The following is a 60948-nucleotide window of genomic DNA, read 5'->3' on the forward strand; positions in this document are numbered from 1 at the left end:
CTTCAAAACCCTAATTAAAAATTGTCATTGATAAACTGCATGTTAGTTTCTTCACCAAGTTTCTTCTCGTCGAAAAAAATGATAAATGAAGACAAGCTCTAATGAACTATTTCTACTTCATCCCTCTGATTTCTATTATTGCTGAGATTTGTGAGATTAAGGTGTGAAAGAAGGAGAGTTTCAGAAATTAGAGTTTTTTTTTTTGGGCAAGAGAAAGATGGAGTTTGAGAGTGAATGAGAGATACAAGAGAAGAAAGAGGGAGTGGGATACGGAAGAGAGAGAACGTAAGTTTAGGTGAGATTGACAAATTAATTTTACCACATATTTGGTGGTAAAAAAAATTATGTTGTTTTTCTACTTTTTTCCAGCAAGAAATCAGTTTGAACACCTATTGTTCAACCAAGCAGTTGAAATCTATTTTCTTATGAAAATCCATTTTCTCAGTTTGTTTTTTCCACATAACAACGAACCAATAGTTCTTTTAGTTTTAGAAAGTTATTCGCCGAGTTTCCTGCAAATAAGTCATTGGGTTAATTCCGTTTTGACCTCCCAAGTTAGGACAAATTCACTGTTTTGGTCTTCATAAGTGTCTGACAGTTCGATTTGGTCCGCAAAGGCAAAAAAAAAATTCAACCTTTTCCGGACGTACCCTTGGGATCCAAAATGGAATTAATTCTCAACAACTTTAAAAACATTAAAGCCACCTCGTCTCTTTCTCTCTCCATTTTATCACCTCTCTCCTCCAATTCATCTCTCACCACCTCATCATCTTCTCCTGCGAAGATCGTCGGACAATTATTCCAGCGACCTTCAAACTTGATTTTTGTTTTTTACTTCTTCTTCTTCACTTTTTTCTCTTTCTCCACTAGGGTTTGGGATTCCCCAAACCTTAGATCTGAAGCTTCAACGAACTGAAGCTCCAACGAAGCCCTCGTTTGGGTTTCCCCAAAGCCTAGTGGAGAGGGAGAACGAAGAAGAAGTAAAAAAAATCAAGTTTGAAAATTGTCGAGATAATGGTCGGTCAACGACCTTCGTAAGAGAAGATGAAGAGGTGGCGAAGAGAGATATGAAGTGGGGGAGAGAGACGATGAAATAGATGAGAGAGAGAGAAATGGGGTGACTTTATTGTTTTTTAAGTTTTTGAGAATTAATTTCATTTTAGCCTCTAAGAATACATCCGGAAAAAGTTAAATTTTGTTGAACTTTGGAGACCAAATCGTACATTCAGACGTTTATGGAGGGTAAACCGGCGAGTTGGCCATGACTCATGAAATAGAGGCCAAAACCAATATTTTTTTCTTGAGAAATCAACTACGATCTATGTTAGTCGTTACAAGGCATTGATACATCATGAAGATGTGATGAGCATGATAACCGCCTAATTAAACCATAATGAAAGAGGCCTAAAGCCCGACAGAGTTATTACAATATTTACTTTTTTTTATATATTACCTACATTACATGGGACAAATTTTGATGGCAAACTGCTTCCAGCGTGACTCGATCCCACGTCCTCATGGGCTTAAGAGGGGTGTCCAACCGTTACATCAAAGAGTGGTGGACGAACAAAACCGAATTAACCCCAAAGCATTTGACGTGAGGGTGTGGCTAAAGCACCTGCCGAAACTGCTGTTGGCACCCGGTCATAGTACAAACGGGGAGATATCTCATGTTCATGTGCAATCTAAGTGCCTACAGCACTTTGGGAGGGTGCTTGTAGTCCCTCCCGTCTCGTGTAAGTCATTGCATGACAATCTCGAAGATAACAAAATTCTATTTAAACATATTTATGGGCCCACTCGTCTGGGAAAATCGGTACGTCTGACGCACCGAGTTGTTGGCGCCATAAAGTGAGTGTCTCTTCCTATAGAGACAGAGCAGGAGCCACGAGGTGGGACCTTATCATCTCGGCCACTTCACAACCGTCATAGACTTTTCTTTTTCTAGCATAATTCCATTGCCTCGAACTTGTGACTAATGGAAGAATTTTCACTTCATTTAATTCCAACATTATCAAATATTTAAATTTAACCTTCAATAACTTCTTTCTTTCATTTTCTATCCTTCAATTTAATAGTTTTTCTTCCCTTTCTGTTCTCTCTTTGCATCCTAGAACATTTGCGGCCAATGGCTTGACTACTAATGTAGAGGACCTTTTAAAATCTTTTCAGTATATGTTTTCTTCTTCCTTTCACCACCACCGTCCACTATCAACATTTCTTTCTCTCAAGCTTCCACGAAAGCTTTAGATTGAAATTCGAAAGAAGTTTCGAACTAAAACTTGAAAGGAAGCTTCTGACTTGAAGCTTCAAAGGGAGAGACAGTTTAAGAGAACGAAAAAGACAAATTTTAAGAGAGAAAATATAGAGTTTAAGAGAGAGATGGAAAAGTATTTTCTGAGAGAGATGAAGATAAAGAATTTAAGAGAATGAGTGAGAGAGATAAAAATGATGAAGATGATGATGGTGATGGTGAGAGGAATGAAGAAATAAGAGTCTCAAAAAAAAAAAACATTGTTAAAGGTAACAATGATCGTCCGATCGGACCCTTGGTTGCCTCATCTCCCTAATAAACTACCCATCATGATTAATGAGTTACCTGCTAATGTCATTTGGGTCTCTCAATTATTTAAGCCTAATACCAGAATGTGGAATAATGAATTGATTAACTTATATTTTAATGATGAGACTATACAGGCTATCAATGAGATCACAATCCCTCAAGCTAACCATCATCAAGACAGATTGATTTGGTGTCCGACTCCTTCAGGAAAATTCTCGGCTAAATCATACTATAAACAGATCAAGGAGACACCACAATTAACTCAACAACCTCAGTTGTTCCCATGGAAAATTTTTTGGAGCATAAAGAACATGAATCCCCAAGTTCAACAGTTCATTTGGAAACTAATCAATAATGGGATTCCAACATTAAACAACATAGGTAAGAGAGTTCCATATGTACCTCAGATTTGCAAGATGTGCGACACTAATGAAGTGGAAACAATAGATCACTTGTTCGGTTCTTGCCCTAAGTTCCAACTTTTGATCCAGCATACAAATATACAAGATCTGCAAACACAACACACAAATCTAATTAGCCGCCTTACAAATCTAGTTCAAGACAAAACTAATGGACATAAAAGATGGTTTACATTCACCTATATCATATGGGAATGGTGGAAACTTAGAAACGGCTTCATATTCAGAAATCACCAACCAGATTTGGTGAGATGTTGGTGGAAGATCAAAGAATCTCTCAGGTATATCCCTAATATCATTCAAACTTCAGTTTCTAATCTAGTTCTGCAGGAAAACCATGAAGAACGATGGTGTCCTCCACCTCACAACCAAATCAAAATTAATTTTGATGGATCTTTTCGAGAGAATGAAGCTTCAGCAGCTGCTATTGCTAAGAATCACGAAGGAAACATTATAAGGAGCAAGACATTAACATTTGATCCGATTTCTCCTTTTCATAGTGAGCTGCTAGGGTTTCGGCTCAGTTTGGAATTAGGAGAAGAACTGCGGCTGAGAGGTTTTATAGTAGAAGGTGATGCTAGGGTTATTTTAGACCTTATCTCAGCCGTAGATCCTGATGTTCCGTGGAGATATTGGTACGAGATCAACGGCCTCCAGGAACGAACGCGGCAGATGGAAGTCACGTGTATGTATTGCCCCAGAGTCTCTAATCAGTCAGCTCACAATCTGGCAGCATCCGTGTTAGCCCTCCAATCTGCTTAAATTGAATTTTAATCCTCTTGTTGTTAATTTGTTATTCAGTTTGGTCCCTCTTTGAACTTTATGAGTAGAGAGTGATGAACTTTGTAACCCAGTTCTTGTAATGGATGTTTTAGCTCAAAAAAAAAATGATCGTCCGATCGTTGTCGATAATTTTTCGACGATATATAAGAAAGATAAAAGACATGGAAGAAAAGTTTTTGAAACAAAAGGTAAAAGGGAAATAAACTATAGATTATTAAATTTGATAACGTATCCATGGTCGTGGGAGCTAAATCGAAACACTAGACAAATATGAAACTAAATATTTTTCGTTGGTCACAAATTGGGAGTCAAATTGGAATTGACTTTTTTTACATAGAAGTCCAGGAGTCATTACATTCTTTACATACATCGAAACATAATAATATATAATATGAAGATGCATCTTGAATTAAATAGTCAATATAACTAACAACCATCACTAAACAAATCTCAGGCCTTATAGGTCATATAGAGACCTTAAAGCCATATGAAAGCTCTTAAGGTCATTTTCTAGGATCTGAAAACCTATTAGTTCATACGTTTACTTTATTTATACCATTTACTTCACTATACATCAAATATGTGATCATCAAAGTTTTAGCTCTCTATCTCAAACGAGTGTCTGCACCAAAAGTGCGAAGTGGAGAAGAAACTATCAAGTCTTAGCTCTCTATCTCAAGAAAATACTTGTATCTGCAGAAGTACTGTAGCGCCCTGGCTTTCGAGTCGGAAAATCAAACGAATTGGATCGTCGAACAAAGCTAGCAATTTTCAATAGTTGGTTTCGAGTATTTATTTCAGTTGATTCAGACAGCTCATTTGATATATCTCGAGAAATAATAGATTTTGACTAGTCACATGTAAAGACCGAACATGGTTTGACTATCGTTTCGTGTTCGATAATTTTCTTCGGTATCGAAATTAACGGGACCATATAGTTTCTTCATGGTTAGTTGTGGGGTGAAAAAGGGAAGAAAAAGTTAAAGCGAGGGTTATTAATTAATTGATAGGAGTCGAATTAGTTGGCTATAAGATTGGAGGGACGGGTTTAAGAGGTATATAGAAATTAAGGACTCAAAAAAAAATTAATTTTGCTGGCCACTTTAATGGCTGACACGTGGCACACTGACACGTGGCACCCCATGCAATTTAAATTCTTTAAAGCCAGCCCACTGCCCACGTCCTACTCCATTAACCCACTTTTCATTTCCTGCCAACAGCATGAATAATAGGTTCGGTGGAAAGTTTAGGTTTTAAACTTCGATTTTCTCGATCCAATTAGTTTGTCATCGGTTGTCGAAATTCAATGAAACTTGTTCCAGGTAATTCCACTCGACTTGTTCTACATATCTATCCGTTCAGAATTTTCAATTTCGTCCGTATTTGGTAGTTATTTGATGGTTATTTCGATGACTGTATATAGTTGTACTAATTTCATTTGGGATCAAAATTTGGAGCTATTTAGACGATTATTATTCAATTTCTTCGAATGGTTTGTGTTCAGAAACATGTTTAGGAGATTGTAGACTATTTCGGGGTGTCCAAATATAGACGAGGTGGTGCCGAATTATTTTAGTGCTCGAATTTCATATTTGGAATAGTTTTGGAAATGAATTGGAATAAAGATAGTTACCCGAATTTTGTCATATTTCACCTAAATGGATAGTTTGAGTTATGGATTCGTAACATCGGGGTAATTTTATGATTTGATTGTTCTAGCTTCATAGTATTGAGTTCGTTATATAATTTGTCAGCTTATGAAGAATCGGAAATGTAAAATAGAATTTATGGGAAGTAGGTTGGTTGATTTGTATATATTTCAAGTGCTCGATGGAACATCTCAGTGGACTCTTTAGTGCCGATAGGACATTTCTAGTATAGTTTCATTCATTTTATGCATTCGTGCTCTGCAAGAGGACTCTTGACAGTTATGTAACTGTCAAATGACCGTTTTGCCCTTTCATATTTCAGTAGGACTAATAAACTGCAATAGGAAGCTCGAGGAGAAGTGGAGCTTAGTCAGGAGCATCATTGGAAGCGCAAGAAGAGGTAGGATGCTATGAATCTTACTTGGAGCACGGGTATTCCCCGTTTCACCATTATATATATATTTAGTCATTTTCTTCTTTTTATAGTTCTCTAGTTCAATTTATGATATGATATGGTATGATATGAATGTATGTGGTGTGCTCTATGTTATGGATGTTTCTATTTTCAAAACAAACTGGTTTTTCTAGAGAATAATCACATGCAGGCGGAATCGCTTGATCTGTGTGATCGTTTTGTGTGAATTGTAAACATGTGGTGGCGGAATCGCTTGAGCTGCGTGTATAACATGAAGGCGGAATCGCTTGATCTGTGTTATGTGTAATGGTTGTTTTCCGACGGGCATTGGTTGGTCCCCTTGTTTATTTTATGTTATGGATTAGCCATGAATTATGTCAAGGGTTACACTCGGTGCGTGGCCAGCCGTTTGGTAACGACCATTCTAGTTTACCCGGAATGGGGTCCGGAGAGGATGGGAGTTGGGGTATTCCGACCCTTGGAGTGATTAGGGGACTGACCCAATGCCATGCTTGTTTATTTATTCTGGTAAACCACTGGTGTGTGTGGTTTGAATTCTGTTGTGATTGATACTTACAATGTTTTCACCGAAATGAGAGAGGGTGTTTACCCGAATTTTCTTAATAAGAAAATACTAATTCCCTGAAAGTGGACACTTGTAAAAGCTTGACTTTAAACAGGGTTTACCCTACCTTGAGACATGAGAACGCTCTTCTCCTTTGGGTTGATGGGACCTTTAGGAGGGTTCTGTTCTTGTAGCTTTGGGAGCCTATCAGATCATTTAATACTATTATAGGTTCATGCATATGTTTGGGTAATCTTTGAATGGTCAATGAGTTACCTTGCGAGGAAGCGTCAGATCTGGCTGAGATAGGACGCGCCTCAAGATGAGATAATTGTATTGCCGTGGGTATATGGCTCTGCTACACGACGATGCTCTTATAGTCGTCTGGGTAAGTCAGGACATATTCTAAGCGTATCATTGTTTGGGTGAGATTTATTATTCGATGCGTATTGAGATCACAAGCCACCCCGATGGGCGATGATGACGAAGGGAGAGTTACGGAAGCTCTTACCGGGGTATTACGTGGATCCATGTGTACACTGCAGTAGTCAACGTTCGATAAGGCGCCGCCTGCCTACGCACTAACAAAGGCCGAACTGTTCTTCCTAGCCGAATAGTAGGTGACCCCGACTGAGGGCGTATTCAGTCGTGATCTTGGTAAGGTAGAAGAATTATCTTGCTATATTGCTTTGCTTCGTGTGCATATTGATATCTCTGTATATATATTTGTATATATGTAACACTTATAACTATTAATGTATTAAAATGTTGATGTGTGTGGTGCGGGTAGGATGTCTAGGTATCCTACTGAGCTGACCTTCGGGTTATCTCATTCCTATTTGTTGTTGTTCAGTTGCAGGTATTGGTGACCCGGAGTGACATAGTTTACTTCGACGACTCACATTATGCAAGATTATAATTTCTATTATATTTTCAACATAATCACAACGTTAATATTATAAATGTATCATCTAGAATAGTTAGGATCGTTCTCTCACTCGTTTGCGATTGTACACATGTAAATAGTATGCACATTATCACTTTTTATTTGATGCTATTGTTATTTAGAAGTTTGTGAGATATGTATGAATGTTTGACAGATTTTTCAGGTTTGATATGTTCAATTTATAGAGGAGACTCTGTCCAAATTCAGTCTCTTCTGTGAACTATTCATAAACATGAATTCATGTTGTTTTTCTCTTTATGAAAACTATTTTGGGTTACATATTTTCCGAGCATATTTTCAAAAGGTTTAAACTATGTTTGATTTTCCGTTGTGTTTGTTCTTGATTTGTAACCCGTGATGAGAGTTTTGGCTTGGGTTTATATTTGAAACTGGTTTGAGTTAGTATTAGATCGAGTTTCTTTTATAGACTGCCGGGCAAACCGTGATTCCGAACACAGGGCGTCACAAGTACTTTCTTGAGATAGAGAGCTAAGACTTGATAGTTTCTTCTCCACCGTACTTTTGGTGCAGACACTCGTTTAGTTGATTTCTGAGATTCCCTAACTGTTCCACGTAGTATAGTTTATCTCTAAAGTTCTCCCTCTTCGTTTCTACGTTATCTGTAGTGACTACCATTGTTGAAGCTTGTCTAACAGTTGGATTTTCTTCCTCTGTCTCAACAAGTGCAGCTACAAAGGGTTTCTTAGAGTTTTTCTTTCGATTATGATCCCACCATTCTGGATAACCTACTAATTCGTAACAATGATTTTTGGTATGACCAGTTTTGTTGCAGTGGGTACACTTATAAGAATATTTTTCGGATTGACAAGTAGCTTTAACAATATTATTTTTTGTCTTATTTCGAATCATCATTGCGGAAGCATTAGTTGTTTCAGACTCACTGTTCATCGTTGTGCGTCGAACAAGCTCACAACGAACCAAAGCATAACATTCTTCTAAATCGGGAATGGGATCCTTTCTCAAAATTTCACCACGAATTTGTTCAAATTCACCATCTAACCCTGCAAGAAAAATATGCACACGTTGTCGTTGAATTGATTTACAATAAAATACAATATCGTTTTCGTTTTCCATGATCACTTTATCACGGTGATCTAATTCACTAAAGATCTCAACCAGTTCACCGCAATAAACCGAGAGTATCCTCCCATTCTGTTTGGCAGAAAATGCCCTCTGCTTCAAAGAAAAGACTTGTAATTCATTAGATCCATCATAAAAAACTTTAGATAAAGCTTTCCAAATATCACGAGCTGTAGGTAAACGAATGTATCTCTGCATAATTTCTAGAGTCATAGACATCAACAACCATCTCTTGACTTTTTGATTTTCTACATACCACTTCTCATATTTAACGTCATCTTCAGCAGGTGGTAATGAATTACCTCGAATAAACGAAAGTTTTTCTTTTTCAGCAATATGCATCTCCATGATTTGAGACCATATATCATAATTTGTTTCATTCAATATAATCACTGAATTAAAGGATCATCCTGACTGAAAAATTGTGTCTGATCCATATTTTCTACTATATTAATTATGAGGAAAAATTTATATCAGAAAATTTTAAAAACTGAATCTTTGAGAAGATGTATTCTACCAACTCAAAATTTTGTAAATTGTGAGACAATATAGATCACACAATAACAATTAAAGTTATTGTTTTGTCTTTTTGCCTTCTTTTTAATACCAAAACTAACGAAGAATTTTTTTTCTTCTTTGAAATTAAGATAGGAAAAGAAGATGAAGATGAAGGTTCTTTCTCCTTCAATCGACAAAATTTTTAACAAAAAACAAATATAAGATCGTTGGCTCTGGTACCAAGTTGAAATTGATCAAAGAACTTGTTTTATTCCTTGATGATTTACAAAAGAAATATAAGACTCTATTCATAGAGTTACAATACCACTAGTTTCTAATTTTACTAATTCCTAATATTTTACTAGTTTCTAATAGTTTTATGCTAATATATTTACTAGTTCCTAATATTATTATATGGGAAATTTTAACATATATAGAAAGATATTTCAACACTGAAAACCTATTAGTTCATACGTTTACTTTATTTATACCATTTACTTCACTATACATCAAATATGTGATCATCAAAGTTTTAGAATGAATCTACAACCGACCAAACAAACAATTATTTATGAGTGATAAACTATCGTCCTTTAAAAAAAAAAGTGATAAGCTATCGTGAATCGATATATACTCAAAGCCAACAATCCAAGGTTTTCCTCGTTTAATACGAGCGTGATATTTTGCTCAACTTCTAGGTCGTCGAAATCCTAATTGTCGTTGGGATAGATGAATCTCACTTATGTTTAATTTTTCCTCGTACGCAAAATTGGTCGAGATTCTGTTGACCAAAGGGCCACTTTTGAATTTCGAATAACTTATCTTTTTTGTAATTTGTTTTTCGTAAATTCATATTTTGTTCGTTTTTAATCCATTCATTCATCGGTTTTTAAAGAAACTTCAAACGTCCTTGTATTAGTGGCTATCTTTGTTCCAATACATTTACAAAACAAATCTGCTTTTAACTTAATTTTCTTTTAATCTACCAAAAATGAAAAACTTATCTGAAAATTTCAACTAACAAAACATTTTCTTATTACATCTCGTTGTTGAGTAATAAGATAAGCTCCTCTACCTTTTTTTTTTGTTGAACAGCTTCGCTACCTTATTAAAGAAGTTTTCTTCAATTAATGCAAATATTTTGTGCGACCTTCAATATGACATAAGTGTATAACTACAGGAAAACGTATCAACTTTATATGTTACCAACAATGCATTCTATGATTGAGAACCTTATATCCATCTCGTCTCGTTACGAAATTGGTCAGGAAAGACACATGGCGCTTAACACAATGGATCGCTTTAACCGGTGAGAGTAAGATAAGCAGGGAAACAAATAAATCTATTTGATTTGGCATTGCCATCAGGGGTTTTCTCCTTTCGCTTTTGTCTACATATTTAATGAGGAAGGGCAAGAAGAAATTACTAACCATAAATAAACTTTGTGTTTTTCACAAGACACAATGAGTTACACATATTTTAAATTTTAACTAAATCAAAGTTCAATCACTCCCAGCAATGGTACTGGATTTAATGTTTGTAACTCAAAAAAAGATTCTGATACGAAAACTTATAAAGTTTGTGGAGAATTAAATTAAACCAGGTATAGTTCGTGTCGTAGGACACGGAGTTTTCTATAAATATTGGGTCTTTATAACAAAATAAAAGTAATAATAGTGGCGATTTTATTAGGTTGTTTCAAAAAAGAAGTGAAAAGATAGAGAGAGAATCGTGTGAATTTAAAGTGGATAGTTATTTTGACTCTTACACTTTTATCTTCTAAAGACTCTTTGAAAACTTTCAACAAAAAAAAAAAAAAAAGACTCTTTGAAAAAAATGAGAAATGCTACATTCACAACAAAAAAAATCTGGAAACAACATCCAGATCTATGTGGCAATCTTGAAAATTAGACTGCATTTATGAAAAAGTTTTTCTTGCCAAAAGTGTCCTGTAGTTTTTTCTTTTACTTCTGTCTAAACCTTTCTCTTTCTTCGTTATACATAAAATTACTTCTGTCTGCACCAAATTAGGTGTTTTTGGCATTGAAAAATTCTTCCTGTATTAGGTCTAAAGAAGATCGAAAAACTCTTTCAATGGAACACGAAATATTCATAGTCAGGTCGGATCAATCCATAACCAAAGAAGAGTCCCACAAAAATGTAGATCAGAATCCCTAAAATTGGTGCAAAAAGAATTTAGGTTTTCATTTTGAATTCTTAGAGGGAGAGAAAAAGCTTAGTTGGATGAAGAAAGAACATAATGAAATCCTAAAAATATATTCACTGAGATTAAAGAAATGATATCTAAAAGAAGAAGAAGTCACTTATAGTTTTATAAATTCATATTCTTAATAAGAAGATCAGAAGAAGAAGAAGAAATAAAAGAAAAAGAAGAATATGTATAATGAAGAAAAAAGATGCATATTCTTTTGGAAAGAGAAAGAAGTGTCTAAATGGAGAAAGAAGTCACTAATTCTATGTATAATGAAGAAAGAGAAAGGTTTAGACAGAAATAAAAGAAAAAAAAATAAGAGGGTATTTTTGACAAAAAAATTTCCATAAATGCAGTCTAATTTCTAAGATGCCACATAGATCTGGATGTTTTCTTCCAGATTTTTTGTTGTAAATGTAGCATTTCTCGGCCATGATGTAAAAAAAAATCAGAGGGCTGAGATCTATAAATAAAAGTTATAATGTGACATGAAAACCTAAGTCATTTGTTATAAGGATTTTTGAGTTTAAGGTCCAAAAATAAGGGGGGTAATTAATCATATATCCACTCCTAAATCAATAAATAAAATAAAACCAAAATAAATCAAAAATGTAAAATAAGTCCAAAAATTCACTATTTGGTGGGCCCCATGCATCAATCCTTTAATTTTCTCTCATTTTTGCCCTTTCATAGATATTTTTTTAACCATTGGTAAACCAAAGGTTTGTGATGGTTGAGTTAATACAATTGTTCTTTCCATAAATTTTATGAAAGAATATTTATGGTGGATATTTAATGTTAATCTTTATTTCCAAAACTTATATTTTTCTAAAGTAACCTACCAAATCAATGGATATTTACCTAAAATTAGTTTCTCTCCCCCAAAAATCAGTTTCTCTTTCTGTAATTATATGTTCTTTGAGTTCAAGAAAATATATTATTTCCAAAACTGATATTTGTCTAAATTAACCTACCAATTCAATGGATATTTACCTAAAACGAGATGCTCTTTTCCAAAAACGATTTTCTCTCTCTGTAACTCTATGTTCTTTGAACTTCAAGAAAGTATGAATTTGTGATTTACTTTTTTATTTCTACCTCGATCCAATTAGACATCTACAAATTCGTGTGTGAGGTTAAAAAACAAACTATTTTTCTAGCATCTTACTGATTCTACTAGCATATTTTACATTCTACTAGCATCTGATAATTGAATTTGATAAAGTAATTTAAAAAGCAAATACTATTTCGTTAACATCTTATTGATTCTAATAGCAATTTTTACATTCTATTAGCATCTGTTGAATGAATATGAATACAGTAGTTTAAAAAGCAAGAATATTTTGCTAGCATCTTATGAATTTGTTACAGTAGGTTAACAAATATTTTTTCTAAAGTAACCTACCAAATCAATGGATATTTACCTAAAATTAGTTTCTCTCTCCCAAAAATGAGTTTCTCTTTCTGTAATTATATGTTCTTTGAGTTCAAGAAAATATATTATTTCCAAAACTGATATTTGTCTAAATTAACCTACCAATTCGATGGATATTTACCTAAAACGAGATGCTCTCTCCCAAAAACGATTTTCTCTCTCTGTAACTCTATGTTCTTTGAACTTCAAGAAAGTATGAATTTGTGATTTACTTTTTATTTCTACCTCGATCCAATTAGACATCTACAAATTCGTTTGTGAGGTTAAAAAGCAAACTATTTTGTTAGCATCTTACTGATTCTACTAGCATATTTTACATTCTACTAGCATCTGATAATTGAATTTGATAAAGTAGTTTAAAAAGCAAATACTATTTCGCTAACATCTTATTGATTCTCATAGCAATTTTTACATTCTATTAGCATCTGTTGAATGAATATGAATACAGTAGTTTAAAAAGCAATAAATTTTTGCTAACATCTTATGAATTTGTTACAGTAGGTTAACAAATACTTTTTAGTAATTAAAATATATTATGTGAAATTGTTTTTGTTACATTTTCAGTATTTTACTAGCATTTTCTTGATTCTGTTACCATCTGATATGAATTTGTTACAATAGGTCGATTCTAATAAAATTCTATGCTGGTAGAATATTATCGAGTCCAACAACATTTTTAACGTTTGTTTTTTCTTACTCTTCACTACTGTAGATGATGAATGAAACCAGCAATCGATTCTCTCTCTCTCCCACTCGATGTTTTTGCCTTTTTCACTCGGTTTAGTTCGGCGTCGATGATGAATGAAATCAAAACCTAGTTCGTATATTAGAAAGTGACGATGCTCTCTCTCTCTCTCTCTTCGGTTTGATTTTGACCAATTCTAATATAAATATAAAATAAAGTATTCTGCTAAACGAAAAAGGCAACTGTTTTTCCGGAAGGAAAGTTTATTTTTAAGGAAATCATTTAATGAATCTCTAAATATTATGGTATATTTTATTTTAGGTTATTTTTTTTAACTTAGGATATGTTAGGTAGTAAAAAAGAATGAGAGGATAGCCATGTAATTTACTTTGAGTGGATTTATTTTCTATTTCAGATTATCTTTGGTCTCTAGACTCATTGATCATGCGATTTTGGACTTAAAACACATCCCCCGTTGTTATAATAACTTGGTATAGCGCGTGCCCTTAAAGCACAAATTTTTTCCTTTATATATAAGCAAATGAAAGCTGGAGAGAGATATGGGAGAAATGAATACAGATAATATGAGAGAGAAGAGACAGAGGAAAAAAAAGTTTTTTTTTTTTTTTTTTTTATATTTGAAGGTAGTCGGCCAGAAAATTGGCCGGTCGGCAACCTTCGCCGATGAATACGATGAGGTGGCGAGAGGATGAGGTGGCAGAGAGAGGGGATGAGATGGAGGAGAGAGATGTGATGACTAGTTAACGAGCATATAACGATAACTGAAAAAGGAGGTCATCTGAGTATTTTCGATAAAGTAGAGGGTAAAGCTGGTCATAAAATTGGGGGCTATTTTGGAAATAACCCATTTTATTTTTTCAAAAACCAATTTTGCCTAACAATAATAAAAGTCCCTCTAGCAACACAAACACACACAGATTGGTTCTCCCCTTTTCATGTACTCCTTTCTACCCTAAATCCCCGTCTCGTGTGCTCCACGGTGTACCTTAACGGAGAAGCATGAATTACCGCCTCTGCCCTTCGTCCACTTGTCATTTCATGACTGATCCACGATTTATATTACCACGTGGAGAAAATCCACGTAGATATAAAATAAACGTGGCATAATCTAATACATTAACCGAGAAACAGAAATTCCAAACATGACCTGGATCGACACTTGGCAAACTATAGAGATATGTTCAAACCGGTCCAATGTTTTCTCTCGAGTTTCTCTCTCTCTCTAGATTTTCTCTCTCTAAAATTTCTCTGAATCGGTGGGAGAGAAGATATATAGAGAGAGAGAGGAGGGAAGCGGGAGTGATTTCTGTTTTTTCTTTGTTCTATTGTTTTAATGGCGGCTGAAGAAAGAGTTGAGAAAGAAGAGATTGAAATTTATTTAGGGGGAGAAAACCCTAATACTAATATAGAAAGATCCGGCGTTCCATCTACTTCATCGTCTTCAGCTACGATTTCCGATTTTAAATGGGAATCAAATAAGATGGTGAAGAGTGAGTTAGAGGCGGCGAGAGTTCTTGCTGATTTAGCCGAGTTAGCAACTTTAGAGAGAGAAAACTATAGTGGTACATCCAGTAGTAAGTGGGGTAATAAAGGAACAAGATCGAAAAAGCGAGTTAAGAACGAGATGACTATGGTGGATTCTGGAAATAACTTGGAGTGCTCAAAGGTAAACCCTTTTTTCCAATCTTATTCAAGTCTTCCTTGTGATATCTCCGTTTTAACTGTTTTAGTTGAATTTATCCGTTATTCTGAACTGTTACGTGTTCATTGAGTTTGTTTATTTGGGTATGTCTATTTAGTTTTTATTCCTTTTTCTTTTGGGGAATCATTTGGGTAGCCCTAATTTGGGTATCAGTCGTTGTTATCATGCTTTTAGGGGTAGGGTTTGTGTTGGGGTTTAAGAGAAGAGTTGAACGGGAATCTGGTCTAGTTCAATGTAAGTGAGAATTGAATGTGAGATTATGGTCTAGGTTCTATTCTGGGTGTGATCAGTAAGATAAGTTGAAAATTGGGTTTGGACTAAAATAGGGCAAATGTGAAATATCAACTGACTGAGCTTGATGGGGAGAGATGCAATTAATATACAAATGAAACATAAGTAAGCTTAGATAATGGGTCGTCGTCATGAAATTCGAAAACGCGAAGTAAAGAAAGGGCTCGGGGAGAATGCAGAGAATTCACGATTAATTAAACTATTCCCTTAATGTGTTATTGGGTGACATTGAATGGTTAGCTGTATCGATCCAGTGAAAGTATCCAACATCTGACTTCCTAATTCATGACTTCGATTTTTTATGCAGCGACGCTTTAAACTTTGGGGTGAAAAGCTGAAATCAGTTGAAATACTAGGAACAAGCTTTTTTTTTTTTTTTTTTTATTAGATATTGATCACCATATCATCTTATTGTCACTGTTTTTCTTTGCCGAAGTGGTCGGTTTTAGTTATGTGTTTACAAAGTTTCTTAGGTTGTAACTCTCTAGAGTTACTTGAGAAAAAGGAGTCCGGGGAATTTTTCCTAGCCACTTATCTTCTCATACCATTGTTTTTTAGTTCTGTTCATCATAACGGGTACATAATACATTGTACATTTGGAAATGTTCTATAAAGTTACATAGTAACACGGTACGGCACGAGTCCATAGTCCATGACCTATTACATGTGTGAAATGAGATTGATGGAACTGATATTATGCCAATATATCGCGATCCCTTTAGCAAAAAGTTGTTATCTTCACAGATGAGAAGTGCCTTGAATTTGGGTTGATATCAAACCCAAAGTGTGATCCTAAAAATCGTTCGACCCCTGGCCATATTTTTGGCCCAGCGCGTATAATCTATGTTATTGTTTGCCCTAGTCTTATAAGGGCGGCAATCAATTTAAGGGGAATTATTCTGTTTTGGGAAGAGTGGAGGCACAAACTGCTGGGGTTAGTGGGTTATATATTCAAAAACCTTTGAGGAATCCTTGTAATCCTGATCTTCACACATAGTGAAAATCACCGCGCTATTGTTCGTTGTGGAGTAGGTTTTACGACCGAACCACTTAAATCTTTTGTGTTTGCATGTATTGTTGCTTCTGTGCTTCCATTGTTCGTCGTCATAGGACTCACTCGTTTTGAGATAGTTCTAAATGCATAATATCTTATATTGATATAATTTCTTAATAGCAAGACCTATCGGTAGAGACTCAACCTTCAGACAGAAAGCTTTTCCATGCGGAGGAGGTACAAGTAATAAAAGCTGAACAAGATCAAATGTTGCTGTCCGCAAACAATATAGGCGCTAGGAAATGTGCCTCCCTTGGTGGAGGTCGGTCGAAACAGCATTTATCTGAGGTACTGAAATGTCAACCTCGTTGCACTTTACTGAACTTCTCTATGATTTCCTACTGACTCTCTCAGATATGTAGGCAGAGAAGGAAGCGAGAAGACTACGTAGGGTTCTAGCAAATAGAGAATCTGCAAGACAGACTATTCGACGAAGACAGGTAAATTAAGTGTTTAAGTGTTTCATTATTGGGTTTAGCCGTTTAAAGTGGATCACTTCTCTCTTTCTCGTTTTTAATATAGAAAATCTTTTTGTTGCCTTAGGCCATTTTCGAAGATTTGACCAGGAAAGCTGCTGAATTAGCATTGGACAATGAGAGGATGAAGAAGGTATTTATTTATACACTGTACTTGGTTGAGTGTAGCATAAATCTTTTCTTCCTCTACCCTCCCATCCCCTCCACCCTTTGTCCTCTTCTTTCGATTAGGATATATAACGCGAGCGATCTTAATTACTTCATATAGTGTATTTTAGTTATAAACCTGCACACTGCACCTTTCTATGTGAATTCCTTCTTAGGTTAGGGTGTGTATTGTTTACTGAACTCTTGTGCATTTTGAATGATGCTTGTATTGAGAGAAGGAACTGGAGGTGATCATGAAGAAGTGTCAATCATTGAAGGATACAAACAAGCAATTAAAGGCTCAGGTAGTTGCTTTAACGAAGACCGATAAAGGCATAACTCCATCACCCATGGTCAAGACACCAGCCTCTACTTCAGGGAATCTGCAGTTACCCGAACAGGAAAGATCGCAGTTTGCACCATTTATTTGGCCATCCATCGTACAACCACTGAATCCTGTCCAAAAACAACCCATTTCTCAAAAAGCTTTTACATTACAGGTTCAAGGACCAGCAATTGGCAAGAGAGATCTGCTTCATGATTATGGAAGCCCTCCAAGTGCTGATGGACCAAATCCTCCCTTTCGTATATTTCCATATCCTTGGTTCTTCCCTCCGGATCATGAAAATAAGCTCGTCCAACCCCAGGAACTCTGTGGCTTTGGAGACAAAAAAGACGATAATTTTATCAGTAAATTACATGATACCACACTATCTTTGAAACCGATGGGGATTGTAGAGAACCACCACCAACCCTCTATCTACAAAAAGCTCAAAACTGAGCCTTCTAATTCTACAGAAACAACTTCCAGTAACAATTTTCCCGTGTCCTCATTGAAGTTATCGGTTAATGGTGGTAGTCATCCAAAGAAGCGACCCCTTACTCTTGCTCCACTCAAATCTGTCGAACCTGAGACTACTGTTAAGATTGAGATTGGGCTCCTAAAAAAGTCCGATTCCAGAGCAGAGTCCGTTTTCAAAACAGATAGTCACATTTCAGGTACTTCTCCCGAAACGATGCCAGGAACAAGTACCAATGCAAACAAGAAGTTGTCAGATGCAGCTGAAGCTAGAAAGAGAAGGAAGGAACTAACAAAGCTGAAAAGCCATCATAGTCGACAACTCAGGTTGCAGTCCTGACATTTTACTTGGGTAAATCAGCTACTCATACATCAACTATAAAGTATGAACATGGGCTTTGCATAAGCATAAAGCCGGAGCACTTAGTTAATGTAGTCTCGACAGAATCCTGAGAACCGTTCTCCAGACTTAATTGTTCATACATATCGAACGTCAGTATCTACGTCGAGATTCCGGAATCCTACTTTCTTGTCGAAAGAGGTAGATTTTGTTATATCTAGATATATCTATTGGCAATTAGGTAGAGTGCTTAAATTCTTTTCCAAATAGTTGTATTAATCGGCTCAAATGATTCAAGTAGAGTGTAACATTGACGCGGGTCAACTGTACCTGCAGCCTTTGCTCTGGTGAACTTATATTTTTCTTTACAGGTATCTATAGCTGAATCCCACTATACGCTTAGTTTTCCTGTTTCTTAATTATTCACTTGTTGAATGTAATGGTTTCTCATTATAAGAATATATTCATTTCTAGTGAATGTAATGGTTTCTCATTATAAGAATATATTCATTTCTTTCGAGTTCTCATTGTTTCTCATATCACAACTTTTCCCTTTTGGCGAGTTCTTAGAACTGGTACAGAAAGGAGAGCTAGGGCCACAGGAAAGATGGTACAGATTGATCAATGCTATACTTGTAGGTCATTCATGTTCTCTGTTCCATGGGATTGTATTGACGGGCGTATAGGTTTTGTGCTCACATTTTCGCCTTGGAAGGGCCCAGATATGTTATGGGCCTTCATGGATATACCTCTGTATGGGACGCCGTTAGCAGTACCCTAAACCCAAATTTATGCATAGATTAGAGTGTTGTTAAGGTTTTTTTTTTGTTTTTTTTTGTTGAACTTACTTTTTGGTTAGTGATCTATTGGTAAATAGAAATAGAAGTGTTTTTGGTTGATGCATTATGCACTTTTAACCTAATTTTTGAATAAAATATCAAGTTTGAACATGATAATAAAATCAAATAAATTAGGGGAATATTTATCACTGGTGAAGAAAGCTATAGTTTGAATATATTCCTCACCTTTAATGGGGATAATACTGGCACATGGGGAACAAAGAACCTCCTTTATATATTTATTTAGAAAGGAAAAGAGGAATATGCTTAAAAAAAGGATTTCCTTTTTGTTGCAGATTTCCCCGATACCAAATGTAGTGCTTTGCCATCCCGAAAGGCATATGTAACAGCATTGAGTCCATCCAAAGGACTTTCTGGTGGGGAAAATCCAAAACTTTCCATACTATCAACTGGTCAGCTATTTGCAAACCTAAGAAGATGGGTGGTCTGGGGCTTCGCCTCCCTCTTCTGGATAATCAGGCCTTCCTTAACAAGATCAACTGGCGCATGATCAATAATCCTAATGCCATATGGGTTCGCGTCCTCAAAAGTAAGTACTATCCCAAAACTCATAAGCCCACTCCTCCGAAAGCCAATCATTCCTGGCTCTGGAAATCGATTACAAAGCAATACAATCATATGGATAGTCTGATTTTCTGGGACATCAATAAAGGTGATAATATTAACATTTGGAAGGATTTTTGGATACCGAACCACCCCCCTCCAATAACCAACCAAAGTGGGTCTAACCTTAATTGGGTTTCGCAGCTTATTACTAATAACAGTTGGAATTTTCAGATTTTACAGCAATGCTTTAATAATGAGGTTTGCAGAGCAATACTGAGCATTAATATTCAGAATAATCAAGAGGATAAACCGACGTGGACGTTAACAAAATCAGGTAACTATTCCATAAAATCTATGTATAATTATTTGAGAACAGAAAGCACGAATCAAATGCAGGATCAAACCGACTGGTTCTTTATATGGAACATGAATACTATCCCTCGAGTTAAACTATTTCTATGGAAGTGTTGTACTAATAGCTTACCTGTGAAAGCTAAAATAAGCAAATTCATTGGAAACTCATACTCTTGCATTAACTGTGATGAAAACGAAACTTTAGATCATGCTATGCTTCACTGCACGTTTGCAAAAGCAATCTGGTTTCATTTTCAGATTAGAACAGATCAAATTAGATCTACTGATCAATGGATTCAACAATGGAAAGACCTAAACGAGGAAATCACTAATCAATATGCCAAAATCCTTTGGTTTATATGGAAAGCTCGTTGTGAAAACTGTTTTAATGCAAACAAACAAAACCCGAGACAAATTATTGACAGAATTAATAATGCTACTATCACCCCTCTCAAGATTGAGACGATTACCACTAACAAAAGCAGGAAGAACACTAAGCAACGCACGTGGAGACCTCCATCGACACCATACTTAAAGCTGAACGTCGACGCCTCTTTTACCAACTTTACAGATCCGGCCGGTATTGGATGTATCATCAGAGATGAAGAGTCCACCTTCATTATAGCAGCAGCGGACTCGGTGCGATGCCAAAATGCGGAAGAATGTGAAAGCCTAGCCATCCTCTACAGTATCCAATGGGCATTACAATTGGATATCACTCACGCTCATATAGAAAGCGATAATCAATCTTTGATTAATTTTATCAACGGTCACAGTGTCGGACTCCACTGGCAAGCAGTAAAGATTATGCAACAAGTAAAGATCCTTATAGATAAATTGGAGGGCATCATCTTCACGTTTATTCCTAGAGAATGCAATACTCCTGCAGATGCGCTTGCCAAATGGGGAAGAAGGAATGCTTGCAGATATGTGTGGAATTCTGTACCTACGTTTATTTCTGATTTGCTTTAGTTTCTTGGTTGTTCTTTGTACTCTTGGTTTTGGTAATGCGATGTTCCTCTCATAAAAAAAAAAAAAACTTCGTTGGGGCACCAGGCACCTAGTGTTATGCCTTTAGGCACTTGTCTCACCAAATTACCTCACTCAGCGCCTAATATGGGAACATGACTAGTCAAAAGACGCATCGTATAAGAGAACAATTTAACAAAGGGAGATTTTAAAAGGCCTCCCCGTTTTTGTTAAAAGGCCTCCCCATGGTTTCGTTGACTTAGTAAAAGACATTTGACTTTGCTTGGTTAAAGGACCCCCCTCTTTGAATGGGTGAAAAAAACCCCCTTTAAAGGTGTATTTCATCCACATTTTCTCTCCATCATTTGACCACGCCACATCATCATCTTCTCCGGCAGGGTCGCCGGCCGGCCAAACTCCCGGCCGGCGACCTTCAAAATTTTTATTTTTTTTTATTCTCTCTCTCTCTAAAAACAAATTTTTTTTTTTTCTAAACTCTCTCTCTCTACATTTGTAGAGAGAGAGAGAGTCCATTGAAGGTCTGCGAACAGACCTTTTGCCCATTAGAGGTCTGTTCGCAGACCTTCAAAAGGTCTGTTCGCAGACCTTCAATGGATCTGTTCTCTCTCTCTCTCTAGATCTGTAGAGAGAGAGAGAGAGTTTAAAAAAAATAAATTTTTTTTTTTGTTTTTAGAGAGAGAGAGAATAAAAAAAAAATTTTTTTGAAGGTCGCCGGCCGGAAGTTTGGCCGGCCGGCGACCCTGCCGGAGAAGATGATGATGTGGCGTGGTCAACATCACCGGTCTTGGGTTAAGTTTGACCTAACGGCGTTAACTTTGCCGTTAGGTTAAATATTGATGAAGGAGGTGCTCTTTTGAAGAGGGGGCCCTATAACCAAATGGGTTATAATGAGGGGCGCTTTTAGCGGGGAGGCCTTTTAACAAAAACGGGGGGCCTTTTAAAATTTCCCTTTAACAAATGGTTTTGCGGATAATTTGTCCCCACACATTGGGTTGGAGTAGTCCCTAAGTTGGTTCTGCCCCCTCAGTTTTGGTTTGAGGTGTGAAGAATTTTATGCTCTTTGATTCTTTTTTAAAGAAAAAGAATTTGGTAAAGTAATTCTTAACAACTTGGAAATTCAGTGGTGAGGTTTAATTTAGTCAATTTGTAATTTTTGTTTAGTCAACAAAAAAAAAAAAAAAATTGTAATTTTTGTTTGATGTTTTGGGGAATTTTTCAGGGTACAAAATTTTATAGGGTAGAAAAACAAGAATTTTTTCGAAACACCCCTTTTACACGTGTCACCAGTAGAGGGTTGTCGGTTGGCTCTCGGCTGGCAAACGTCGACGACCTCTATATCTATATCTCTCTTCTCTCCATCTATATCTCTCCTCTCTATCTATATCTTTCTTCTCTCTATATGCTCCCTCTCTTAGCTTCTCTCTCTCTCTCTCTCTCTCTCTCTCTCTCTTTCACTCTTTCAGTTCTGGTGAAGGAGATAGTTCTTTCATTTGGAAACCAGACGAAGGTTGATTCTCTCGGATTTGGAAACACTAGATTCAGACAAAGCAACTTTGTTCGACTTTCTAGACGAGGGTTCCGGTGAAGGGGACCTCCCCTTCGCCAGTACTTAGAGAGAGAAAGAGAAAGAGAGAGAGCGCGATGATAACGGTGGCAGTTTGTGGGGGAGAGGAGGTGTCACCAGAGTTAAAGCTGGAAGTATCGACGGAGTTGATGGTGAAGGTGTTGCCAGAGCTAATGGTGGAAGTATCAAAGAAGTTAAGTGTGAAAGAGTTATCGGAATTAAGGGTGGAGGTACCCACGGAGTTGATTGTGGAGGCGGGAGGAAAAAATGGAAAAAAAACGAAACTGCAAAACATTAATGGTGCGTGATGTATAGATAAAACAAAAGATTACAACATTTTGTTGTTTTTGCCCAAAATTTGTACATTAGATGTCTTTATTTTCCAGAACATCGACCTAACTTATATGTCTTTATACTAGAAAATTACAGTTCTTAAAGAAAGAATCATGGGATGAATTGGACGGCCGGAATAGATAAATTGGGACGGACTAATTAATCAAATAAAAATAGGGGTTAGGTTGCATAAATTGGGAGAATATGTCATTTTCCCTAGACACGTTACCATGCATGTACTTATACCCGATGGAATAAGTGACCGACCTGTTCACGTATCAAACGATTCTTTAATGATAAGATGATGATAGAGAAAGAGAAAATAACTAATATATAAACCAGCCATCAAATACATTTTGATTCAACTTGTAAACCAAAATTGAAGGTTAGAAAGAAACCAATTAAGATAAATGTCCAAGGCAGCGGTGGCGGCGATGAACAACCAGACACGGCAGGTAGCTGAAACAGCTCCGCCGCGTATAATAAAGATAGAAAAGTTGGCTAGTTTTCAGAGGAGATTAGAAACCATCAAAGAAGACAACAGTGAAGGAATAACACCACAGTTTAACAATATCAATCACAAATCTCAAGGTGGTTTTCCGGCTACGACGACACCTAGATCTTCTAGTGGTTTGGCCAAGAGATATTCTTCTTTGGTTGTTGGCTGATTATATGAAATCGTGTACTGAGTCATTTGAATCGGTTCAGACGGTTCACCAAATCACCACCCACCCATGTACCCTAGTATTTTTTTTTTTTTTTTCTGATGAAAGACCCATGTACCCTAGTTAGTAGTTGGTCTTTTAATATTTCAAAAGAAAAGAAGTAACCTTATGTACTAGTTTTTTTTTTTTTTTTTTTTGTTGAACTACCTTATGTACTAGTTGGAGAAAATAAGTACTTTGTTTCTCTTGAAAATTTGTTCATTTCCGTCTATTGTGAAAAACTATTCAATTTCCGGGTCCTAAGGTAGCCGTTTTTCTTATCGGGTGTAGATTTTTTTTTTTTTTTAATTGTTCAGCGTGTGCCTCGAACTCTTGACCTCTAAGTGGAAGATTATACCTATTACCACTCCAACCAAGGGTTGTTGGCTATCAGGGTAGATTTCAATCAACAGGATATGAGTAAAGATCTGGGCACTGTCAGTGACAGGCACAAAATCAATAAAAGAGACATGTCTTTAAAGACGTGGACTATCTATGCCTAGACATAAAGCTTATGAGTTTTTGCCGTTTCTAAGTATTGATTTTGGACATTTCTTTGGCTAAACTAATTATCAGAAAATCTAAAATTATTTACGGAACTTGTCGCTCATGTGAGGGAAATTGTTTGAACCACACCCTGTAAATTAGTTAAATCATAGGAGTGGCGCCCATAGAACTCTCCCTAAATACAAGATCAATATATATAGAGAAATTCTATTCATCCCTCCATTTTAGTCCTTCTCCCAACCCTCCGCCCATGTGGCGACATATCACTTGGTGTGGAGCAATTGGAGAGAAAATGGTGAGAAAATATATTCAAGTGATATGTCGCCACATCGGCGGAGGGATGGGAGAGGGACCAAATTGGAGGGATATATAGAAGTCCGAACTTCAAAAAAATATATAGGAGTATATGGTTTTGAGGGAGGCAATCCCCCCACCCCCTTTTTTTTTTTTTTTTTTGCTGAAGGCACTATTTTTCCTCCTACTCTTCTTTAAAATTGGTTTTGAGGCAGGCAACCAAGTGCCAACAAATAATAAGTATAAGCATTGTTTTTAGTTGAAAAAAACTATAAGCATATCTAATAGATGTGAAATCACAATTGGTTTACTAAATAATACAAAAATAGGGGAAATTTTACTTATTTTTACTTCTCAATGTTTAAATATAGGCGCAAACGTTTAGCTCCGATTTCAAACCTTATGTACTAGTTGGAGAAAATAAGTACTTTGTTTCTCTTGAAAATTTGTTCATTTTTGTCTATTGTGAAAAAAACTATTCAATTTCCGGGTCCTTAGGTAGCCGTTTTTCTTTTCGGGGTAGATTCCAATCAGCAGGATATGAGTAAAGATCTGGGCACTGTCAGTGACAGGCACAAACTCAGTAAAAGAGACATGTCTATAAAGACGTCCACTATCTATGCCTAGACATAAAGCTTATGAGTTTTTGCCGTTTCTAAGTATTGATTTCTGGCATTTCTTTGGATAAACTAATTATCACAAAATCTAAAATTAAAAAGGTATACAAGGGACATTTTCTAACCATCCATGAAGGGTTGTCGTCTCTTGGGCAGTCAAAGGATTAATAGTTTTATGGTTGTGCAGTCAATAACCTATAGCCATAGGAGTGGCGCCTATAGAATTCTCCCCAAATACAAGATTAATAAATAGAAGTCCGATCTCTTGAAAGTGAGGACTTGGCAAGTGAAGTGGGTCAAGATTGATCCGAGGCCGAGGGAGTGTCTAGCCCCCTTTTGTTTGCTGAAGGCACTATTTCTCCTCGTGCTCTTCCTTAAAATTTGTTTTGAGGAAGGCGATAATAAAATTTTCCTTCATTTGAAATGATTTGAAACTCAACCAAGTGCTAACAAATAATAACTATAAGCATTGTTTTCGCTTGAAAGTTGAAACAACTATAAGCATATCTAATAGATGTGAAGCCACAATTGGTTTACTAAATAATACAAAAAAATAGGGGAAATTTTAATTATTTTGGCTTCTCAATGTTCAAATATAGGCGCGAATGTTTGGCTCTGATTTCAAATTTCACGATTTTTTTATAGCATATGACTATCAAAAGAAGCCTAATTACAAAGTTATTTTTAGGGTTCCGTTTGCTATTGTCAACATCTCAAATTATAACTCATTTCTTGAAGATTTTTAGTTTCAATACTTCAAACTTTTGTTAACATGAATATATGAATGACTTCAAACATTCAGTTGTATAAATCGACTTGTAGTTTTAATTGTAACATCTGACCATTACACTAAAGGCATACAAATACGAGCTCGATAGGACTTCTACGAACTTATTTTACAAAACATTACTGCTCATATGATTCTCTAAGGCTACACGAATATACATTTGGATAGATGTAATAATTAGAAAAATGCCCATTGTTTTGGGAAGGCCAGACTTGTGACATATAAAATCACTACACTTATTACATGGCATTGATGCATCATTGAGGATACAACACAAATGAATGAACTCCTCTTAACTGCCATGCTCGCCACAACCCTGAAAGGTTAGAGCACCTCCCGTGCAAAACTGAAAAAATAAAAGATTTCATTAATCTTGTGTGTCAAATTTCAGTTGAGATTATCATTTTATGTGATGAAATATGGATCTTCCAGTTTTGGTGTCTCTGGTGCAAATCTCTGAAGTTGTTTTAATTTATGTGGGAGGATAAGTTTTGTAAAAAAAAAGTTATTTCGAAGATATACGAAGACTTGATTTCTATTGCCTAAATTTGTAAAATAATGAGTTAAGACATCTCTATTTAACTACGGTCACATTATCTTAAAGACTAAACTAAATTTTACATTAGATATCATTTTTAAGAAAAACTGTAAAAAGCCTATGTGACGATTATAGTTTTTGAAATTGAGTGTTGCATTGGATGATTGGAGGTGCTCTTATATCTACTCTTAAAGACAAATTTTGGAGATAAATAATTTTTACCAATAGTTAAACCGGTTACATGTGACTTGAGGCAAAGATGCAAAACAATACATTAAGTAGTTAATATCCATCTCATCAAAAAAAAAAAAAAAGTAGTTAATATCCATAATGGAAAATTCTCAAGGTTGCCACTTTGGCGCATTAAGGAAAATCTTCGCGGCATACAGACTTTAGTCAACACGAGTTGACCTAAGGACATCTTCATTTTGGGTCCAAAATTGAATTTTTTTATACTTTGTCGCCTAACCTTCATCTTTACTACAACAACTTCCGTATTTTCGACCATCACCATTTTCGGACACCAAACACCACCAATTTTTTTCTCCACTCTCTCTCTCACTTCTCTGTTTTTCTCTCTACTGAGCAAATCTGAGATCTACTAAATAATTGCTTATGTCAAGAACTGATTTGTAAGAAATGATTGTAAAAGAACATCATCTACGAATATTATACAGATGCTTGGTTGATTTTTGAAAGACCTGTTTTTATGATTTAGGCATCCATGGGAATAGGTCTTAGGGTTAGAACTCCTTCGATTTAACGCCCTTGTTTGTTGCTCACTCAACAATTTACACACATTGTTTTGGCAATTCTTTATAAAAATGGCAGGGTGCATTCGGGTTTCCAAAACATACTTTCTCTTCTCCAGTATTTACATTACGTAGCTTTAATCAACTTCAAGTCTGCAAGAGGCATTCTTCCTAAAGAAGTAATGGCAGATTAGATGTGAGATCTGTTGTGACTGTTGGGTACAGAGGGAAAGAAAGAAGAATAAGAGAGAGTAGCAGAGAAGTGATGGGGAGTGGAGGTGGTCGAAGTTAGAGTTCATTAAGATTAATGGACAAACCAAAAAAGAATGAATTCTTTTTTAGCCCTCTAGTTGTGACGAACTTCCTTTTTGACACTAGAGCGAGAGAGATAGCGAGAGCGAGAGAGATAGCGAGAGCGAGAGAGAGAGAGAGAGAGAGAGAGAGAGAGAGAGAGAGAGAGAGAGAGAGAGAGAGAGAGAGAGATAATATAGGCTTCAATTGAAGAGAAAATAGTAAGAATAAATTTTAGGGAGAATAATAAAAAATCAGATATTGAAGTTAAGTGACAATTTTATAAAAAAGAGAGTCATTTTTGAATACTTGGAAATAATGGAGCCAAAAAAGAAGCTGGTCACAAATTAAGGGGTCGAAAAATAAAACAAATAACTCTTAAAAAAAATTTAATTTTTGGACTGAAAATGAAGATGCCCTGAGTTGATACTTGTTGACTAAAGTCTTCATGCCCTTGGACTTTTCTTTATACCCAAAACCGCGGCTATTCTTAAATACCTGCTATGCTTTCTCAAAATCGTATGTTACTATATTTCTCGAAATATAAACCCTAAGGATTAGCAAAAGCTAACCAAAGGCACCAAAAATTGCAAACCCTTAGGACCAAATAGGGTCTCCTTGTTTCTTTGGTGCCTTCCTTTTCTCATTCTAGTTTTGTCTTCGCCATGTTTAATTTATCCAAACCTTTCTTCTAAGCTTCCCCACCAATATTTTAGGCTTTAGGATTCTGGGTTTTGAATTTTTACCGATTTCATAAAAAAAAAAAGAAGAAAAAGGAAATAGAAGAAGAGTCATACTCTGTCATTTTATTTTCCTTAATTTCTAGGGTTCTTGACTTAAATCAAGATAGATGATTTTTTTCCTAAATAACCCATTTAGGAATCTTGTTTTTTAGTTCGATCTAGATTTCCGTTTTGGAAGTATAGAAAGATAAGTGGGTTTATACTTATTAGTAGATATGATTGCAGAGAAACCCAGTTTTGTTAGACATGAAGGAGTTCAAATTTTCTCTATTGATATTCAACCAGGTGGACTTAGGTTTGCAACTGGTGGGGGAGATCACAAGGTAGGTTTTTTCTCTTTTGGGTATTTTTACTTTTTTCGACTTAAACTAGTTAGAGTCTTCCTTTTTCTGTTTTTCAATCAACCCAAACTTCAAAAACCACCCATTTGTTTAGCTTTTGTTTTAGTGCCTCAGTTACTGTTGTTTCTTGACCTAATTGAGCTTCATATCTGAAATCAGTTCATTCATTGGTTTAATTTCTTATATGTAATCTACTCTGCAACTTAAAATCTAACAAGGGTAATTTGTATAAACTTGATACTGATATTATGTCATAGATGTAATTCAATTTAGCTTCTGAACTACTTATTTGCTTTCAGATACGAATATGGAATATGAAATGTGCATCTAAGGAGATAGAAGATGAGAAGTCGACCCAGGGATTGTTGGCGACACTCCGAGATCACTTTGGATCAGTTAACTGTGTCAGATGGGCTAAACACGGCCGTTATATTGCATCGGGTTCTGATGATCAAGTGATTCTCATCCATGAGCGAAAACCAGGGTCTGGTACGACTGAATTTGGAAGTGGAGAGGCTCCAGATATTGAGAACTGGAAAGTTGTTATGACTCTGAGAGGACACACTGCCGATGTGGTAATCAAACTGCTTCAGATGTAATTTACTTAGTTTTATGTACACAACATTTTCACTAGCTTTGATCTAATCAAGGATTTTTGATTTCATGCTTGAAGTAGGTGGATCTTAATTGGTCTCCTGATGATTCAATACTAGCAAGTGGGAGTTTAGATAACACAGTTCATATCTGGAACATGAGCAATGGCATATGTATAGCCGTTCTAAGGGGTCACTCGAGTCTCGTCAAAGGAGTGGCTTGGGACCCCATTGGTTCCTTCATCGCAAGTCAATCAGATGACAAGACTGTCATTATTTGGCGAACAAGTGATTGGAGTCTCGTCCATAAAACAGATGGGCACTGGTCAAAATCTGTAAGTTCTTGCAAATCCCGTGCCATGTTTTTCATAATTATTGTGGTCGTGTAATGTGAACTCATAATTTTTTGATGGGCATTTCAGCTCGGATCAACCTTTTTTAGAAGGCTTGGATGGTCACCTTGTGGCCATTTTATCACCACAACTCATGGTTTTCAGAAGCCAAGGCATTCTGCGCCTGTGCTAGAGAGAGGAGAATGGTCTGCCACCTTTGACTTCTTAGGACACAATGCCCCTGTGATTGTAGTTAGATTCAACCATTCCATGTTCAAACGGAATTCAACAGATGCCCAGGAAGGAAAAGCTGCAACTGTTGGTTGGTCTAATGGTTCCAGCAAAGGTGCATCAAAAGAATCACTTCCCTACAATGTTATTGCAATTGGTAGTCAAGATCGAACGATAACCGTCTGGACAACTGGTGCTGCCCGCCCTCTTTTTGTGGCCAAGCATTTCTTTACACAGAGTGTTGTTGATCTATCCTGGTAAAATGGCAGTTAATCGTCACTTATTTTCGAGCTCTTTTAGTGAGATGACTTTCTTTCGCTATCTAAAATTTGTTTATTACATTTCTCTGAAACAGGAGTCCCGATGGATATTCACTTTTTGCTTGTTCTTTGGATGGGACAATAGCAGCATTTCATTTCGAGGTTAAAGAGATCGGGCAAAGGTTAACTGATGCTGAGTTGGATGAATTGAAGAGAAACCGTTATGGAGATGTTAGAGGCCGGCAATCCACTTTAGCCGAAAGCCCGGCACAGTTGTTGCTAGAAGCAGCATCAGTTAGTCAATCCGCAAACAAAAAAATGTCTTCCAGTGTTCAACAGAAGAATGCACAAGAAAAATCTCGTGGGGATTCGGCGGTTTCTAATGTGAATCAGGCACTTCCAAAGGCAACAGACCATGGAAAGAAGGACATGGCTGTGATAACTGAGGGGTTAAATAAAGTGGCCGCCTCTTCCAAGATTTCAAGTCCTGTAAAGCAAAGGGAATATAGGAGGCCTGATGGTAGAAAGAGAATTATTCCAGAAGCCGTTGGAGTTCCAGCTCATCAGAATATTTCGGCTGGGGATGAATCTATCGATTTTCCTTCCATTGCCCCGGATCAACAAAATGACAATAACAGGTTGGTTCTTGCTGATGGTGGGGCTAGAGAAGCTTCTCTGAAGAGACCATTCAACAACAACTCCGAAGCCAACAATGTAGTGGGCAAATGCAGCAGCTGTGGAGTAAAAGAACGTGTGGGTGTTTCTGCTAGGGCAGCCATTACAGAGAGCCTGATCATTGAAAAAGTTTCAGCTTCTAAGAGTTCAGAAGGAAGGATCAGTATAGAACAGTCGGGGATTGTGAAGGCTTTGGATTCTCAATCTTCCAGTCTTTCAATTAGAGTTTTTAATCAGGAAGAAGGGGCTGATAGCTTGCCAGTCTGCCTCGAGTCACGCCCTGTCGAACGATGTCTGAATGATTTGGTTGGAGTAGGAAATGCAAGTACTAGTAAAGAAACTGAGGTTACTTGCAAGCGAGGGGATAAGATTCTCTGGTCTGATAGAATGACCGGAAAAGTTACTGTCTTGGCTGGAAATGCTAATTTCTGGGCTGTTGGTTGTGAAGATGGCTGTCTACAGGTAATTTAACAGTTTCCTTCCTATATTTCGTTTCAAGCTCAGACTTCTAGTAAAAGTCTTGACTTTCATCATTTAAAAAATAACCTGCTAGGCTGCAACTTAATTCTTCAATGACATGCAAAAGCACCAAGGAAACTTGATTTTATAAATTATAATTACAACTTTGCGATAGTCAGAAGGATTTTCACTAATAATTTCTGGTCGATAAGGATTTTAGAGTAGAACAATACAGTAAGTCGGTATTAATATTGGTATTACTGTATCGTCTTGCTTCGTCGGGTACAAAAGGTATATTAGTATTCTTTTTCTTCTTTCTCTTTTCGAAGGTTTACACAAAGTGCGGAAGGCGAGCCATGCCAACAATGATGATGGGATCTGCTGCAATCTTCATAGATTGTGATGAGAGCTGGAAGTTGATGCTTGTTACGAAGAAGGGAGCAATATATGTATGGGACCTCTTCAATAGAACATGTCTCCTTAATGACTCACTCACTCCTTTGATTACCTCTGGACTTGATTCATCTACCAAAGATTCAGGTATAATACAGAGATCTAGCAAAAAAATATTGCTATTTTCTCTCAAGAGTTACCTCTGAATGTTCGGTCAATTTGTTTCTCTTTGTTCTCTTTTTTCAGGCACAATTAAAGTCATATCTGCAAGGTTTTCAAAATCTGGTTCCCCACTTGTTGTTCTGGCAAACCGCCATGCCTTCCTATTCGATATGAGCCTGAAATGTTGGCTGAGGATAGCAGATGATTGCTTTTCAGCATCAAATTTCGTGAGCTCTTGGAATTTCGGTTCGAGTGAAAGAGGCGAACTGGCTGCACTTCAGGTGGATGTGCGGAAGTTCTTGGCCAGAAAACCGGGTTGGAGCAGGTAAACGTGATTAGTGTCTGCTAATAGTTATGTGGTATTTGAATTTGCATTTTCATCTTTAGTTAATTAAAATTGGTAATCTTGCATTGAATTTACCTAAACATGACTATGGGTTCAGGGTTACCGACGATGGAGTTCATACCCGAGCTCATGTGGAGGCCCAGTTGGAATCGGCTCTAGCGTTAAAGTCCCCTACTGAATATCGTCAGTGCCTACTGTCTTATGTGCGTTTTCTAGCAAGGTTAGTGAGTACCCTTTATATTTGATTTGCGAAGGATCCTTAATTTCTTTTGCTGATATTGATGCATCTTAGATTAGAATCTTCTGGTTTCTTGTTGGGACTATTTATGTCATCATTGCCGACGTTATTTTCAATGTTCTGGCGGACTTCCTGCTGTAATCTTATATCCATAATTCCTTTGGAGTTCTTATAGAATGAGTGGTCATGGCCCGAGGGCCTCAATGGTGTCAAAAAACAATATAACCTGTTAGCTGCAATCTTATTTCGGTATTTGTAGATGCATTACTCAGTAGGTTTCTATTTTCTTTTTGTTTTTGGAAAAACCTGGATCACATAGTAAAATGATAAGAAGAGTGGCAAAGTGACATGTGAACTTGTGAAATTTATCCGAGTGAGATAACTCGCATCAAGCCGTCATTATTAAGAAATTACATAACCTATTGTTATTTGTGAATCTTTATGCATCTACACGTAGTTTTTGAAAATAATATTATATAATGGCCCAAATTTTCACCCAGAGAGCCCGGGTGGCCAGACCCGAGTTCGATGTCAACTGCTTAGGCGAATATCTCCAGCAATTACATACTACTATTTTTTTGCAGAGAAGCAGATGAATCCCGTCTACGTGAAGTATGCGAGAACTTTCTTGGTCCTCCAACAGGGATGACTACATCTTCAGATCCCAATAACCCATCATGGGATCCATGTGTGCTTGTAAGAATTCTACTCTCTTTAATGTTTTTAGCTTTAATGTTTCTTCCTACTAATCCTAAATATCTCAAACACACCATAGTTGTTCGATTTCCGTATTATATTTTCGTTAGTTATAGTACTCATTGAAAATGTATCTGCTTGGACTGTTTTGGTGATTCCTATCGATGTTTCTCAGTAATATCTCAATCATCTGCAGGGAATGAAAAAACACAAACTACTGAAGGAAGATATACTTCCAGCGATGGCGTCTAATAGAAAAGTCCAAAGGTTGCTAAATGAGTTCATGGATCTCCTTTCAGAATATGAAACTAATGAAACTAATCTGGATCGATCAGAACTTGAACCTCAAAGAACGCATCAAACAGAGTCCACCTTAAACGACAAAGACCAAGTGGCTCCAACATTGCCAGCAGAGAAATTAGATCCTGCTCCACCGGCAGATAGAACTGATCCTATTCCTACTGCACCAGCAGATCAATGCGATCCCACCCCACCAGAAAAACTGAATCTTGAAGTTCAGATACGATCTACCTAATTCAGAAGCACATCTTTGAAGTCTTCAGACCAACCTCTCATGTCTGGATTTGCATGTGATTGTTTCTTGTTAATGTCTCGAGATATTAAAGCTCACAAAACATCGTTGGAAGTAATTTCCGAGATTGTAACTAAGTTATGTACTACAGTACTAGTTATGAAATTTTTACAGTTTATCAATTGTGGGTTTTTGGGTTGTTACAGGCATCAGATTTTTGGAGGTTTCTTCTTTTGTTTAAAATGTGCTGTTCTTTTTCTTTGTTGCAAGATTTGAGGTAGTGGAGAAATAATCCCCTAAAAAGACCTCACTCAGTTTTATTCTCTTTGCTCTTCTGTGTATTTTCATATCAATCTCAATATCTGGATCTGATCTGCTTGTTGGCCATCCTCTTTCTCTAATACAAGATATGCAAGTTTCGGATGTTCGAAGATCAAATACATTAATTTGATGAACATGGGCTCGATATATAATAAACTAAACTATCAAGGAGTCCAACATACGAGCCCACTCAATTGCAAGAAAGAAAATCGGAGTAAAATAAAAACATGGATTTGAGCTAGTAACTGAAGTACATCCGACCTTCGAATTCTGTTCGTTTGGAGCGCTCGTGGTGTATATCTGTACGTCTGGTTATCATGGTTTCATTAACAGGTTCTTAATATGTGCAATAACTTCGTCTGCGTCAACTGTCCATGCTACTGAGATAGGCGAATAACCTGTCCAAGGATTGCTTGTATTCCATCTGCATCAAGTTATTTTTGTTTAAATCATTGTTCAAAAAACAAAATAATCTGAGAAGTTAATGAAACGTACGTTTTTAGTCCCTGGTCCATTAGGGTATGCCCCACACAAATGCCCTGTGTCTCAACCCTTACCACACCCTTCTTGTAGGTGAAAAGATCAGGCCGAACTAGTGCCACGAAGCTGACAGGATCATGGAGGAAGATCCCTGTAGAAAGCATCTTAAACTAGTTAGTCCACAAACGGTCACGGAAATACCACAAGGGGATAGGACACTGAAAAAGAATTTAGATGGTGATACGGTTAAAGGTGCAAATGAGGAAATTTACCACAAAAACCATCTGACTTCACATGCCAATCTCTGTAAAATTTAATCATGTCGCTTAGTAATTGAGCATGTCTTCCTTTTGAAGTTCGAAGATCAGATAGATCTTCATCTGCGGAATGTGGGGAAGTTCATGAGTAGGCTGACACATTTTATAGAGAAAATGAATATGTATGGGGCGATGGTGTACCTGTTAGTGTGCATTGTGTGGTAATGTTTATGCCAACAACGACGATATTTGCCCCAGAAGTGAACACAACATCAGCTGCCTCTGGATCTCCATATATCTGCAAGCAAAGATATCATCCACTATATCACCAAGTTCATATAATTGAACCCCCGATTATTTGGTCGGGGAACAGAATCGAAGTAGGAATTGTCAAATTGAACTCAACAAGGAGTCTAGTTATAGTCTTGATGATTAGAAAACGATCAATACAACGGGGACACTCAATTTTTGGTTACTTGAAAGACGAGAAGGAGAATCAGTATTTACATTAGCTTCGGCGGCAGGATTGACATTTCCCAGTGCAAAGAAAGAACCACCAAGTATAACTATTTTCTTCACCTTGCTTGCGAAGGATGAATCACTTTTGATAGCCTAATCCAGAGAAAGAGAGTCAATGATCTTTTCACCATTGAATCATAAAAACAAGAGGATATGTTTCATGGAGCTACAAAAAGCTAACTCTTATACTTACCAAAGCCAAATTTGTTAATGGTCCAAGTGCTAGTATAGATACTTCATCGGGGAATTCAGAAACCTTATCAACTAAAAATTCTACAGCAGTCTTCTCACTTTTCTTTCCTTTAGGAGGATGTAGGGATAAGTTCCCGACTCCATCATCACCATGAGCAAAGTCAGCAACACGAGGCTCTCCTCCCTGAAATTTTTGTACAACTTTAATTCTCTAAATCAGACATTAAACAAATTTGGACGAGGAGTCTCACAAAAAATATGCATGTGATGGTCGACTAAAGGAGCTACCTCTTCTTACCGATTTTTTTTTTCATTAAGCATCAGTACTTTATCACTTTAAGAATTTATTCGAAGGTAGTATATAATGATAATTCATTCTACAACAGGAATCCGTTCCTAAAGTTAAAGTGTCTCTGATAGTTTAGTAAAGTTGTAAACAAGATTTGAGACAATCTCCAGAGAAAATTTTAGAAAATTAACGAGGCATTTTGGTTATACGTAACTAGCAAATATAGTATAATAGTTTCGATGAAGAAGGTTAATTTCTGAAACAGATGAACCATATCTGGACAAGCAATAAGGCCTTACCTTCAGAGGCTCGTAACTTCCTTCCGCCACTGGAACATCAGACCGTCCTGCTACCTCACACTATCCTTACGAAATTTGAAAAATGTTATTGAAGATAACTAACATTGATGACAAGTATAAGAAAATTCTGATTCGAAGAAGAATATAAATACCAAAAGTAATGCATTTCGAGTGGCATCCTTGGTGGTGACGTTACCAAAAACTGTTGTCAAACCTAAAACTTCCAACTCTGGTGTTTGAAATGCCATCATTATAGCCATGCTATCATCTGCAAATGAAGATAGATCCTTTACAAATGCTATATCTTTTTCCTTTGGACATTCTACAACAATACCCAAAAAGAAAGAGAAAAAGAAGAACAGGAATACAAGTGCAAACACATGAATAAACATCACCAAATGCATCTACTTCATTCAGTATTTATGAAAAGCTTGATTTCGAAACACACCTCACGTTATATTCTCACACATAATAACTTTGAACACAGAAGGAAAGCTTGGTAAAAAAACATTACAGTATCTATTTTCTAAAAAAACCACCTTCTTCAAGACTTCAACTATAAGAAGTTATAGCAGACAATATCGTTGAACGAATATTGACAGCTGATATCAAGTAGTTCTAAAAACCAGTTTTAAGTTTTAACCATACGATACCCATTTTCTACAACAGAAGTCTCTCAATACTTTAACGACTTCGAATTACATTCAAATATCCAGATAGTTCAGATCCAATTTAAGAACAAACACATTCTTGTGGTTCAAAGCATACAATTCTCTTTACTAAATATACAAGGTAAAAGTATAGAGAATCGTCCACAATGTGCATTTTAGGCGAAAAACTGCGATTATCACCCAAATAAAGGAAGATAATTAGAGACCAACAAGGTATAATTAAGGCATATTTACTTCAAAGATGAACTCCGTAACATGGATTCGGAGCTCGTATGTAATTATCGGGTGTAATCTATCTTAAAAACTAGCATAGTCAAATAATTGAAATCTATTAATCCAACACTACAAAGTAGCATCACTAGCAAACTAGGTCAACTTCTCATGCTCAAAGATGAGAAATTTATGTAATCCCACAAAATGGGAAACCCCATGGTTTCACCTAATAAGATGCAAAAGCAAGTCAATAACCAAATAATATACACAATGAGGTTTTTCAAGGTACCAAAAAGAAAAAAAAAAAAGAACAAACTTCATATGGGATAAACCTAGGGATCTTCATTATCTAGGAATTGAAGAATTACAAATATTTTACACATTTTAAGCAAATCCCATCAAAATTTCTTCAAGGAAAAAACCATATTCTTCATTGATAAACAAACACATTACACCAATTTTTGTCAAAAATCTATCAATCAAACTAGAATAGGGACAAAATCTGAACCATTTCCCACCTCTATTTTTTTTTGGCAAAAAAATGATTAAAATCTTTAGAAGCAACAACAAATAAAGAAATTCAATCAATTTTCCAAAACAAAATGAGTTGAAAATTTTAAAAAGAAGAAAAATCATCTAAGATGAAAAAAGAAAGAAATAGTAAAATTTGGGTAAGAAAAAAAAGGGGATTCTTACCAATTCCGGGATCTGTATCAATGATGATCTTTTCAGGTATAGAAGAAGAAAAAGAGAAGCAGCTACTGTTCTCTCCCATCACTTTCTCTCTCAACTTTACAATTTTTGAATAATTTTTCAAGAACAAGAAAGAGAGAGAGAAAGAAAATAGAGATAGAGATAGAGAGAATTGAAACTTCAGTTACCGACTACAATTACGACCTTCTCTCTCTCTCTATTTATTGGGTTTCCCCAGTTGTATTAGGTAGGCGGGAGTCTTTCTTTACCAATGATAATTTGACACGTAGATCTTGATTAACTGAGTTCCACGTAAGCCTTTTCAGTAAGGAAGGAAGCCTAATAGAAGGTTTTGTTTTCACAATGCACTAATATTGCCTTTTTTTTTTTTTGAATTGGTAAGACACTAATATTGCCTTTGTTCATATAGTATTTAGACCAAAAACAAGATCCAATGGTCGAGCTTGAGGATTAAGAATCAAGACAATGAATTAGTTTCCTGTATTAGATATAATCCTTATGAAACTACGATACTTAAAATGCATGCGAATATGATTTCAATGTAATAAAATAACGATTTACTTTAGTCATCGAATCGTAACTGTTCTATGCTCACTAATGAGCGTGAGATCCTCTCTACAAAAAGTAGGCGAGAGGTCTACAGACTGGAAGTGACATTTTTGTTTCTTCACCTCTTCGACACAAAACACGAGAATTGTATTGAAATACAACGTACGATAAAACACATATTTAGGTAGTACGATAGTTTATAATGTATTATGAAAAAATCAGAATTTCTGAGAGAGAAGATTCTGAAAACAAATACGGAGTATGATCGTTTTGATAAAAAGAGAAACAAAATTTTATGAAATTATACATCGAAGTTTTGTGAAACAATAGAAATTTTTACGGGAATTTACGAAATTTCACAAGTAGAGAGCTATTTTAGTTTTTTTTTTTTAACACCCAATATATTCCAAACGAAAAAGTTTAGACCTTACAGACTCGGGGACTAAACCATAAATAACAACACGGGTAAAACAGAAAGGATTTACAAATCCGGGGGTAAAATGGAATTGACCAAGTTGTGGGGTTCCACGTTGTTCGACCGGTTACAATAGGTCAAGGACACCTGTCTATCCTGAGCAACCACTCTGATTCTATTAATATCGTTGATGTAGCGCCACGGAGGGTCTAAATCAACGGTCGAGATAAGGGTGATTAAAACCCTAGCATCGCCCTCTATAAAGGAGGCTTCTTCTCCCAACTCTGCCGCTAATTCTAACCCACAAAGCATTCCCTGAATCTCACTAAACAGAGGGGATTTGGGTTCAATTAATCTTGATATTGAGCTAATCACCTCCCCCTTCCAATTTCTTGCTACTGCTGCGCAAGAGGCGATATGTTCTCTGTACGACCCATCAAAGTTTATCTTCAGTTTTCTTTGTGGTGGAGGGATCCAATCATGAACCTGCATCAGAGAGTTAGAAATCGAAGAATCAGCTATTTTAGACACATACCTTAATGATTCTTTGATCGTCCACCAACATCTTGTTAGATCTGGTTGCTTTTGTTGATAGTGAAGCTCGTTTCTGGTTTTCCACCAACCCCACCAAAAGTATGTAAGGTTAAACCATTCTCCATCATCTGTTCGATTTGTATTAAGGATATATGCTAGGGTCGTTATTGGATCAACTTCAATGTGGTGCAGATGAGTGGATCCAGCGATGTGGAGTAGCAGAGAGGTATTTTAGTTAGAAACAAGTCGGAGACCTCTCAAACCTCCGACCAATTATTTTCCCTAATAGTTTTGTTTTAAACCGATATTTCATCTATTTTTGTTAAATATGAAAGAATTATCTATTTGGTAACACATAATAGATTGTATTGTAGAATTACTCTTTCATCTTCAATTCAATCAATTAAATAAATATTAAGGCCGATAAGAATGCTGCCTTATACAACTAATTAGACCAGTACAATAATGTCAATTGTTAAAATAAACTGAAAAAGGTCCATTCACATGCTCCCATGTGGATTGTATTATTGTTCATAACTCAATTAAGCACATGACTTACAAGTTGAGGAATATAACCTATTTTAGTTCAGATCACGATATTATTCACCAAAAAACGTTTGGATCTTGATCAAATTAATTATTGATAAAACTAGTTAACCATCACCCTCAATTATACAAGTCAATTTTTTTTTTCTGTTTCGAGAAAGCCATTTGTTTTGAAAACAAATTTGGGATTAGTCACGCGCCAAGATGTCAATGCAAATCTCAAAAACTTATGAGTTGATTTGAAGAAAACCTTTGAGATGTTCCCACGATTTTGAACAAATCCCCTTTGGCCCACAGGGCCAGTCCTGATTTTTTAGTGGCCCGAAACGAGCTAAGAAAATATGACCCTTATACTATATGCAAATAAAAAATCGTATTATTCTAGAATAACTTTCAAATAGTTCAAAATTTTGGCTGTTCAATCTGTTATTTATCTCTCTCGATGCAAGACGTTCAACACTTTTAGTTCTTAGAACAAATCAAACCCATCTATATCATATAACCTGTATAAAAGTTTTAAAAAAAGTACTCCCTCCGTCCCATTTTGTTTGGTTGTTATTCCTTTTATGGATGTCCCAAAATGTTTGGTCACTTTCCTTTTATAACATTCATTTAATTATTAAAATGATGCAACTTCCAAGACTACCCTTTAGTTTGAATACCATTCAAAGGTTCTAATTGGTTCTACGCTTTTACCAATGTTATATTTAATGAAATATTCTATATTAAATGAGGGTATTTTAGGGAAAGTCTTTATATTTGTCAACAATAAATACCAATCCATAATAAGTTGAATTCCCCAAAACTACAAACAAAATGGGACGGAGGGAGTACATGAATCTCTTAAGGCACTATAGGAGTTTAACTTATTTCGAAATTGAATGTACGTGTAATGTCGTATCATACTTATCGTCATTGATAACAAAATGAGCATAATATGCACGATAACTGTCTACCATAGTTATCCAAAAAATACCCAAAATTAATCATTGTTGTGTCTCTCATTATTTGATCAATAATGTCCCAAGGTCTGATATTTAAAATGACTCTTGTTTATTTATTTATTTATTTTTTTCAGAAACTTATCTATGTCCAAATTAGAGAGAGAAAAAACAGTAGTAAATTAAATCTTATTGCATGATAAATTTATTAATTATAATCTATAAATAAAATTCCTTTCAACAACAACAAAAAAAAATCTATAAATAAAATTTATTACATACTACGTCTTTACATATATAACATATCAAATTAGGATGTGACTGAATTAAGTGTTTAGTTAGTTGATCACATAAGTTTAGGGCTTTGTTATTGTTTATCGGTAATGGTAAAACAATTACATAAAATTAAACAAATAATCCACAAATAGGGACTTTTACACGAATTTTGGGATTTTATGAGTTAAGTATTATATTGTTATTAGTAATTAAAAAAATAACTACAAAGTGTACAATGATGAAAAAGATTATAGAGAGATGAAAATAATGTAAGACGCTTCGAATAGTAGTGATCTGGTTTGGTTGGGGGAAGAGAGGAGAAAAAATTGAATGTTATTGATGTTTGTCTTTTGGTTGTTGTGGGGCCCCAAAAAAATTGAAGTGTTAGAAAAGAGGGAAAATATGTGGCCCATTCTTCTAGTGGTGTCATTAGGGTGGACTTTAAAATCTATTGTAAAAAATTTGAGTTCAACATTTTTTCTCTTAAGAAACAAAATCTGGAGGGCCTTTAAAATGTGGGGGCCCAAAGCAAGCCCACAAAGAAATCATGGGTGTGTTGGTACTAATAATAAGAATATACATGTCCACCACCTTTTGGTGTAACAGTTGGACACCCCTCTTAAGACCATGAGGTCGTAGGATCGAGTCTCGGTGGAAGCAGTTGCCATCAAGATTTATCCTATGTAATAGGCTATGAATAATGTAATAATTTGTCGGGCTTTAGGTCTCTTCGTTGTCGGGCTTTAGGCCCCTTTCATTCTCAGTTTAAATTAGGCGGTTATCGTGCTCATTACATCTCCATGATGCATTTATGCCTTGTAACGACTAACGTAGACCGTAGTCGAATTCTCAAAAAAATAAAATAGAAAAATAAAAAATAATAAGAATATACATAACCTAACTATACTCTAATAAGATGATGAATAATAATTTTGATTAGTTTTATTTTATTAGTGTTTTGGATTGGAAAATTTGATAAAAATTATCTATAAATTTTTTTTGTTGCGGTGAAAAAGGATCATTCAATTTCTTTTGTCGTCAGCTTCTTAGATACTTTTTTGCTTTGCAACACCTTGTCAGGGACGGCTCAGAAAGCCTAATGTTTTAGATTTTTATGTTAGTTGTGAAACAATAAAAACATCCTAAAATGTTCTATGCTATAGCTTGAGTTGTAGCTATTGGTTAAGGCTTTAGATTATGTGTCAGAAGTCAAGATTCAATTCCACGCATAAGCATGTTTTCACAGAAAAAAAATTCGAAGCGTTATATAGGGCCCCACCTTTTTACAAAAAAATAAATAAATTTTTAAGCGTTATGTAGGGCCCCAATTTTTAATGCCGCTTGAGGCCTCCCAAATGTTTAGGCCGGCGCTACACCTTGTAATAGCCTTGTGCAACACTTTGCGACAACTTTGCAACACTCGCGACATATTTGCAATACCTTGCAACAACTTTGCAAAAAATATTGGGAGTTTAACCAAACTAAGTAATTTCAACAAAAAAAAAAGAAAAACCAAACTAAGTAGAAATATTTGAGTTTTTAACAAAAAAAAAAATATAAATTTTTGGGGTTTTAACCAAAAACAAATATAACTTCTCTTTTTAACTTAAAAATGTTTAAAATTAGGTCTTCGGCTCAATTTCCTATTTTGAAAAATAGTTGTCTGGCACCAAAAGTTATTCATAATAACTAAAAAAACAAATAATTTTTTATATCAACTACAAGTTACCAAAATATTATGTGTAATGATACTTAAAATATAATTTAAAATCATATAGTTTAATTAGTAATTGGGTCGTTTTTTTTTTTTGGGTTCCAAAATACCCTCACACATTTTGAAGATGCATCAATACAATATAATGACTAACGTAAATCGGGCTTTATATTATAAAAAAAATCTAACACATTAAAACTAACTTATTTTCTAAAAAGTCAGAAATTTTTAGGGTTCTTCTCCTCCTGGATGATGAATCTAGACGAATTATCCTTTAAAATTATGATGTGTTTGCAATTTCCCTCTGTCTCTTTCCCCCTCTCTCTTTGTTCTCTCTAACAAGCAGATCAAATCCATAGGACTGAAAAATGAATCGATGATTAGAAGCCCACTTCATTTGGTCGATCTGATCAATAATCACTTTAAGATGGTTTCAGTGATTTCTTTTCACCTCGTTTGGGTTTCATGACGATTTGATTTGATTTGAAAAAGGTAAATTTCATCCTAATTGATCAATCTATTTTTATTTGTACAGATTTCTATCAAGATCCTAGAGATAAAAAAATCTAGAAAGATAGAGAGAGAGAGTAAAAGATGAAGGAGAAGATAAGGCTTTGAACTTTCTCCAATTAGTGTTGAATATATTTTCTATAGAATGTTATTCAGATATTAATTTCTAGAGTTCTTCATTGAGTAATTAGTGGAAGCCATAAGAAAAAGAGGACCAAAAGAAGGGTTCAAATATTGAATTAATGTGTTTAGTAAATTATAAAGAGAGATGCTAGAATCACAAAAGATTTTGACAAAAAAAGTTCCCAGCTGATGTGGCAGTTGTGATTTTCATCTCTCAACGGTCTAGATTTGGTCAAAGTTTGAAACCACACCCGCCACGTCAGCTGGGAACTTTTTTTTGTCAAAATCTTTAGTAACTTTATCATTTCCCAATTATAAAACATGGGCGTAGTAATAAAGTTCCTCGATCAGGCTTAATTTTTAGGGTTAGTTAGCAATTGTTGATGAATCTATGGAATCTCTAAAACATCTTTTTCCTGACTCCCAATGATGAATCAATTTGATGTTGCTGAATGTGATGTTCGTGTTCTCCATTTTCTTCCTTTGGACTCCCGACGATCAAGAGATTCAAGGGATTAAGAGAGATTCTTGTTCTTCATTTGATGATGTTGAATCTGATGTTCGTGTTCTTCATATGATGATGAATCTGTTCATGTTCTTCGAATCTTCTTCCTAACTTGCGACAGTTAAAAGAGGTTCGTGTTCTTCAACTGATGAAGATAAATATGAAATTAATGATGAGAAACCCTAAAAAAAATCGAAACCCGAATTATGAATTTGATGTTAACGATGATGTTGATGTTAATAATGATGTGCACCCAGATGTAAAGCCTAATTTATGTGACGAAGATGAAGAAGAAGAAACTTCAGTATTTTTATTCTCGATATACAAATCGAGTTTGCAAGATCTGCATCCTGATATTACATTCTTCAAAGCTTGCAAATCAAGATTGTAATTTGCATTTTGCAATTTATATTTTTCAAATCCAGTTTTTTCTAAAGTTCTTTTTTGAAAAAAATGTATTGAAAATTGATCTTATTAGAAAGCTAATGAAATTCCTTTATAAATATATGGAGTAAGTTTTATCAAAATCCCACATTTAATGAAAAAGATATTTGTATTCAAAGTTAAAAAGATTGAAGAATTAGTTACACAAAAAATATTTCAGTCTTTATAAGTTTATTGATTTTAATAATAATTATGAAATATTTGTTGTTTTTCGTTTATTTTCAATATTATTTCGAACTATTAGATTAAAATCTTTGATGACTATGGTATGACATAAAATTATTGTGTACCCCATAAAGCTAGAGGGACATAGGGGATGCCAAATTAAGGTTTGCTCTTCAAAAATTTAAAAATTCTAAGTAAACATTACTTCGCCTTTATCAAAATTCCTTGATAAATAATCTTATGTTGAGTGGAATAGAATGCGACGTATTCAACTCTTTAATTGTTCCATTGAAATAAATTAAGTTTGTATATTAAATTAAAGATAAATATCTGAGTCATGAAAAATAAAACTGACAACAAAAACACGCAAATACTTTGTTTAATCCAAATCTTTAAAAGATATCGTGGAATCTAATTACATTAAGATATGCAATATTTACAATTATTGTTCGAACCTCGTTTTCATAAATAAATAAAAATTAGGTTTTCGTTCTCTGAACTCTTTTATCTTTTTATAAAGTAAGGAAAACAAGTTAGGCAGGAAGAGAACCGCCGAACGAAGTTAAAAAAGAATAAAAAAAGTTACCAGGGAGGAAGAACATTCTTGTTGGACCCTTCACTGTGTCGTATGACCATTCCTAAACGTTCTGGAAGGATGAACATTCTTGTTGGTAGGAGTAGACCACTTCACGAAATGGGTAGAGGAACTCGCTGATGTTGACCAAATATGACAAAGTCAAGAAATCAACAAGTTGACCAAACTACCTACGAGGAAACCCTCGCTAAAGTTACCAAGGAGGTGGACTCGGCGAAGCCCTACCATCTGAGTCCGGCCCAAGGGAAAGTCGGCATGAGATTCCTAGGCGCCTTGAGCCCTGCTCAGGCACACCGCTAGAAACTGAGACAACTCTAGAAAGAGCTCTAGTCTGGACTTCAGAACAGTAGAAGAGCTCTGCGGAAACTAGCTCGACAGCTTGAGCCTCGTATTGCCTCGATGTACGAGAAGTAGGGGTGGCAATTGGTACCCATTTACCCGAAATCGAAACGATACCGGAACTGTTTATGTCAGTTCCGGATCCTCATCTTCATACCCGATAAAAATTTAATACCCGACCGGTATTACCCGATTAAAATCGATTAGATCATAATACTTCTTGGGTATATCTGACAGGTACCCGATACCCGAATTTAATGCGCAATTAGTCGATTCTTTCACAAAGGTCTTAATTACATATTTTATGTTAGTTACGTTATAATCATGTCATATTGAGTTTCTCACTTAACATAAAATTCTTAATCGATAATCAAACTATATTTCATAACAAATTTTATAGCAACTTAAAATATAAGATAATTAGATTTGGCATAATTTTAATAACTCATTCATATATCTTTTATTTAATAGGTTCTATAAAAAATATTTGTGTTTTTGAATGCAGTATAATCTTCCTAGTTAGTGTTAAAATCAATTAAATAAGAAGTCCTAAAAGAACCGATAAATATCCGATACCCGATGGTTACCCGCATTTTTTATAGGTTCCGGTTCTGGATCCTTAAATTATGGAACCGGACTCTGGAACCGCTAGGAACCGGAACTATAATTTTTATTAGGTTCTGATTCTGGATAATGAGATACCCGTTGACGCCCCTAACGAGAAGGTGGAATCGATGTGAGAGTTTGCCCAACCTGAGTCCTGCTCTGGTCAAAAGCTCAAGACAGAGAAATCAGTTGAGAAGAACTCGATCGGTTAAAGCTTAGAACGGCGTCTGGACGGAACAATATGACATGGAAGGCTAGAAAAACCCGACGAACCACTTTTTATACTTGAAATGTTAACTGTCAAATGATCTGTCATTGTTATAAGATACACACTCATTAGATATCGTCCCATAACGACCATTGACACGGGATTTTCACCAAAGCCAGTGTCTTAGCACTGCATCATCTCAGCCGAGCATCATGAAAAATCGCAAACGGCCTAAAGCGGGAAGTGCCCAATTTCCAACTCATTCTTTGAATTCATCTCATTCAACAATAAACACACCCTAATGACTTGAGCGTCAGAGTGGTTTATGATTTTTTTGCAAGCTCTATTAATCAAACACACAAGGGATTTTCATCATATGACCGTGGATATTCATCATCTAGAAAATAACCGAGACTACTACTTTTGGCATTAGTAGAGAGAGAGAGAGACACACACACAAGAGAGAGAAAGAGAAAGAGAAAGAGAGAGAGAGAGACACACAACACAAGAGGAAGAAGAGAGAATTCATGGGTGGTGGGAGTGGTTGTCAGAGGAAGAAGAAAATAAAATTGATTTTTGTTTAAATATATCGATAATGGGTGACCTACCGTTACTATCCCCGTTTACAGTGGTTGATCCTGACAATTATGGAAGGTCGATGTTTTGGGAAAATAAAGGAATTTTTTGGGGTACAAAGTTTTGAGTAACTGTTGTTTCTTCCGGTACCAAGTTTTGAGAAATTAAATTTTTTTTATTCGTCTTCCCTCTTCCCTTCACACCACCATTAACTCCGGCGACCTTCCAAGACTAATTCCGACCGACTCTCTTTCTCCCTCTTCTCTTCTCTCTCTCACTCCCTATCTCTTTCTATCTTTGTATGTTCTGGTGAAGGGGAGGCCCCTTCGCCGGAACCCTCGTCTGGTTCTACCAAACGAATATAGCAGATCCAGACCAAGGTTCTGACGAAGGGTTTCTCTTCGTCGAAATTTAGGGAGAGAAACAAAAGAGAGAGATATAGAAGAGAGAGAAGAGACAAAGAAGTCACCACCTCCTATCGACGATTTTCTTTTGCGGACTTTCAGAGTGTGTGTTGCTTTATGTTCTTTCAGTTTTCCATTTTTTTGTCGGGAAAATTTTCTTCCGCAAGAGGGGATCGTTTTGTGCCCACATCATTGTTTTTTGTGATAAAGATGGGTGTGAATATAAAATTTGCAAAGACCCTAATCTGCTGTTTAGTGGTGCAATCGAGTTAGGATAGGGGTGGGATTTTGGCCCGGAAATCCGGAACCCGCCCATGACCGTCCGAGTCCGAAGGGTCCGTGACCGTCCGATGCCCGAATCGATCCGTACCCGCCCGACTGAAAGATCTAAAGCGGACGGACGCGGGCATAGGTCTTTACCCGGTGGTCCGACCGAGTCCGACCGCTTATATCGTCCGCCCGACCGAACCCATCCACACCCGTCCGTTTATCCTACCCGTTATACCCGCCCGCCTATATGATTGATTTTAAGCCTTTAGATATGTAGAGTTCGCTACAACCATTAGATTTCAAGAGTAAAAATAAATAACCCTAGAAATCACTTTTCTTAATCTTGTCTTCGTCGTTCTACTTCTCTAGTCTCTATCTCCACCAAAATCTCAGTATCTCATCAATAACCTGAGAATCCACAATAAACCGATCATAATCCATGAGAAGAAGCATAGAAATCGATCATAATCCATGAGAAATCTCAATGCTTATCTTGCGATTTTGAATTCATTTACTTTTTAGAATTGTAAAGTTGGAGTTTTAGAAAGTTGTATTTAGCGACTAAACATTTTAAATTTCGAATAAAAGTTTCTTTATTTGTTCATTAGTGACCGGTGTCCGCCCGACCGATACCCGGTTTGCCCGACTATCAAAACGGTCACGGACGGACACTTTGTTGGAGAAAAATCCGAAATGTCCGCCCATTTTTTCCGGATGTCCGAGTGGACACTTAGGACTCGTGTCCGTTCCGCCCGGACCGATTGAGTTAGTGTCCGTTTCCCGCCCGCCCGGACCGATTCCCACCCCTAAGTTAGGATCAGACGTGTATAAACAAAATCAATCTTTCCTAGGTGGGCCAACTCTTCTCTGTATTCTTCGATTTAGTTCCCTTTAATTTAAGATCTTATCTTAATCAAACGGACCAAAATCATCTCTATTACTTCAAATCATATTACCTAAACCAACTGAGTAGTTTCTTAACATAATGCCACGTAATCATACATATCTATTTTGATAGATAATCCAATAATATAAACTAGTCTTTAATTTTCTCAAATACGGTTTGGTTTTTCATGGTGGTGGGTCCCACACTTTTTATTTATTAAAAAGTCGTTTCCGTTCTTCGACGTCCAGCCAGCCAGCCTGGTTTTGTTTCCGTTCTTCTTTTCTCTCTCTAAAACGCCTCTGATTTTTTCTTGATATATACTCCAGAAATCTCAAACTGAATGAAATCTTAACCTAAAAAACAAAACAGATAAACAACCAAACTCCTTAAGAAGCAGAGAGAAGAAATTCAATCACTTCTTTAGGTAAAATATTTCTCCAGATAGATCTTGTTTGTTCATTTGTGGATTTCTGATTTTGTTTTGTTTGATTTAAGTTTAGATCTTCAGATCTATATCTCATCAGAAAGAGATGATTCTTTTATCAAGTTCTTGATCATCTAATTCTCGTTCTTGATTTTTTTGATAGATGGCGGAAGAACATGGATGTAGATCTCAAGAAGGTCATAAACTTTGCGCTAATAACTGTGGATTCTTCGGTAGTCCAACAACCCTAAATCTTTGTTCAAAATGTTACAGAGATTTTCGTCTCAAAGAAGAACAAGCTTCATCTGCCAAAATCGCTGTTGAGAAATCACTATCAATTCCATCATCATCATCAACAAATTTTCTCTCTCCGCCTCAACTTATTTCTTTACCTGAATCAGCGGATGATGATCGTTCTTTAATAACATCTGAATCAGTAGCTCCGGCGCCTGTATCTCAATCGAACCGGTGCTTTACTTGCCGGAAACGAGTCGGACTCACCGGATTTAAGTGTAGGTGTGAAATCACGTTCTGTTCTCTACATAGGTATCCTGAACAACATAATTGCAGTTTTGATTTCAAAACTGTTGGGAGAGAATCCATTGCTAAAGCTAATCCCATCGTTAAAGCTGATAAGCTCGATAAGATTTAATCTTGACCGTTGAGCTGTTTGACATTATGTTTCGTCGATGACTTCTTCGGTTAATGTAAAACTCGATAAGATATTTTCGGGTTCTGTTTTTTTAAATTTAGCCTTATGGAAAGGAATATCATGAATTATGACGTCACTATTTTCTCTTTCTTAACATTCTGAATTATTATAGGGATTTTACAATTTTATATCACGAGTCCACCATTAAGATATCTTGGGCACTACAAACCTTGAGGGCCATCCAGATTCGATTACAAGACTTCATGTGCTCTAGAGGGTGTCCGACCACTTAACCAGAAGGTGGTTAATATTGGGCCAAATTACAAAGGGTGGTCAAGTTGGGACCCGATTACGAAGGGTGTTCGACAAATTTAGCGGTCAAAATTTATGTTCCCCTTTTACCTTTTTAATCCAAAGTATCACCCTTTCGTCCTTTCGCTCTTCACGATTGAAAACCAGTTGCTTACGACTAGTTTCAGAAAAACAAATCTTTTTTTTATCTCTTCTATTTCTACCACCACCAACACCATTCTTTTCTATGTTACTCTGTAGAAAGTTGGAGATTGGAGTTTTAATTGAGAGAAAAGAAAAATTGATGGTGGTGGTGGAAATGGAAGAAGGGAGGATGTCGATGACAGGTTCCTCACCATGAAGAAAGAGCAAAAACAAGAAGATACACTCTAGCTTAAAAAGATAAAAATAGAAAATATCAATTACGTATTATGTTTAACTAACAGATATATGGTCTTGGAGTTAAATTGGAATGTTGGATAAGTATAAAGGTTTGCAATGGGCTCTTTCACCACCTGATATAGATATCAGATAGTACGCCATATTTTTCTTCTTAGAAAGATAACGAGATGGCTCCACGTGCTCTAATTTATTATTTTGATTTGATCAAGAAGTAATACTAAAGTGTACCAAAGAAGAGTTGCCTTGACTTAGGGCTACGACCGTCCTAGATCAACCAAAGTTAAATGAAGTCTTTTTTTTTTTTTTGCATAAATCAGCAGACTGAAGGGAAACCTGAACTCAAACAAAGAAAAAAAATAGGCTTCACGCTCATCACTACATCAAAAAATAAAGCGCAAAAAAAAAACTATCACCAACGCGGTGCTCAAGTCATACCCTCTAATCCCTACAGCTATACTTTCAACAGAAAAAAAATCCCTACAGCTATATCTCATACATAATAAATATAAATCAGGATCAAACCCACCTAATCATTAGGCGGAGCACATGCAACCCTGCGGGCCAACTTCTTAGCTTGAGAAATCTTAGCTTCAAATTTCTTAACATTCGTCCAACGGAAACCTGCCGCGAAGCTATAATAGAGACATTATCTAAGCAAGGATATCACCATCATCAATCTTCATCTTACCAAAATCAAGACTAAGAGTAGCCTTACCTCGAATACAAGAAGCAATACCATCATCAGACGAAGTCAACATATCGGGACTATCATCAACATCGTGCACCAAAATTTTCTCCATCCTACCCCCGTCATCCCTCTCTACACGCTCAGCACCTTCAACCATTTTACACTCAGACTCATCCTTATCAGCAAGGGCTAACCCCTGTGAGGTATCAACATGAGTACTCGCCTTCTTATGCCTATCATCTGGAGAAGATGGCTCACTGGATCTTCTCTGTAGCTTCGCAACATTCTTGCTTTTGACCACTTGCCACCCCTCATCAGACCCAACCACAACTGTCGAACTCACTGTCTGAATCGGAGTTGTTAACTCAATAGGTATGGTAGTCTCCATATGAGCATCCGTCTCAATACCCATGTCGCCCTCCCTTGAACCTTCTCCAAGAGAAGATAGGCTGATGATCTAAAATTGGAAGCCTATCTTCATCAAGCGCAACTCGAATAACAAAAACAGAATTTCCATGTAAAGAAAATTGCGCATCACCCTTAGGTTCCATAACTTAAGCAAGGTATCTCTCACATAATCAAAATCAAGTCGACTACCAACAAAATTACCAATCACAAGTCTCTCACAAAACTTAATATGTGCATCTAAAGAAGAAGGAATTGAAGCACATAATTTACCATCAATACGAAAAGGAGGGATGAACTTAAGCTTTTCTCCCTGCTCAAAGATTCAAATATGAAACTTCATACACTTTAAAGTTCTACTGCAAAAAGATATTTGTTCGAGGTCCTTGACTCATTATGCGTAGTATTGAAGGCAGTGGGTGTTCACCTTATTGATATTCAAATCAATGATGGGTTATATTTGGAGCCTAAATTGGCTTAAGTAACCCAAAAAACAAACCCTACCTCAATTCTTATTATTTATTTTTGGAATGAATAAGTAATTGATCTTAAAATTTGATTATATCTAGTGGATAAGGATGGATGTATCATGGGTCACAATTTTAAACGATGTCTCAACAATTCTAACTTTTTTTTTGTTGTTGAAAGACATTGAAATTCTAACTTTTTTTTTTTTTTTGTTGAACTAATTGAAATTGTAACTGCACAGCCAAAATTGTCTGACTGATATGCTTGGAGATCTAATCCATACTGAGTTAGGAAGAGGTAAGACAGGTAATTGAACAAAAACCTAACCACAAGCAAATCAAATGGCAGTCTTGATACATGCTCACATTTACAAAATTTTGTCCAAGTTACATACTTCCTTTTCTTATTTTGTATAGTCCAAGTTACATATTATATAAGATCTGAACATTGAATATACACATGTTTACCTTACAGAAAAATAGGTACTTCCATTCTTGCAAAGATTCTTTCGGAAGAACGGGTCATATTAATTAGTTGTTAGTTTTGTCTGCAAATCATCATGAGAGGAGGGGAGCTTCGATGTTGTTGTCGAAGTTGTTTTCCGAGTCATATTCTGAACACTCCTCTGGTTTCAGGAGCCAAGCATGATAGAAAGAAACCATCTGCCATGAAGAAGTTGTACTTAGTAGTTGAAAGAGATCTAGAGAGTGAGAGAGGGGAGGACTTTACCATGCAAGTAGATGCACACAAGAGGCTGAAACCTTTGCAATCAAAAGGAGCCTTGCTTGAGAGGAACAAGGCTGAAAAAAAGTTATTAGGTGTGAGCAAAATCATGAAAATAGTTTGGGTTTTTTGTTTCTCTTTTTCAGTGGAAAACAGGCGTAATAATATCCGAGAAGACTTACAAGTCAAGGGACTCATTGCAAGTGGTGATATCAAACTTGCAACAGATTGCACGCCAGCAATCAATCCTTGGGCTTTTCCCTGATAAAATGGACGTAAAAAATGCAAGATGATTGAAAGTTGTAAAACAAACTGATTATTAATATTAAGAACAGACAAAGAAAGTTATACTTTTCGACTAGTTCAAATGGAAAAATCAGAAGAATACTCAGAGTTACAATCTGTAACGAACCTGATTAGCTGAGTTTGTTGCTTTCGATATCACAGCATAAGTCTGAAAAAAAAAAAACAAAGAACAATTAAATTGATAAAGCCCGACAAAAAATATTGTTTCGTACAAGGGGAAAAAATATAAGATTTCACGATAATGAGACTTACAGATGGTTTGACGAGAACATATATAACACCGAATGAGGCACTAAGATAAGGTACCTGCATCAGAGACCAACATCAAATTGAAGGAAAGAGTAGAATCAGCGGCAATATAATTATCAAGTAAACGATGTCTGTAAGCTACATACCCATGGTGCCCATGCCAAGCCATAAAGTAGTGCCTGCAAAGGAAAGATATATGAATGATTTTCCAAATCAATAAACGTCAAGAATGGAGAAGATTTAGAAGATAATGTATCAGTGAACTTACATAAATTATTGAAGCAAGTATCGAAATGCATAATATCACTTTCTCTCCCACTAATGGGTTAACAACCGGAAGCACCAAGATCTAGAGGCCATAACAAAAATTTAGTATTATTGACCATGACTAAATAAAGCACATAAACTATCAGAACTAAGTAGGTATCAGTAAATTCCCGATGTGATCAAAATGGAAATAAATTTCATATGATGTGAACGGACATAGGAGCTTAAGTGTCTTTATGGAACAAATTGAGCTCAATCATCAAATTTGACTAGAAATATTGAGATAGAAGTACTGAAATAGAAATATAGGAAGGATGAAGGAAGAGTTTACACATCCCCACTAAATTCAGAGAACTTTTTACACAGTAATATAGGAACAAAATTCGGCCACATAGAGGAAATGGTATTCTACGCAAACAAATAAATAACAGAAGGTGCGTCCACAACTCCACATTGTTTTGCTTTCACTATTGACTAAAATGGCACCGGTGTGAATTAGATTCAGATTCATATATATGATCCAGTAGAACCTACAAAATATTAAAATTTGGTGGGGAAGTTGCAGAAATAATACCTGTGAAACAATTGAACCTACTCCCACCATCATCAGGATTTCCGAAAACTGATTCTTGTTAAAGCCAAAAGCCGACTTAAGATAATACTGTGGAGCAAGTTATGTACTTATCAAAATGATGAACCATCTGGACAGAAAATCTCTTACTAGGTGGATTTGGAAGCAAATATGTACTGAAAATTTATAATCGCGGAAAAACGTTGTGTAATACTACACTTTGAATGGATTATATAGTAACTGGAATGGAATTCTACTTGTACTAGAATGAGTACAGAGTGAAAGTTACCAATAAGATGCTGCTGATGCCGGACATGCCCAATTCATAGAAGAAAGATATAAGAGCAATGCGCTTTAGTGTTTCACTGTCAAGTAAAATAATGTTATCTAGCCATAACTCAGACATCTAGGTCAGTTTCAAAGAACTAGGTCTATTCTATATTTGAAGAACATTTACAAAGTTAACATATAGAACTCAGTAAGTTCAACGTTTAGACAAACTAACCTTCTTGTAACAGCAGTAATGGCATTTCTCATCGAGTTACATCGTCCTTGGAGGATTTTGAAAATTGAAGTTAAACGAAGTGGGTTTAGCTGCGGCCGTGGAACTGCTTGAACTGTCTCAACAAGAAACAATTGCATGTAAACTGGGGAAAGTATCAGCAGAACTATTGAAACCTGTAAATACAGGTTAGTCAGTTAACTAAGGAATGAACAGAAAAACATTTAAGTAGGAAAGGACGGTTTGACTGAACATACCTCGAAAATATGATCTTCGGGGAGAAACCGTGCCAAAAAATTTCCCAAAACATGTGAAGCTGAAAAAAGACCTGTAATCCATCCAAATGCCATGGCTCTCTTCCCCTCCTCTACAACATCTGCCTACTAGAGTTACGATGTTAATTGTACTGGAACCATATTGGGAAAATTCAATCTAATGTAGCAGTAATTGTACTGGAACCATATTGGGAAAATTCAATCTAATGTAGCAGTAATTGTGGTAAAAACTTACTGCGTAGGAGACGGATATGCAGAAGATACTTCCTTGACTTATGATATACGAAACAGTTCGAATCAAATAGTATGTGTACACAAACTCCTTTGATTGATTCCAAGCCAGTAAACCTGAAAGAAAATCATGTGCTATAAGACATACCAAAAAAAGGATTACATTTTGAATCTCAAAAAGTAAATTTTCTGCAACATCAGTATGTGCACAGTAGTTACAGTCAATTTCCGTCCGAAAATCCTATGAAAAGTAAGCAAATAGTCTAATATATAATTTGTAATCTGTTTAAGAGTAAATTCTTGTAGTTGAAAGGAACATACAAAATGGCAATATAGTCGTTGATACAGTTAGGAGAAGTAATGGTTTTCGTCCATAATCATCTGCAAGCTGACCTAAGACAGGAAGTACAACCATCTTGAAAATACCCACAACCTATAACCATTGAAATAAAAGCAAAAAAAGTTCAATTCGAAGTAGTAGCTATTCAAATTTCAGAATAGTCGAACACAGACAAAAAAACATCTAAGAAAGTAAGCATAAAATCGATTAGAAGCAACTCCATTCATAACCAGCATTTAAATTCTTAGACCTGCCCATTGGTTTACAATGGCCCAATCAAAATGTTCTCACTTAACTTGTTGAAGTTAAAATGTCAAGATCGACTGTGTCTTAAGCGAAAAAGACTAAATAAACTCATGAACCAAAGCATCTCAGAGAAACAAATTTCTTTAACCTAGTTTTTAGTTCTGAACCTTAAATTTAGAGATTTCAACAGATCAAGACAAAATTCAGTATCTAAACTAATAGATAATACACATCAAGACAAAATACTAACAATATATATATATATATATATATATAATCCAGAGGAATTTGGAGGAGTATATCCACTTCATTAATCATGGAAACGGTATGAGTAAATACAAATTGAAAAGATAATAAATCCTCAACCAGAAATTTACTAATCAAAATCATAACATCCACCAATAGCTCGTCAAGATCAAATGAAAACCTAATTCAATAAAATCTAAAACCTAAGATCTAGTATATCCTCAAAACTATACCAAATACAAAATTGGCGAACAGATCAGTAATTCAAACAGTTAAAAGGCTGAATACTGGAACAATCCAAAAGCTCAAAATTCAGAAACTTCACAAAAAAGAGAAAAAAAGGTAGAGGATGATGAAATCTAACCGTTTGTTGAAGTCCAGTGAGATAAATAGCTTGAGTACAAGTAGAATTACCAGGACAGAGAGCTCTGGTAGTAATATCAACAAGAACTGAAACTGTCATTTCTTCTGCAATCCAATGGATACACAGAGAAACTAGAAGATGAAGTAGTGGTCTTAACTCTCTCACACTATTCAATTTCATTTTCTCTCTCTATAATTATTATTCTCTCTTTCTTCTTCTTCTTCTTCTTCTTCTTCTTTCTGAGTTTTTTGTGTGAATATGTGCAAATGGGAGGAGAGAAGCAAAAAGAAGAGCGGGGAGGGGTATATATATATATAGTGGCGTCATGGCGTGATTACTCCGACCGATTGCGTGCCATCCCAACTCTCACGAGTGGTGTCGTTGAGTTTACACACGCTTTCCTCTTTTTCTTTTTGGGTTATTTCCCAAATAGCCCCCAACTTTGTGACCAGCTTCCTGCCTAGCCCTCTGAAGGAGTTGAAGGAGATGTCCTTCGACCAAGGTGACAATGCGAACAATTTGTCGGATAGGACAATTGATGTGGAAGATCATCAAGTCCGATTGATTTAGGGATCGTAGAGTTGTAGCTAGAGACCAACTACGATCGTCGAATTACGAAGTAATTCGCGGCTAACTTCGATCGGATCCTACAACGGGTTACACATAAGAGTGACAAATTGATCTAGGATATGACTATTGGGAGTGAGATATAATCATGGGAGTGTCCCATAAACATATCTCATAGGCCTAAAAAGGAATTAGGCAAAGATAGTACAAAAAGGCCAAAAACAGGGTTTTTGGGCCTAGACCAGTTCGGGTACTTCTAGGACTCGGATTGGGCTGAATTTTGGAGGGTTAGTTGCTGATATAATAAAAATTATATCTGCCAATTTTCGTGGTGTTTGGACACCTCCTCCTTAGGGAATTGAGAAAATACCAATAGTTGCTATTTTCGACTATTTCCCTAAATCTTATTCTAAAGGGTGTTTTAGGAAACCTAAAAGGAGGTGGATTCTTATTAGGGTTCTATATAAACACTCTTAGGGCAGAGAATAAGGTGTGGAATTTCTCTCTAAGCTTTCTTACTCTACCACATCAAGTAGAGAGGAGAAAGTGAGCTAATTCCCATTAACTATCTATCTAATCAAAGAAGAAGGTGTTCTTCTATCCAACCACCATTGGTGTGCTAGCTATACAACAAGGTGGGAGATCAAGTTGATTACTCGTGTCCCAAGTAGAGGAGCTACACTTGAAGCTCTAGGTCTTCTTTAATCAATTCAACTAGTTCGAGGGAAAAGCGATTAAGGTAATCTACTATCTCCATTAGTTTAATTACTAGTTTTGCATGATGATCTTGGGGATACTAGTGTTAGACATTAGATGTCGTTATCCGCTATAAACACTAGTATAAGGGTTTAAAACCCTACACCCTCTACTTTATCAAAAATACTCAGATGACCTTTTTTTTTCAGTCACCGTTATAACTCCGTTAACCAGTCATCATTTCTCTCTCCTCCATCTCATCACCTCTCTCTGCCACCTCATCTTACCGCCACCTCATTGTCTTCTCCGACAAAGGTCGCCGGCTTTTCCAGCCGGCGACCTTCAAACATAAAAAAAAAACTTTTTTTTCTCTCTTCTCTCTCCTGTCATCTCTTTCTAACTAGTCTCTCTCTCACTAATCTCTCTCTCATTAGAGAAAACAGTTTTAAGAAACTATATAGAAATATACTAGATCTAACTAGTTTGGGAGTGATTTGTCACCTTAAATCCGTTAAAGATTCTCCTGAACTTCGAATCGCATTTGAAGAAGTTCAGGTACTCATATTCTCACTTTAAAAAAATTTCGTTCTTGATTTTTTATCAGTAAAAGTGGGTATTCTGTCGATGGTGAACTCTGGTTCAGGTACGAACGGTTCTCAATTCTTCATCTGTACTAAACAGACAGAATGACACGTTGTGTTTGTGATCCGTTCTAGATTTTTTTGTGCCGATCTTTATGTTATATTATTGTAGCCATTGATGATTAAGTTTGATCTTAGAGCGAAATGAAGCAAACCTGTTTATAATGCGTTCAAGTCAATTCGAGAATCTTCAGATTGGCAGACATTGAGTGATGCTCGTGAACGTGTAGTCCAAGGTAGTTTTCATGTGATTCTCACACATTAGGCCAAGGTTGGCCAAAGCATTTGGGCTGCTAAAAGCAGAGTAAATTGAGGCCTTCTGCGTATAGTGAAAGTACATAATGTCTTATTCAGATTAAGATCTAAAGTTTGGGGCGTCACATAGAATTAAGTCCAAAACCAAAATATATGTTATTGCAGTAGTAGCTAAAATGTTTCATTCTTATAATTTCACCCTGAAACTTAAATAGCAAACCTTTCTCTTTTCAATTAACCATGACAAAAAAAATGGCCACTGTTGATAAAGCAGAAGAACTTGAAAAGCTTCTAGCTGCTGCTTGGAAAGCTGGAGTTCAAGGTAACATGGTCTTCCTTTTAACTGCTGCAAATGTGAAGCATAATAGCAAGAACCCAACAGTGTCCGACAAGATTAAATCTTAGTAGTTGACCGCTATCTGACATAGCAAACAATTTTATCATGGTACATAGTTTTTCTAGTTTCCATCGGATTGTAAGATTAAATCTTAGTATTTGTTCGCTATCTGACATAGCAAACAATTTTATTATGGTAACATGGTCTCCTTTTAACTGCTGCATATGTGAAGCATCGTGCTTGTTTTCTCACATGAATCGTATTATCAATATTTGATTATTTAATCTTCAAAGATGTGACTGAGAAAATTATTTTGAATTAGATTCGCAAGGCATTTGCAAGATAGCCGAGTATTTTATGAAATAAAGTCCAGTTCTTCATTTCTGTATACTGCACTGCAGGGGAAGTGGATTTAGCTGCTGACGTTACTTTGTTATCTGGTAAGCCCGTGAAAGAACATTCAACGTTGGAGAGCCTTTTAAAAAAGCCACACATTCAGTATAAAGTTCTAGATGATCATGGTTTTGGAAGCAAACTTTTGTCTCAAATGGAGAGACTGCGTAGAGACTGATATAAAGTACTAGGGCTTCATTAGACGTCAGACGACCCAACTCCGTGAGGTCAATTAATCCATTCACAGAGTTATTGTTGTCTCCATGGATGTCTAGTATAGATAGTATTTGTCCATAACCTAGGTGAACTTGTCACTATTAACACTACAAAAAATATGCTCATTAGGGACAGCATAAAACCGTCCCCAAAGGCTTCAAAACCGTCCCAGATTACTATTCGGGACAGATATATGTCCGTCCCAGAAACTGGCGTCCCAATTAGTATTTGGGACGAATATAGGGACAGTTCGCATCTGTCCCTAATAAGCATATGGGGACAGAGAACTTCCGACCCTAATAAGTATATGGTGACATAGCAATTCTGTCCCTGATAAGTATATGGTGACAGAGCCGTTCTGTCCCTAATAAGTATATTGGCACAGATTCAAGCAAGAGTAAATAAATTTATAGACTATTAATTCATTGATATATAATAAATAACTTAACATTGCAGTCTCCAAGCAAGAGTTATCCAAATAAAATACCATTTTATATTATGGAAATAGAAATCAAATAACAAATACAATACAAACAGATTCATCATTTCTATAAGTCAACCCAAATATCAACTAACTACAATAGACACATACAACAACAATTACATCCATAATTGTCCCGTTGGCTTGAATCTCCACAAAATGTCGTTCATTCCATCCGCATGATGCACTTCCTGAAACTTATCAATGTATAATGAATAGAGTCAAATCAATTGCAAATCACAAGAAAAATAAATAATATTAAAAAAACGATACATGATGCTATTGTTGTAATTATGTATGAATTAAAATGTTATCTTAATAAGGTTGAAATTTCATACCGTTAACTTGATACCTTTCATGTTAGAGGCTCAACTATCCTAGTAAGAAAACTAGAGTAATCAGACTCCACATTGAGCACATTATATTTATACTTCCATATTCATTCATAGATGTGATTTTAACTTCAAAAGTTAACGAATTTGGGAGTTCGAATCATGGTAACTACGTTACATTGAATCGTTACATTGAATTTAAACCTGAGTCATGGTAACAAACCTTAGTCCTTAATTGCTAGCGAAACTGATAACCACCCCTTTAAAGCTTTAAGAAAAACAGATCTAATGGTAAGAACATAGTGGGTGAAATTAAGGAATTGAATAATGCTATATAAGAATACTGAAACTAATAAGAATATGAGGTATAAACTAGTAATATTGTGGCCTCATACATAGAGAATGTAAAAAGAATGTAGAAACTTCAAAGTTTTTTCATCTTCACTGAGCATGCTTAAATTAGTTGTACTTTTCTATTTATCTGTGAATAAAAAAAAATCTAAGTTACAATATTCAATAAAATTTTACCATCTTTGTTACTTAAACTAAATAACATTAAAAAGAGAAAAATGTCATTACCATTGAAACCACCCACCATACTTGGTGAAGAAGAAATAGAATAACAATGGTAAAACTGCATACTGATATACCATCTTTGTCTTCCGACAGTTCTTTAGCTCTCTGCCTATGAACTCAAACCACAAAGCAGTTTTGTTTTAACTTGACAGCGGGATATCATAGAGAAAACATAGGATTAACATATGATTGTAACTAGAACATAAAAATAGAAGGAAAACTTTCTTTGAATCATGGAAGTAAAGTAGAGAACTGAAAAGATTTCTAATCGGTATGATACTATGCTTTAAAAAGCGGCGCCTAGGCGCCGCTTACACAGTAATCGGCTAGCTGCCGATCGACTAGCACTCGGTCAGCTAGTCGATTTCAGCAGCCGAGTTAGCCGGCGCCCAGGAGCCGACTAGAGCCGACTACCCGGCTGGCTAGGCGCCGACTAACTCGGCTCGGGCAGCAGCTATTTTTTTTTTTTTTTCAAAACCCCAACTTAAAGTTAGGGTTTTAATGTTCTTTCCTCAAGGGTTAGTATGATCTTCAATCTACCTCATTATTATAGAGAGAGAAACACGAAGAAGTCTTCAATCTGCTCTTCTCTCCCTCGATCTCTCTTTCAATTTCTCATCCTCGATCTCTTTTTTCTCTCTCTTCCTCTCTCTTTTTTGTCTTCTTTCTCTCTCTACAGCTGCAGAAAGTTGTCTTCTGTTTTTTCTTTATATTTTTTTATTCTCTAGAACCCTCTATTTAAGCCTAATATAAATAAGAATTTGGAAAGATAATTTTCTTGGAAAAATAAGGCTACCATTATCATATTTAAACCTAAAATAAATAAGAATTTGGAAAGAAACTTGACCAACTTTGGTAGAAAATCTTGACGAGAGTGCACTAAATTGGAAATTGTAATTACCATATACCCTTTTGAATTAAAAATTTTTTAAAAAAATTCTATCTTTAACATTGAAAGATTTCGAATTTGGAAACAAATATTGAAGTCAATATTAGTTAAATTT

At 36.0% G+C, this 60948-nt stretch overlaps 6 protein-coding genes, 1 long non-coding RNA gene and 1 pseudogene across 13 annotated transcripts; 4 read left to right on the forward strand and 4 right to left on the reverse strand.

The window, feature by feature from the left end:
- Positions 1-2583: 2583 nt before the first annotated feature.
- Positions 2584-3744, forward strand: LOC147558507 (uncharacterized). Its single transcript, XM_086659025.1, has one exon. It carries the CDS (start codon positions 2584-2586, stop codon positions 3742-3744), a length of 1161 nt encoding a protein of 386 aa, XP_086515151.1.
- A 4085-nt stretch (positions 3745-7829) lies between these two features.
- LOC147558508 (uncharacterized) lies at positions 7830-8789 on the reverse strand. Its single transcript, XM_086659026.1, has one exon. It carries the CDS (start codon positions 8787-8789, stop codon positions 7830-7832), a length of 960 nt encoding a protein of 319 aa, XP_086515152.1.
- Positions 8790-14436: 5647 nt separating this feature from the next.
- LOC147558509 (uncharacterized) lies at positions 14437-18625 on the forward strand. 2 transcript variants are annotated; one of them, XR_015234402.1, is made up of 6 exons: positions 14437-14958; positions 16460-16627; positions 16702-16779; positions 16883-16948; positions 17202-18537; positions 18576-18625. XR_015234402.1 is itself a non-coding variant. In XM_086660202.1 (5 exons), the coding sequence occupies exons 1-5, from the start codon at positions 14626-14628 to the stop codon at positions 18099-18101; spliced, it is 1545 nt and encodes a 514-aa protein (XP_086516328.1). In that variant the 5' UTR covers positions 14454-14625; the 3' UTR covers positions 18102-18625. The 2 variants fall into 2 exon arrangements, 1 of the variants encoding a protein (XP_086516328.1); XM_086660202.1 differs by having other exon boundaries at positions 14454-14958; positions 17202-18625.
- A 4481-nt stretch (positions 18626-23106) lies between these two features.
- On the reverse strand, positions 23107-23978 carry LOC147558510 (uncharacterized). Its single transcript, XR_015233489.1, has 3 exons — positions 23621-23978; positions 23532-23578; positions 23107-23489 (listed from the first exon to the last, which is right to left on the reverse strand). It is a non-coding gene; the product is annotated as an uncharacterized LOC147558510 (long non-coding RNA).
- Positions 23979-27670: 3692 nt separating this feature from the next.
- On the forward strand, positions 27671-33421 carry HIRA (histone chaperone HIRA-like protein). Of its 2 annotated transcripts, none has more exons than XM_086660206.1 (10): positions 27671-28304; positions 28622-28897; positions 28999-29250; positions 29338-29735; positions 29834-30875; positions 31202-31412; positions 31512-31752; positions 31871-31993; positions 32596-32707; positions 32904-33421. In XM_086660206.1, exons 1-10 carry the CDS (start codon positions 28197-28199, stop codon positions 33240-33242), a joined length of 3102 nt encoding a protein of 1033 aa, XP_086516332.1. In that variant the 5' UTR covers positions 27671-28196; the 3' UTR covers positions 33243-33421. The 2 variants fall into 2 exon arrangements, with proteins under 2 accessions (XP_086516332.1, XP_086516333.1); XM_086660207.1 differs by having other exon boundaries at positions 27707-28304; positions 28996-29250.
- Positions 33422-33663: 242 nt separating this feature from the next.
- LOC147558512 (uridine nucleosidase 1-like) lies at positions 33664-37555 on the reverse strand. 2 transcript variants are annotated; one of them, XM_086660208.1, is made up of 9 exons: positions 37177-37555; positions 35749-35864; positions 35597-35656; positions 35010-35192; positions 34805-34909; positions 34499-34595; positions 34313-34420; positions 34056-34191; positions 33664-33984 (listed from the first exon to the last, which is right to left on the reverse strand). In XM_086660208.1, the coding sequence occupies exons 1-9, from the start codon at positions 37253-37255 to the stop codon at positions 33876-33878; spliced, it is 993 nt and encodes a 330-aa protein (XP_086516334.1). In that variant the 5' UTR covers positions 37256-37555; the 3' UTR covers positions 33664-33875. The 2 variants fall into 2 exon arrangements, with proteins under 2 accessions (XP_086516334.1, XP_086516335.1); XM_086660209.1 differs by having other exon boundaries at positions 35749-35918; positions 35977-37392.
- A 10489-nt stretch (positions 37556-48044) lies between these two features.
- On the forward strand, positions 48045-49012 carry LOC147558513 (zinc finger A20 and AN1 domain-containing stress-associated protein 4 pseudogene; annotated as a pseudogene). Its single transcript, XR_015234403.1, has 2 exons — positions 48045-48224; positions 48388-49012. The product of XR_015234403.1 is annotated as a zinc finger A20 and AN1 domain-containing stress-associated protein 4 pseudogene (transcript).
- Positions 49013-51440: 2428 nt separating this feature from the next.
- LOC147558514 (uncharacterized) lies at positions 51441-55830 on the reverse strand. 3 transcript variants are annotated; one of them, XM_086660203.1, is made up of 14 exons: positions 55451-55830; positions 54576-54687; positions 54259-54371; positions 54006-54128; positions 53752-53924; positions 53536-53611; positions 53250-53336; positions 52677-52757; positions 52555-52587; positions 52412-52465; positions 52266-52307; positions 52036-52114; positions 51860-51930; positions 51441-51792 (listed from the first exon to the last, which is right to left on the reverse strand). In XM_086660203.1, exons 1-14 carry the CDS (start codon positions 55628-55630, stop codon positions 51688-51690), a joined length of 1329 nt encoding a protein of 442 aa, XP_086516329.1. In that variant the 5' UTR covers positions 55631-55830; the 3' UTR covers positions 51441-51687. The 3 variants fall into 3 exon arrangements, with proteins under 3 accessions (XP_086516329.1, XP_086516331.1, XP_086516330.1); XM_086660205.1 differs by having other exon boundaries at positions 55501-55732; XM_086660204.1 differs by lacking the exon at positions 54576-54687 and having other exon boundaries at positions 55501-55729.
- Positions 55831-60948: the final 5118 nt, after the last annotated feature.

This window comes from Eschscholzia californica, unplaced genomic scaffold (assembly GCF_041429995.1).
Source record: "Eschscholzia californica isolate CP2 unplaced genomic scaffold, dmEscCali1.0.p SCAF_2, whole genome shotgun sequence".
Classification (NCBI taxonomy): domain Eukaryota; kingdom Viridiplantae; phylum Streptophyta; class Magnoliopsida; order Ranunculales; family Papaveraceae; genus Eschscholzia; species Eschscholzia californica.

Excerpts from the sequence above, each read along its gene's own strand:
- LOC147558508 (XM_086659026.1), bottom strand. The coding sequence starts at position 8,789 with ATGGAGATGCATATTGCTGAAAAAGAAAAACTTTCGTTTATTCGAGGT.
- LOC147558509 (XM_086660202.1), top strand. The coding sequence starts at position 14,626 with ATGGCGGCTGAAGAAAGAGTTGAGAAAGAAGAGATTGAAATTTATTTA. Across the intron at positions 14,959-16,459 it reads ATAACTTGGAGTGCTCAAAG|CAAGACCTATCGGTAGAGAC; the intron begins GTAAACCCTTTT and ends ATTTCTTAATAG. Across the intron at positions 16,949-17,201 it reads ACAATGAGAGGATGAAGAAG|GAACTGGAGGTGATCATGAA; the intron begins GTATTTATTTAT and ends TATTGAGAGAAG.
- LOC147558507 (XM_086659025.1), top strand. The coding sequence starts at position 2,584 with ATGATTAATGAGTTACCTGCTAATGTCATTTGGGTCTCTCAATTATTT.
- LOC147558512 (XM_086660208.1), bottom strand. The coding sequence starts at position 37,255 with ATGGGAGAGAACAGTAGCTGCTTCTCTTTTTCTTCTTCTATACCTGAA. Across the intron at positions 35,193-35,596 it reads GAAGTTACGAGCCTCTGAAG|GGAGGAGAGCCTCGTGTTGC; the intron begins GTAAGGCCTTAT and ends CAAAAATTTCAG. Across the intron at positions 33,985-34,055 it reads ATGGACCAGGGACTAAAAAC|ATGGAATACAAGCAATCCTT; the intron begins GTACGTTTCATT and ends AACTTGATGCAG.
- HIRA (XM_086660206.1), top strand. The coding sequence starts at position 28,197 with ATGATTGCAGAGAAACCCAGTTTTGTTAGACATGAAGGAGTTCAAATT. Across the intron at positions 30,876-31,201 it reads GTGAAGATGGCTGTCTACAG|GTTTACACAAAGTGCGGAAG; the intron begins GTAATTTAACAG and ends CTCTTTTCGAAG. Across the intron at positions 31,413-31,511 it reads TTCATCTACCAAAGATTCAG|GCACAATTAAAGTCATATCT; the intron begins GTATAATACAGA and ends CTCTTTTTTCAG.
- LOC147558514 (XM_086660203.1), bottom strand. The coding sequence starts at position 55,630 with ATGAAATTGAATAGTGTGAGAGAGTTAAGACCACTACTTCATCTTCTA. Across the intron at positions 54,372-54,575 it reads AACGACTATATTGCCATTTT|GTTTACTGGCTTGGAATCAA; the intron begins GTATGTTCCTTT and ends ATTTTCTTTCAG. Across the intron at positions 52,758-53,249 it reads TAGGTTCAATTGTTTCACAG|ATCTTGGTGCTTCCGGTTGT; the intron begins GTATTATTTCTG and ends TATGGCCTCTAG.